At 34.4% G+C, this 71,779-nt stretch overlaps 7 protein-coding genes and 1 long non-coding RNA gene across 11 annotated transcripts in view; 5 read left to right on the top strand and 3 right to left on the bottom strand.

The window, feature by feature from the left end:
• Positions 1-22,286: 22,286 nt before the first annotated feature.
• LOC128873271 (protein KTI12 homolog) lies at positions 22,287-23,639 on the top strand. Its single transcript, XM_054116726.1, has 5 exons — positions 22,287-22,585; positions 22,679-22,940; positions 23,011-23,149; positions 23,228-23,290; positions 23,438-23,639. The coding sequence occupies exons 1-5, from the start codon at positions 22,423-22,425 to the stop codon at positions 23,633-23,635; spliced, it is 825 nt and encodes a 274-aa protein (XP_053972701.1). The 5' UTR covers positions 22,287-22,422; the 3' UTR covers positions 23,636-23,639.
• Positions 23,640-24,649: 1,010 nt separating this feature from the next.
• On the bottom strand, positions 24,650-30,439 carry LOC128873269 (carnosine N-methyltransferase). Of its 2 annotated transcripts, none has more exons than XM_054116724.1 (8): positions 29,771-30,439; positions 27,228-27,507; positions 26,506-26,731; positions 25,704-25,861; positions 25,422-25,562; positions 25,180-25,342; positions 24,881-25,114; positions 24,650-24,820 (listed from the first exon to the last, which is right to left on the bottom strand). In XM_054116724.1, the coding sequence occupies exons 2-8, from the start codon at positions 27,332-27,334 to the stop codon at positions 24,650-24,652; spliced, it is 1,200 nt and encodes a 399-aa protein (XP_053972699.1). In that variant the 5' UTR covers positions 27,335-27,507; positions 29,771-30,439. The 2 variants fall into 2 exon arrangements, with proteins under 2 accessions (XP_053972699.1, XP_053972700.1); XM_054116725.1 differs by having other exon boundaries at positions 26,524-26,731; positions 29,771-30,432.
• Positions 30,440-30,965: 526 nt separating this feature from the next.
• On the top strand, positions 30,966-38,672 carry LOC128873268 (phosphatidylinositol 5-phosphate 4-kinase type-2 alpha). 2 transcript variants are annotated; one of them, XM_054116722.1, is made up of 9 exons: positions 30,966-31,406; positions 32,484-32,581; positions 32,966-33,076; positions 33,694-33,876; positions 34,774-34,912; positions 34,996-35,295; positions 35,361-35,536; positions 35,611-35,753; positions 35,836-38,672. In XM_054116722.1, the coding sequence occupies exons 1-9, from the start codon at positions 31,269-31,271 to the stop codon at positions 36,021-36,023; spliced, it is 1,476 nt and encodes a 491-aa protein (XP_053972697.1). In that variant the 5' UTR covers positions 30,966-31,268; the 3' UTR covers positions 36,024-38,672. The 2 variants fall into 2 exon arrangements, with proteins under 2 accessions (XP_053972697.1, XP_053972698.1); XM_054116723.1 differs by lacking the exon at positions 33,694-33,876 and having other exon boundaries at positions 30,972-31,406.
• On the bottom strand, positions 37,620-43,417 carry LOC128873267 (kinesin-like protein KIF23). The gene is made up of 15 exons (XM_054116721.1): positions 42,982-43,417; positions 42,259-42,828; positions 41,915-42,085; positions 41,649-41,847; positions 41,451-41,589; positions 41,192-41,391; positions 41,004-41,108; positions 40,840-40,925; positions 40,630-40,760; positions 40,440-40,543; positions 40,274-40,378; positions 40,051-40,197; positions 39,674-39,991; positions 39,343-39,579; positions 37,620-39,259 (listed from the first exon to the last, which is right to left on the bottom strand). Exons 1-15 carry the CDS (start codon positions 42,990-42,992, stop codon positions 39,071-39,073), a joined length of 2,712 nt encoding a protein of 903 aa, XP_053972696.1. The 5' UTR covers positions 42,993-43,417; the 3' UTR covers positions 37,620-39,070.
• Positions 39,482-40,067, top strand: LOC128873273 (uncharacterized). The gene is made up of 3 exons (XR_008456380.1): positions 39,482-39,623; positions 39,769-39,860; positions 39,965-40,067. It is a non-coding gene; the product is annotated as an uncharacterized LOC128873273 (long non-coding RNA).
• Positions 43,418-43,560: 143 nt separating the features above from the next.
• Positions 43,561-44,410, bottom strand: LOC128873272 (CDGSH iron-sulfur domain-containing protein 3, mitochondrial). The gene is made up of 2 exons (XM_054116727.1): positions 44,274-44,410; positions 43,561-43,984 (listed from the first exon to the last, which is right to left on the bottom strand). The coding sequence occupies exons 1-2, from the start codon at positions 44,337-44,339 to the stop codon at positions 43,613-43,615; spliced, it is 438 nt and encodes a 145-aa protein (XP_053972702.1). The 5' UTR covers positions 44,340-44,410; the 3' UTR covers positions 43,561-43,612.
• A 4,737-nt stretch (positions 44,411-49,147) lies between these two features.
• On the top strand, positions 49,148-58,520 carry LOC128873280 (uncharacterized). The gene is made up of 4 exons (XM_054116739.1): positions 49,148-49,457; positions 49,554-49,710; positions 51,870-52,037; positions 55,093-58,520. Exons 3-4 carry the CDS (start codon positions 51,878-51,880, stop codon positions 55,362-55,364), a joined length of 432 nt encoding a protein of 143 aa, XP_053972714.1. The 5' UTR covers positions 49,148-49,457; positions 49,554-49,710; positions 51,870-51,877; the 3' UTR covers positions 55,365-58,520.
• Positions 58,521-70,945: 12,425 nt separating this feature from the next.
• LOC128874167 (serine proteinase stubble-like) overlaps positions 70,946-71,779 on the top strand; it is a 24,793-nt gene continuing 23,959 nt past the window's right edge. The window contains exon 1 of one of the 2 annotated variants that reach the window (XM_054118602.1): positions 70,946-71,697. The gene's annotated coding sequence lies outside the window, so the exon portion shown is untranslated. The remainder of the gene's footprint in view (positions 71,698-71,779) is intronic. The other variant, XM_054118601.1, reaches the window with a different exon arrangement.

Consider the following 71,779-nt stretch of genomic DNA (forward strand, 5'->3'; position numbering starts at 1 on the left):
ACACACGGCTCTCTATCCACCATGGTTGGCCACCGTGAACGTTGCAACCGACGGTTACCGGTGTACAGAATTTTTCTCCCGGAATTTTTCGACGATGAAATCCGCAGAACGTCACGTCTGTCACAGGTGACGTGCAATGCTTCCGTGGAACCCTGAAACTTTTAAACTGACATTCTAATTCTGGAATTATAGTAAAAATACAGCACGGAAATGAGAAGGCTGTCGGTGACACGATAATTCGAATATCAGCGATTATTAAGCCGTGTGAAAAAGTGTGTAATAGTCACACGTTATATCACAAGTAATCAGAATTAATGTTTGACATTTAATGAGTTTTCTCTATTTAATGAGTTTTGCCTAAAACGGTATGTTTCTCGGTACACGGTGTCCTTTCAAAGATATCTATAAAAAAAAATTGTACACAATTGCGTTGGTACTATTACGAGTCGCTTTTAGCTCTACCCCGTTATGACTCCATTCTTTATTGTCAGCAATCGAAAACGTGCGCGGTAAAACCGGAAGTAAACAACAGAAAGTAGCGAGTGCTCGAACGGTGCAATTTCTGCGTAATTGTTTGAAAATCAACGGAACTATTAAGAGCGGAGTGTTCGAGCCGGCCGAGTAGAAACAGGCGGTTATGATCAGACAGCCGCGGCTATCGCTACTGAAACGATAGAGCCATTCGAGGAAAGCGAACGCTGGTCGACAGTACGCTATCCGCATCATAAAAACGCTTGTTCTCGGGTAGTTAACAGCATCATTGAAGTGCGAGCTATAAAGATATCACGTTTACAACTATATCGAAGCAAGAGTAACGGTTACGCGCGCTTTCGAAACTGATAGGCGTTTCTGTTGTTTATACATTTTTTATCGGTCCATTTCCGCGCACGCGGGCACATGCGTGAATGGGTATCTCGACAGGATCACTTTGTGTGGGTGAGAAATTCGTCCGTTTCGAGCGAGTCACAGTCAGTAAATTTTTGAAATAATTGTTATCGTGTAACTAATAATTGTGTACATTTAATTTGTGTCATAAAGAAAAGATATTTTCTAACGTTTATTGGCATTCATTTTCTCGTATTACCTGTTTTTTCTGTGCATAAAGTAACGGTTCGACAATAAATGTAGCGTCAACGTTAGCTGAAAATCAGTTTACCCAGAAGAAAATGGTGCACGCAGAGAAACTTGTAAGCCGCGAGGAGAAAAGACGATAGAAACTTTCCGCACAGGTGTATTAAAATTCAGTACTCCATACAAACTTCTTACAGAGGGTTGGAACTCAGGAGACAATGAAATATGAAATTATATCGAATGCAGTGGGCTCTCCGGATGCTATTTGAGTTAAACTTCGAACAACGGAACGAAACCCTGTAACTTGCGTTATTGTCAGGCGATTGCAATTCGCGTTGAATTTCTACCGATGCCAGCTTTCGGTTTTAGCTCGTTCGCGATACAAGAACTCTGAATAGGCTCCATCCTGTTTGTAACGATTGAAACTGTTTTCTGATGAAAATAGAAAACAAAAAACGCTTCCATTTTTTGTGAAACCGTGAAGAGGAAATACAATACCAAACGAGTAAAATAGAAATTTATTATAAAAAGAAGGCGTCAGGTGATATTACAAAGAATAAACATTCTTTTACTTATATTTTTATTACTGAGGATAAAAGCTGGCTGTGCAAGAGTACTCCAAGTTGATATATAATTACGCAACGCAGTGAAATACTATAGGGTCCAATTCTAGAAATGTTTAAAGTTATAATGATATATTTTGTTTATTACATATATTTATTTTACGAATATATTACATATATATTTACATATATTTATTTTACGAATTCTAGATGTTGTTTATAAGTTACATGACACAGAGTTGGTATCAAAACACTTAATTGATCTTTTTATCAGTTAATACTTTTAAGAAGAATCGTTATTATGTTAGTAAGAGTTCGTTTTCTAAGGGAACCATTTTGAGTCTCAAGACCACATGTCAGGAAAATCATCCATCTCTTCGCATCTCAATTCATTGCGGTTTTATACTTAAACTCCTCGTTCAACTCTAGTCTTAAGCATTGCAAAGACTTTTGCTCTTGTGTATTTTATGTCCGAGATGCCACGCATTAAACATCTCAGGGTCCATTATACTCTTGCTTGCAGAGATGTTTCTTTGTTTCGCCCTGAAACCATGTTTTCATCAGTACTCACTGTGGAAACCACGAGGAAGTGGACTACTTGTTTGACTATTACTTCTTCAAGGTCTGATCTGGAATTCTAGAACTAGATCACGACGTCCAAGGAGAGTCATAGTCACTATTTCCCATTTTCCAATGATCAATCTTCTCGTCATAAATGCTGGGAAAGCATTTTCTTGCTACGAATTAACTCGTCATAGATCTGCAAAAGAATTTTCCAAGTTAACACGTCATCCACAATCGAAAGGTTCATTGTTTGGTTGATGAGAGAACCGAGAAGTGATCCTAGGATTAAATCTTTCTCTCGCGTTCGCAGAATGGCGCGTCGAGGTGCATCAATGCCATTGTGAATTCACAATGCAACGGGATTCCTCAGATTCGCAACGAATATAGACGGCAAAGGATGAAGTTGTATAGCGAAATTTCTTCCCTTTGCTTATGAAGATTGCATTCGCATTTGTACGCAAATTTATCCTGGCTAGAAAAGACGGCCCAGACGGTATACGGTGGTATTAAAATTCAGGACTCCTCACGGGCTCCCTGCAGGAACTCGGGAACTCCAGGAGACAATGAAACGTGAAATTATGTTAAAAAGCTAGTCGCGGGAATACAGGGGTTCGGAGACTAGAGGGAGGGGTAGACGAGGTGTATTCGGATAAAAGTTACCTTGCTTATCGCTTTTCTCGCTGGATATTCGCTGTTTCGCGTATGCCGGGCGGCTCTCGCCGCGTAAAAACAATTTAAATCTTGTCGTCGACGAAAGAGTACCTTTCGTTGACAGCTGGCTTAATAGAAGCAGTAGTTTCCCGACGTTTGCATCGAGGAAACAAAAATACTTAGACGGGCCGGGATCAAAGGTGACACATTTAACATTTTAAAATCGTAGCCAACCTTGTGAAGCTTGCATTACACTTAATCTTAAATCTACGTTAATAAAATAAATATGATATATATTTGTTATTATGGTTTATATATACTAATATACTATGTGTATATATAATGGAACTGAAAACAATATTTCAAAGATTTCAAGGAGAATGAAGCATTAAATATTACGAGTTGATAACCTCAAGGTCCTGATTTAAATACTATCGAACATGTCTGCGATTATTTAAACAGAGTTTTCAATGGTATGTAAAAAAACACGAAGAGTGTAGAATATTTAGGACAATTTTAATAAATTTCTGTTACCGTTCTACCTCTATCACGGTTCCTTTTCCTTGAAAAATGTGCAACAATCCGCGTTTTCGTTTTGGCAGGATTTTTAGTTACGAGATTGCACCTCCAACCATCTCACCCTTCCGCGTCTATTAACCGTCCACGGAATGTAGGCGAAATCGCTTCTGGATGCATGCACTCCGAGTCCAGGTTTACGAGCCGGAAACATTCGAGGAAATCCTGCGAAGGCAACAGGACAAAAAAGTGATGAACGAACTTCTGGTCTGGTCGGACGTGGAAGCATTTTTGTTTAAAACGTTCGCCGTGCCTCTTCGAGTGGTCGAAGCGACACTCGGGGACCCGCGTTGAGGCTCCGTCGAGAAAGGGATGCCCCGGAGATGTGTACGGAATGGAAATGGAAGACCTTTGACCAGGAAAAGGTGTTCCGTGTTATTCCGTTGAGAATACTCTTTGGAGGACCTTTGTTTACTTGAAATTGGACCAACCACGTGTATAAAAGTTTCAGAGGTGTTCATGGTCCGCGGTTCCTAGGGCAAGTCTCGCCCCCAAACGCGAAAGCGATCTTAATCTCTGTGGTATACTTTGATGCGCAATCGCGTATTGTCATTTTCATGAAAGTAAGTACTTTAGATAGAGGATACGCGTGAAGAAACGATCGAATAGATTGCGATTTTACTTAGAGATATAGAGTATTAAAATTTTGTAAATAGTTGACGTGGGCTTTAAAAACTTAGTGTCCTGTATCTAGACGTTAAGGTTAAGCGAACACTAAACAATTAATATTTAACCCAATGCATTCAAATTAGGGTGTGTATCGTTTATTATGTACTACTTATATTGCTATCTGTTGTCTACTTCTCATTATGTTTTGACATCGTAGATATCGATAGAAATTGATTAATTTTAAATAAAGACATAGATTTTGGCACGTTATTTTACACTTTGGTGAAATGTTTTAATTGAAATATCAAAGAAACTATATCTTATACTATATGGTTGGTTGTCTGACTACGTATGTCGCTATTCTACTTATTGGATGTCTGATAACACTTATCCCCGTTCTACTTGGTCTTAAATCATTTCTATAATTGCTTTATTAGGCTTATTTATTCATTAAATCTAAACTGGTAAAATTTAATACATATTAAAGAATGAAAGTTATTTGTATTTTTTACATAACACTAATCGACAGCGAATTTTATGCATTAATAAGTAAAGTAGGTGTTATCAACGGTCACTTTAACACTGTGTGACGCGATTTACCACTTCCTGCGCAACACTTAAACGTGAAACGTTGAAAAATGCAACGACGCAATCTCTGCTTCACTGACAAAGAAAGTGTTATTTCTACGCTAATAAATAATGTCACTATTCACACGGTAGCATTGCGCTTTAGCTTTAGTGTGTCACGTACTACTCTTGCAACGGCAATCTCGTGCTGCTTGTGTATAAAGTTTTATTGAGCCATCAAAAGACTCTCTAACGACGCGACGAAACTACAGAACACGGTTAAAATTTGCAGTCTGGTTGAACAAATTCAAATCACGGTTAAAGTAAGGATTTCCGACAACAATACCGTAAACAGATGTTTGTCACGGTACAGGAAATGAATCCGATCAGGTTAATCTATCCGATTCGGTATTCGATTTATTTTACTTTACTTGAGAACCAGTAGAGTATGACCGTATACAGTCAGACGTGCGTACATGCATAAATTGATACAGCACATGTTTAATTCATTAGTCATTCCTAAATTCAGTAAATTGTGACAGAAAATTATGGAATTGTATAAAAATAGGAATGATAACTATTTACGTGTATTATATTTACGTTTAATATTCCACAATATTCTCAACGTAAACGCAGTCAATGTAATATTCGCTGTTTATTTGTTGTGCTTCGAAAGTAAATGAAAATCGATAGACCAATATTGCTGCGGTTGCCCGACACAGTGTCGAATATTTTCTGCGATTATGATACGATTTTCAGCGTATGCTAATCGTTAATACTCGTATAACACGAACGCGACAGCTACTCCGTGATCGCTTAAACTAACCACTCATCCAGTTCACATTGCATCACTGTACACTAGTTTCGCGATTAACGTATGCATTCAAGTAACAGTCGATATCCATTAGACGACTGAATAATGTAACAATGATAGGAACCAGCGTGTAACTTAACAGTAATTAACGTTAGTCGATACCGTACGGACGTCGATACAACGTCCAAACTATCAAAACATAATTTCTCTAAGCTAACCATCGTTTATCGAACGTTTCAATATTTACGTTATGTTATTTTTCAACGTCCTAGTATATTCTTAATATCATAATTTATTTGGATATATAAGATTTGTACTTGCGGTTGTAATATCCTGCATTCGTTTTATTCCAGAGAGGTTCAGTAGTAAAATAATGAATGAAAGTACAGAAAAATTATGTATCGGAACCTTCTGTTACGTACTAACGTTGTTCATCGTAAAACTAAACAATGGACAAACGGCTGACGTATTTTATCGTTTGGTTCGTCGTTAAGATTAAAGCCTCCTATTGGGCTCCTTCGCCGTTCCTTTTCGGCCACACTTTTAGCTTTACCTTAAGCATCAGAACGCGGCGAGGAGGAACTGGAGGGATCCAGAGGCCCGCCAGGAACAGAGTCTTTTTATTGACGGTGATAAACATTTTTATGGACCCCCCGCGAATTACTACTTTTTACAACCTCCGTTGCTCGATTTCCGCTGCCAGCAACCGCTCCCCCCTCCTCGCCGGTATCGTTGACCCTCGTGCATTATTCTCCTGTTTCTTGGCCCCTTTTTGCCTCTCATCTCGAGATGTATTTCAACCCCCGCAAAATCTGGAGAGTATCCGTAAGGTAAATCGTGTGTATGACCGTGATTACCTTCTCGTTTAATCGGTGATGCACCTTGGAATTTTGGTTCCTCGGATAGGAATGATTTCTCTAAACAGTTCAATTAAATTTATAATCAATGGCAACTCGAAAATACTATCGTAGAAGAAGACTCAACTATGAGTCGAGTTTTATCATTCGAAATCAAAATCTATCCGTGCCAATTGTAAATATTAGGCCAACCCGTCGGTTCATGCCACTTATTGTTCTGCTACTTAAATTAATATGTAAAATTATGAAAAAATGGAATCACTAGATTTATGTTTATGAAAATTCATATTTATAGAGATATCTATAAAGAAATTTAAATACAAGCATCCCTTATTTTCTAAACTATCTATGATGTACTTTATTGTTGACATTTTATGTATTTTTGAAGTAATGCATATTCTTGTTCATTTTTCTATATTTCCAGTTACCATATGCATAAACTTCCGCAGTCTAGTAATCACTCTCTCTTTCCATCATTTTTTCCCATCTCGCAAAGACATTGTACCCTCTCTTTACAATTTTTGCACAATAATTTATTACTTATTAATTATGACTTATGCACAAGTAATTACATTGCGAGTTTTCCTAATACTTTAATCGTCTTCTAATGACAGATTTCTTAGCAGCTTAATAGCGTCCTAATCAATCGTTTTCCTAATGATTCCTGAAATACACCTGTCCCCGAGTTGAAGCACTGACAATTGCCAAGTGCCTCTCGTCGAATTAACTAACATTTAAGCATACGCTCAGTGTGTTTACACAATTTTCAATTACTCGCACCTTCGTCAAATGTCTTGCCAGTGCTCAGAAGCTTATCCATTTCAGAGTCATTCAGCGCCAAAATTATTGCCCTGCGGGGCGCACGTTCAACTGGGGTGTACGGCACGTCGTACAAGCGCACTGGTATCCAGCTTTCGAGCTTGCAGAACCTTGAACAGACGAAGCACGTACGTACAATGGAGGCACCGTGACCAAAGAAACGTAATTGTAGCGGCGCCAGTCGTTGCAAATTGCTTACACTGGACATGCTTTAATTAACTACAAATGGAATTATACCATCGGCGCCTTTCCACCGCGGACATCATGTTCCTTCTTAACTTTAAAAATCTTTATCTTCTTCACCGTGTCAAATTTGTTACTGTATCCGAACTAAAATTTTGTAATTTATGCATTAAATATTTTGTTCTATTAATTTTATGTGAAATTAGAACTAGTATATTTTGGTACTGGGAACAATTAAAAAAATTAGTGACTTAAATTAGCAATTAGATGGAGGACAATTTTCCAACAATATTGAATTGAAAATTGGAAAGTAATGAACTTAAAGATGAAAATGTTCCTCTTAGGTTGTGAAATATGTATCGACTAGATTAGATTGATCACTTTAGATTTTAAATAAGGAATTGTAATTTAATTTTATTGCATATAAAAGATCGAGAAATTTTTTTTAAATAACATGACTTCATCACAAATTTGTAGAAGATTTGAAGATACAAGGAACTGCAAAATACATACAGTATGCAATAATATAAAGAAAATATTGAAAGTAATATTTATATTATAATATTCCCTGAATAAAATACATTTCTATTTGGGTTCAATTTTTGTGGGTTCGTTTGCGATAATTTTATTTTGCATAATGATCCGTAGTCTAATTATTAATGATAAATATAATTATGTATCTATCTTCGAATTCTTATATTCTGAGTAACTCTTGTGGAGCAGCACGTTCTCTATTTCGTAAAAAGGTAAGTACCAACACTATTCTTCGCGTATTCAGTGGATTTTTAAACGGTCACTCCGTGAGACTGCAAACCCGGAGAATCAACACAACCAAAGATGAGGATGCGAGAAAACAGTGAACGGAGCATCTTATTATTTCTAAAGCTGACTTTCCGTAAGCCCCGTTACCAGCTCCGGGGCACGTTCTCCCTAGAAACAACACTTCTTGCCTGCGAGGCAGAAACTTCGCAATGGTATCCAGGAGTATCGATCATCTCATTCGCGGAATGTGCCAGAGCATCATCTAATCGTCGATAGATCACGCAACCCGTAGAGGGCGTAGAGAATGTGGGGAACAAGACTTGCCAAACTCGTGACTTAACCAACCATTGTAAATTTGCATTCCAAGTTCTTGGTGTCCTTAAATCGTAATAATGCAAGTTTAAAATTAATTACAGTTGCAATCGAGGAGAAAGAAAATTTCAATATCTGTTCATTTATTCTTTTGAATTAATTTTTTCACGATAAAAAGATTAACAGGTTTCGTACTTTTTTAGTGGAAACACTGCAGAAATTAAGAATTGTAATTGTAGTATAATTTTAGGAAAATATATGATAATCCTTTTGTTCATGATTCACTTCTTACTATATATACATTTAATTCCTCACCTAAATTATATTTTTTCTATTTTTATTGTATGAAATCATTTTCTTCATTGCACTGTCTATTCATATTTGTTGTATTTAAGGAATTATATTGTTTGAATAGACGTTGAAATTAAAAGTCGAATTCAAGTAAAAAAAATTTCTCTTTTTACTGTGTTATGGAAGACAACAATGTATCGTTAACGAAATCAATTCAACCCTCTTAATCACTGCCTTCACGTCTGGGTTCCTCGAGGGTGAGAAACAGCAACGCGCAACGTATAGTGATCACGCACAACGACATCATTACTCTTTTGATTCATCGACAACGTCGCCCCGTAAATCGGGGAACGAAGTTTCCCATCGCGGAACACGGTTCTCTTGACACGTTTTGGCGATCACTGGCGCCGTGACGAGAGATCTATAATGAGGGGTTGGTAACAAACGAGCACATCCTCCGGACGGTCAGCGCGAAGGAGGGCGGCTCGCTGAGGGCATTTATCGCCACTGGACCATCGTTCGTGTGTAAATACTTATTTCTTTTGTTTTCGGTGAGAACCCTCATCAAATTTCCTGTCACAGCAACGCACCGGATGCTTGACGAGGGACGAGCCTAACCCTGGAGTTTTGTTTACGTGACGATGTGCGGAATCAGTTTCGTCGACTACTGCTTTTCAACACGTGAATTTCATACAAGAAATCGTGGATCAACATCTTTCATAGTTTACGAGAATTTGATAGTTGTCTAACAGATATTGCTAATTTAAGATAACATGTTATTAGGTCAATCAAATAAATTTTATTCGCTAGCGAAAAGAAGATCATTATATATAATAAGAAAAAGAATAAAATTTATTTGATTGACCTAGTAACATATTACCTTAAATTAGCAATATCTGTTGGACAACTCTCAAATATAATTAAGTGTATTATATCATTTTCAGAAGACCTGTTAGTAACTAAAAGATGGATAAAAAGTATGTAAATTAGTGACTTTACATTTACAATAAATTGTATTATGTTCTCGCAGTGAAAGAATACTTTTATACTGAAATAATTTTCTCTATCATATTTTCTATTTACTCAAAGAGCACATATTTGTAGATTTCTCTACTGCTTCGTTGTCATTACTGAATTCTATTCCTCGCATTGTAATTATTACGTCTTAAAAGGCACAAGAAACAAAGATGTATTGTTGCAAATGTGGGGCAGAACTATAAACACGAGGTAGATACGCATATCAGAGGAAGGAAACGAGATTCTTTACGATCGACTATGTTCGTTTCTAGGAGGCTTCCGGATTTCTTCCGCGAGATCTCTCGGCAGTGGCGCTACCCAGGGATATACATAGAACCCTTCAAGGGATGAAAACACGCCGTTATCAAAAAATTGTTTCTGGGGTGGTTCTACGGGGCAGCTAAATAGTACGGAAGCCAATATAGGTATTGAAATTTTTTACGGCACCGTCGCATAATATCCATCGCGGTTGATGTTACCATGTATTAACATCTGGAGATCGATGAGCCATAAAAAAATGAAGATAATTATCGGTATCGTGTTTGAAGCAGTTCCCTGAGTTTCTCAAACAGTAACGATTACGGCTACGTAGAAAACAAAATCATTGGAAACTTTAATATACATGGATTATTAATTAGAAAAGTAAAAAAATATTAAATAATAGTTGATCTAAACAACACAAGGAGGGACAAAATTCGTCAAGGAATAAACAAATTCGAATAAATTTGTCTATTTTCTATCACTCACAAACTAAGAACTATGTTTATTCCTAAGAATTGTTTATTCCTAATTATTCGTAATTTCTAAAATAATAATCGTGAGTATTTTACAATTAGCCATTCAGCGCTATACTTCACATTTTTTAAATGTATCGACACGAAAATTTCAGGGGACGCGTGTCAGTGAAAATCAAAGCTGTTTCATGCCGGTGCAAAAATGACGGGCATGAAAGCAACGACAGATTTTCCCGGAACTTGTTACGTCCACGCATTTATTAACTCGAATTACGAGGCACGGCCAACCGCCTGTGGATTTAATGTCGACGCGTTTGATGAAATTCCTGTTAAAAATATTGCGACGAAATACCTGGTTTAATATTCTGCAATATTTTTTAATGCATTTTGGATGTAAATATGAAACATCGAATCTATTTCTCTTTATATGGATGAATTTGATCTATCGAAAACGCTGTACGTGTTAAAAGCATTTTAAGATTGAAAATATTTTTATTTTCGAACAACCGAAATTCATGTCCCGTTATATAACGAAAAATGCTGTACAGCGATGAAATGGGTAGTAACAGAATGAATATGTCCCGTTACACAACTTGTCGTGAGATACTTTTCTATATTTTAATATCTACAGACTGAAACAATTAAAACTCCACGTGGTGAGACCTGGTAATCGGTATTATTCGTGACGAACGATACTTCGTCGCGAGTAATACCGAGCTAATGGCTGCGAAGTTGTAATTAGATCTTTAGATATACAAGATATATCTTTAGATATATAAAGTGTAAAGTGTAAAGTGAAATTAGATTTAGATTAGCAGGGACAACATCCAGGAGCCGTAGCTGGTATTAGTTAGTTAGATTTTCAATCTCTCCAACTCTTGCGCGTGCGCAAAGTCTGTAATTTTTTTTAAATACTAGTATTTAAATCGAAAACTGAATGTATGGACAATGTTGACACTGCTTTTAATCTCTATTATTTTTTATTTCAACAAAGACTTGCTAAATTGACACATAGCGCGCGATATACACAGTTATACCTTCTTCAATTTTCAATTTTTTTTATATAATTTGATTGAAATACTTTAAAGACCTTAAGCAACAAGAGTATCAACGACCAAAAATTAATTTTTCAACCCCTTAAAATGAATACCTACTTAAATACAAATAACGAATTCCTCTACTTCATCATTTATCCTAATCATTTAGTCCTAATTGCCTGTCGGGCAGGGATAAAATCTCGCGTAAGACAAGGCGTTACACAAAAGCAGCAGTCGTATCTCCAGCGTGTTACAGAAATTCGCGTAACACGATAGTTCACCGTGTTTCACTCCGCTGAGATTGAATTAAGCGGTTTAATTCTCGCGCTATCAAACGAACAATCGGCAAACGTCATTTTCCGCGTCGATTGTTTCACTCTGCTCACAATGCGATGCGAGTAATCGAAGCGAACGCGCTCGCAACCGTTGTCATGCCATTCCGAGAAAAGCGCGGAGAAGCCCGCATGGAGCACGCTGAAAGAAATTGAACGCTCTGCCGCTGCTCGTCGCTTTCATTCCACGGATGCTTTTCTGCGAATCACGTGATGCATGCATGTCGCAGGAATAATTGTTGTCTTGGCGAACAATAGACACAAACGATTTCCTCTCAGGAGGAAACAGAGAAACGCGGAGGCCGACGATGTAAATCGTAATAACTTAATCGACAACTAAATTCTCCTGTACGATGATTCGCAGGTAGACGAGAGACACTGGGCTCCGTTGGGGGTCGGTTTAAGGCTCGGTCGAGAGGAAATCGATCGCGGAGTTTCCTCCAAGATGGAGGACACCCTGAGGATCTCCCAGGTTGGCACCCACCGATGTAATAGTGCTTAACAATGAAATATCATTGTCTAAAACGGCCCTGCTAGTCTCGACAGCAGAAATGGGACTAAATGGATGTTCAGCCCGTCCTCGAACGAGGTGTTCGAGCAACAATTTAACGCGGTTCGAGGCGCCCGGCTACGTTGTGATATCGACGTGAGCGCGACTTTGATAACTGCTGAGGGAGTTACATAGTTGTCGTTTGGGACAATGGCAGGCGTCCAGGGTGATTAATCGTTGCGAATTGATTGATCGCAACAGGATTGCGTGGAACTTTTTCACGAGGAAGGATAAAATATGTCCGAATGACGAAACGAAAGGAGAGGCAAAGGTGATGCTGCCAAATTTGAATTTTTATTACATCTACTGAATAAGATTTTTTGCTTTTAGAAGACTTTATTATTGAGTGTTGATTTATTAATGCATTCGCTATTATAATTTAAGTAGAAAATTTATATCTATTAGCGTTAAAATTTGAAATTCTAAAAATCAACTTTTTATTTGGTCGAATTGAGAAATATCGGACAAGTCTGTTCTAAAGAACCAGGTATCGTACTTATATGACAACGATGCGCAAACAATTATTTCTTACTAAATTCATAGATTTTATCCATAATTTTGAAACAAATAATTAGTGGGTCTCGTTGACTACATGTATCCATTCTTTTCAATTAAATTACACAATTAAAGTCACAGTTTCAGTGTAGCCATCTTAGGAAATATACTTCAATAATTTTTTATTCAAATATTGAAATATATAAGATGTATTTATCGAACAAATACTCATATGTGTCTCTTACTTTTGCGTTCATTAACACTAGAAGTACCAACGAAGTCAACTTAACAGGACCTCTTTTAACTTTAATATAAGTCAATAAATAAATCGTATAAAGCTCATACAAAAGTACTTCGATACTCTTTCTGAATAATATTATTAATAGAAAAAACATAGGAATCGTTCTTTAGTTTATAGACTTCGAAAAAAATTCTTAAAGTATGCTTAATTTTTCGATCGTCACACGAGAAAGACTCCTTAAATTCATCTTCGCGATTTAGTACTTCCTTCCGACAGGAAATTCCACATAAAGAACGCGTCATTTCCACCCAGCTCGGTCACAGCAAACGAATGTCGTTTACTATCGATCAATATTTCGTCAAGTAATTTCAAACTTGAATCGAGATCATGAATGGCTGGTACCGTGAAAGACGCTAGACACTGCGGAGGTCGATATACCCATATTCCATCAGGATTCGAAAGGAATTTAGCGATCGTATCGGCCGAATCGAACACGAGACTCCTCCGCAATAGCTCCTGAGGTCGAAACATTCCCGAAGGAGTCCTAACGCAGTATATTCATAGGAACGTATATCAGCTCGTACGTATGCTGGCACGCAAACGCGTGCACACTTAGATAGCTCAAAACCGATGCATTCGAATACGTAGTCCATACGAACACGTCCAATCTACAGTCGTACGCAAAAATAGTGTCTGACAAGAAGAGACAGGATAAGAGATAATTAGGAAATCATCGATAGTAATTGTGGGAAACATTATCTAAAATAATTTGCAGTGTCAACAATGAACGAGTTATTGTATATATTCATAACGATTATATTTGATCCTAATTTTTACCGTGTTCTTCGTTCTCTTGTTATTATAGTAACAAGTGTACTCATTTTATTCTTGAAGAGGGCCTGAAATAAAATTGAAACGTTGAATAATAATATACACTGTATTTAAAATAATTGGAAAATAATTGGTGCTTCTTAAATTGAACTGCTCTTATTACCAAAGATAGAGAAACCTAAAAATAAAGAATATGGTGCTTGTATAGATATTCATAAAAGTGTGGAAATTGACAGAAAAAAGAAAGAGAAATATGAATGTTGAAGATTTACATAGAGTATATCACTGTAAATTTTATGGACATACAAACCAATTTTGTTCTTATTATAAACATCATTGACGAGCGTTCTTCAAGTTCTTGGTGTATATACAACAGAAGTGCGATTAAACTAGGTGAATTAATGTCCAAATAAGAGGAATGCAAACTTGAATAAATATAATACACAATATATCTACATGTACATTTATGATAAGACTAGACAAATTAAAAGATTTAGTCATGTATTTAGTAAGAGAAATGAAACGCGAAATGGATAAAGGATGTAATACAGGTAAATGATGAAGATAAAACAACGGTTATACGATACGATAATGTGGAAAGATGCAGCTACATACAAGAGGACATAATACAGAAAATGGAAATAAAGGGATGTAAAAGGATCTGTAACTCGAGTTACCGTGGCAAAATAATGTAAGTAGCACGGCGCGGCGTTGTAAAGATGTCCTCGAACATTACTCTCATCCTTTCACGAAATGCGAATGGTTGACAGTAAAAATTAAATATATGTAGAATATAGCATTACATGCGGAATTCAGCAAATTAACAAGCAAGCAAAACGGTAAAGGAAAGGCTCAACTAATGCAAATAATTAATAATATTCGTAACCTTGGTTACTCGAGCAATTGCAATATTCAATATTCAATATTAATTGTATTAGATTGTTAAAAAAATAGACTACGATATCCAAAGATCTGAGACGTTGAGAACATCGACACAGAAGAAGAGAACGGAATCATAAAGTGCTGCGAACAATTTGCCTTTCTCCAGATCATCAGATTTGTACAGCACTGTATACGAAATCTCCAGAGAAGATGCCCTGCCTACAGATAGATCTTACACGGCTACTTGCATAATTCACCAGACGACACGTAAAAGATATCGAGGTTGGGTCTCATGCTCGGCCAGAAACGAGAGTTACCGAGGAATCCTGGGCATTTTTATGGCGCTTCCTTCCCGGGGAGGATGGAGAAAGAACATGCGGGGTGTGTACCCTCATAGGGTGGAAACGAGAGAAGGGTCGCAGAAGTCACACAATTTCTCGAAACTGTGGAACCATTGAGCCAACTCCATTTTGCACTAATATTTTCAAAAGATGAACGTTAGGTTGGCTTGGTTCCAGCACAAGTGCGCTGACTTTTCGTGAAATATGACGCCATTTTTTCAAATTCTTTGTATTGCTGTATTTTTAATCTGTTGACATTTAAAGACTGTTAATTGCCGGCTATTTTGCTGACGATTTACTTAAACATGATATTAACTTCAATTTACATTTTATAATATGCAAAGTACAATAAACAATTTATATTCATCGAAGGTAGTCCAAACGAAAACTCTTTTATCTATGCTTGATAAACAAGCAACTATAATCTTGTATCAAAATTATTTGTTGTCCCGAAATATCCAATAAAACATCCTGTAAGTTTCATACAGATCAGCTTAATACATTATTTTTTTTTTTAAATCGTAAATGAAAGCCTGATTTTCAGTCTCTTGATCCCTTAAAGTATCAACATACACGAATCACACAGATTACTTCGAAATTTGCTTTTACAATTGTACGTGCTCTCTTGAACTGTGTAACTGAGGAAAGATTAAAACATGTCTAATTTTTCTTCATATATAAATGATAAGTTTCTACGCCTAATGGCACTGTATCTCCACGAAAGTAGAATTTCCGATAAAGACGCCTCTAGAAAATTGGCTTTATCCTTTCCCTCGGTTTCCTTCTAAGAACTTCCTTCGGAACGCTCAGTTTAACCGCAACAGAGCCCTAAAGATGATACGGTCTATCAGTTTGAAACAGGCAACTAACCCTTTTCCCGTGGAATCCTCGCGATTTTACAAGGCTTTCCGCGATTCTGCAAGATAGATAACAAGCTGGGAGATACGTCTGTCTCTGGTGACGCTGTCTACAGCTCCCAGACAATTTTACGTATTCCTCGAGATTTATTCTGTGGGCCAAGAACGCTCGATGGACCAGGTGAGACCGCGTATATGAAGAATAAGAGGAAGAAAGGAGACGCGTTTAAATAAGGATAGACGGCTTCCCTTATGGATATATCCTTGAACCCTATTGTGCTGGCCAGCTTTGACCACTGGAAAACGGTTTCCATATTATTTTCTCACGTTCCTCACCTCTTCCCTGGATTTACCTTCCCGTCTGCAAACTTTCTGAAGTCATTTTCGTATCTATTCAAGGTTGGTTTGAATAGAATTTTATGTGACAATGTTTCCTCGTGAAACTTCCTTCGCTGACCTTAGTGAAAAAATATACACTCGACTTCGGTGTAATATAAATTGCGTGGCATCATCGTTTACCTTTTTATAGGACTGGAGAAATTTGTAGTGGATTTATAGCCGAGTAGTGCTTGGTGTAATGAGGAATACCATATATTTTTATATAATATTGTTACGTTTTATGTTTGGCATAACGAGAACACTAAGGATTAACGAGTAACTTTAATATATAACAAGGTGTGTACAATACGAATGTCAACAAAGGTAATTAAATGTGTTCTTAGTTTCGGAACGTCAGCATTCAATGGAGTCTTGTTCGAGTATGACAGCTTGACAGGCGATCAATCCGATCACCTTCTTCTCGGTATCTTCTTGTTCCGGTTGCGAGCACCAGTAGGCCTTGAATCCATCCAAAGGGTGCTCGCAATAATATATTTAACTGTTTACTTTTTAAGATTCTTAATGATAGTGATTATAAATGCTATATTTTAAGCAAATTGGCATTGAAAGTGTACTGCTAAAAATGAGGCACTAAAAGAGTATTTGTTTACATTGTATATTTAATGGAATATGCAATTGTTCATGTCTACGTCTGTTATAAACTCAAAAAATCCAAATTCTAGTAATAAATTAATGTCGTAACCTTTTACATATATGTAAATCAGAAATCAGAAATTTTTATTTACAAACCTATAAAGATAAGTATTTTAAAACGGTTTCTTAAATAATCATACATCTCACTGAACTGTTCCGTGTCGACATATTAGTTGTTGCATTCAACGAATTAAATGCGATACATTGTATAAATTGAGTTCTCCAGATATTTTTGTATTTACACATTACACATCCAACTGCAATTTATCACGTGGTCCATAAAATGGTTTAATCCATTAAATGTCAGATATTCAGGATAACATTGCCTCATTGGTCATATCGAACGATTACGTCACTAGTTGGACGAAGTTTTTCTGACAAATCAAATATCCAATACGAGTATTTTCGAGATATTTCAAAAATATGTACTTTCGATCATATTTTTAACGATCTTCATAAAAATGTATGATTCTACATATATATAAAACATAGAGCGTCTTTGTATCACGCCATCAAAATCAAATAAATGAATAATTCTTAAAAATTAGATGAATTACTCTATCATTGTACTGTTCTTATGACTATAGTATTTCCTGAAAACTTCAAAACCTGTCAATTTACCTTTTCATTAATGTATCTTAAATAAAAGCACAAAACAAATAAAAAAAATGTACCCTTAACAAAATTCCAATTTGTATCATCAAACGATAGAAGTTAACTTCGCGAACAAAGGGGATCTGACGGGTGTACGATGTAACGGCGAGAAGGAATAACATTTATACTCTACCTTCCTTCACTTCAAGTTCGTCGATGGTTCATACGAACAAAAATGTCTTCGATCGACTGACCGCTTCGCGAGATTCCGATAAAATCGAGAATAATATCTTTACAAGGGTCGAAATCTTTCGACGACTGCCTCCGCTCGAGATGGTTCTCCGATATCCGATGTCAAGCGGCCGCGCGCGCGTGAAAGACCAAATTCACCCCTTGGGATTTTCCCGTCCCTCTACGGGGTAATTTTCGCGAGACTGTTCTCGGGGCTGGGAGGACGAATTCGAACACGATGTGCCGCAGTAAGAAAAGTCGAGCATTCCGTCGGCGATTTAAGAGTAACGGAAGCACGGCTGACCCTTTCGCGTTCGAGGAAAAAATAAGCGAACGAAGGGATGCTTCCTTTGTTCGAATGGCGGACTCGAGTACCAATAAAAGTCAGCGAGTTCGGGTAATCGAGGATTCCGACCGCAACGTTTCTATGTCGCGTTTCAGTGCTCTGAACGGTCTTGAACGGTATTACTGACATGCGGAGTGTTTGTACTGCTTTGTAAATTGCGAGACAACTGATCGAACCGACAAAACTTCGCATCATTCCTCCAACCTCGTGTTTTCATTCTCTCTGGACGTATCGCTGTATTTTCTATCGTTTTTATACTTCCATCGTTCGCGCGGTGTGCCCAGCGCGTATTATTGTAACTGAAAAATAGAGTAATTGCTTTGTTTAACTAGTATAAAACAAGCCTTCAGCCACGAATGGTTGTACCAAGCGTTCTGTTTTCATTTTAAATGCTCTCGATATACCACTTCAGTTCGTCATTAATACAATTTAAATTATACCATTGAAGAATGCAACAACAAAGTCCTGCAGTGTGCTTCTGTTTGGAAGGTTTTCGACCTTCCATTGTAAATTATCGTTAATGTACAATAGTTTGAATAGAAATATACATAATAACATAGTGCTTGATGCTTAAATATACTAAACTATATATGATATATGTTGCATATATTGTACAATAATAATATCGTAATTTCATTTTGCTAGTGCACATACCTTTTACTTATGTTCGCCATGTATTTATTATAATAATTTATATCATAAATGGATAAAATCCACACCCCTTTTAATTACATACATTTCATATTTAAATTTTCTGAAACTTTCGACGCTTGTGGGAGTCGCGTTGCGTTAGATAACAATTTTAAATAGGATATATTATCAAAAAAGTAGAATATTGGCACTACCATGTAAAACTGTTGCAGAGCTGTTCCATCGAAAGTAGGACACGTGACAACCCTGGTCTCATCCCTGGTGTCCTCGTTGTTAAACCTATTAAAATATTCTTATACTAAAACGGATAACTTTTCGCGATTACGTGCAACTAGAATCAGAGCAATAATAATTCTTTTACGGCGTGACACTGGCGAAACAAATTAGAGAGAAACAGTTTCACGAATTTGCCAATTTACCCGTAAAAAGATTCCACGTGTACAGCCGTGACGTAAAGCGTTATACACGGCTCTGGGAGCATTGTTGACGTATAATATCTCCCTTCCTAGGTCGTACGCGCCCTGGGGAGTCCTGTGTCCTGCAGGATAATAAATAATTTAGTTCGGGAAATGTTGCAAGTTATTACGGTCCATGCCGGCTACGTATCCACTTACTTGCGTGACGAGAAAATGCCGTATCATGGCGAATTTATTCTAGACATTTTAAGACGCGCCTAAATTCTCTGCATATATTCTTTTTCATGTTGCACAGGTATACCGCGTAACGTACGTCCTTACAATCGTAGGAATTTTAGGTTATCGAGCCGGATCAGTGAAAGTTCTATTAAATATTAACAAAATGTTCTAGAATAATTCTAATAAAATATAAAACACTGGTACTTCCTACTACTGCTGAGGAAGAGAAACGAAAGTACTGTGTGCGATCCTAGAAATTGTACTACGGTGATATTTATTTAAAATAAATCGATACTAAAGCACAGGAAACAGTTTAGAGAGAGTCATTTTTCATCGTTCGATACTTTTTATTTGATTGGGTTTGAGTATTGCAAAAATTAGTATGTATACCAGTTGGTTTGAACAATTTATTTAGTCTATAGAACTTTTAGAACTATAGATTCAAGTGACCTATTTTAGACAACTCGCACTGTATTTGCAGACAAAAGGTTAACAGTTGAATAGATCTCGAGGTGTAACTAATGCAACAGCACGTAATAGAAACGTCGCAAAGCGTTCTTGGCAAGGAAATTATCGCGATGCACCACGGTTGGGTATTGACACATATCGTTCATACGGCACATGGGAATACATGCAATAAATCACACGTGCTGCAAGTAGGTTTCTACTCGTTGGTATAATGCAGGAATAACCGTCCTGAATTTTCGTCGAAAATGTTACACCTGCGATCGCAAATAATTCGTTATGACTTCTTCAGTATTATCGAGTTTGATACCATTAATTCCTTCGCAAACCTTACAAGACTTCATTGCGGGCATATTGTAATAATTTCAGTATTATTATTAGTATTAGAATTTAAGTATTCAATCACAATGAAATGTTTGTTAAAGTAATAATGCTTTAAAGCGACGCTTCTTTGTCGATGTACAAAAATTCGTTTTTTTAAGATAATTTATTATTAATATTAAATAACGTATTAAATAAATTATTATTATTAGAATTATAAGAAATTCTCTTATCGAAGAAGAGAAATTCGCTATGTGTGCTGCAGGAAAAAAGTTCCTGTAAGAAAAATCCTTACCAAATAATAATAATGTGTGGTTGATTATTAAACCGTGACAGAACGTATTCATTAACCTTGCATGCGACTTTAAATACTTAAATAAGACAAAAAGCAGATTCTACATGGGAAAAGTCAATACAAAAGAGAAATTTGTAAGCCATCGTATCTTTGCATAGGATTCGAATCCCATCGCTTGCACATTGCGTAATTAAGAAACATCCTGTACAGTTTTCCTGGATGCACGCTCATCCTGCGGTTTCGCATGGATATCCACGAGCTTAGTCAGGATAATCCGCGGATCCACGAGCACAGGCGCGATGTCGGGATTTTGCGTTAAATATATTTATGGAGAACCCAGTTAGGTTCGCGGACCGCGCCCCTTTTGTGGTCGAGTGTCTGTATCTTAGGGGTTGATTTACATTTACGATCGCTCATGTATGCCTCGACCCGACTCCTGCTGCGGCTTATTAACTCATTCGTTTCGGTCATGAATAATTTAGCGTCTTCACACGCCGTGAGTATCTACTGTTGTCCGCGTTGTCCTCTGTTTTAAGTGTTGGAGTATCATCACTTAAAGTTTTCGCAATTGACAATGCAGAACAGACATTTGCGCGTCTTAGGAGGTATCCTTGTCTGTACACGGAAGAACTTGAGCATTTTTGGGTTTCGTACCCGTGAAAATTATCAGGTGTACGAATTAATTTTCGTCCACTAATTTCTAATAATCAAAAAATCCATTTGTGCAAGAATTATTTTGTTGCCATTCATTTATTTTTATGTGCGATCTATTGCCTTTAAGATGAGTTAGCACGCTTGTTCTTACTGCGAACATAAATTTTTAATTACATTTAATATTGTTTATTGTTAAATTAATTATACATTTAATTTTGACAACTTTACAAGATAGCTGGAAATATGTGATCATTTCCAGTGGTCTGGTACTTGTTTTAGGGAAACGAAACGTTTTCTCTAAATGTTTTCTCTACATCCACTCTCTAAATCAATGAAATAGATGTTTTAATTAAAGCAGGGTATAATAAAAATATATTTTATGCTGGTTCTCTAAATGTTTTCTCTACATTTAGAGAAAATACAATGTTTAAACAATTTATTGAAATAATATATTGTAATATTATAAAGCAAAGAATCGTATTAATTATGCATTTATGAAAAATAAAGATCTCGTTGCACTAATTTATATAATATATAAGTATGTATACAATATATATATTTATTATTATATAGTCGATCTTAATCGCTAAACTAACAAGTAAATAAATAATATGAATATATCAATTTTAATTCGGCATCGCAGATCCATAGGTATCATATACCCAATTACGGGCACAGCGACAGTATAGCCATCTAGCGGTGAACGATAAACTAATTTGCATACTCTATCCTTCTTGCATATATTTTCTATCTCTCTCTTACACTCAGCTGGAACAGTGGCGCCATCGATGGAAAAACCCCCAAGTTTGTAGTGAAAATAGTTTCTACTGTTGCTCTGCGAGATAGCACCACTAACTAAAGGGTTGTTGTATTAGATAACTATTTATAAAAATGATAAATTTGACATAGTATTTAATACATTGTAGTGTCATAAAGCCAAAGAATCGTATTAATGAAGCATTTATGCAAAAATGAAGAATAATTTATTAAAAAATATCAGTGGCGTCATCTTATATAAACGGTGGGAACGATTTTCACTACAAACTTGGGCGTTTTCCCACCGATGGCGCCACTAAAACCCGCTCACAGAGCGGCTTAGTGAGCGGTTACCTTTCTGGATACTCCCAATAACAATTGATCAGAACTAAAAAATTGCTATCCAAAATGGTAGCGCCCATAGTTTCTGTGAAATAGGTTTGGACATTTATGTCTAGCTATCAGTTTTGAAGTAATTTTTATACAATGCCACTTATTATTATAACTGGTATACCTTGTAGTGGCAAGACAACACGGACTGCCGAATTGAAAGAATATTTTAAGAATAAGGCAGGAAAAAATGTAGATGTTATCAATGAAATAGATGTTGTAATTAAAGCAGGGTATAATAAAAATATATTTTATGCTGGTTAGGTTTTGTGTTGTTATTTTTGTATTGTAATATCCATATATATTTCGATTGGAATAAGTGGAAGCTTACTGTTACTACTATTTACCACAGATTCTAAAAAAGAGAAAAGTGTAAGAAGCGATATAAAATCTGCAGCACAACGAATGCTAAATACAAACAATGTATTAATAATCGACGGAAGTAATTATATCAAGGGATATCGTTATGAGATTTACTGTATGACGAAATTGTATAAAACTCCTCAATGTACAATACATTGTGATATACCAGTTGAACATGCATGGTTGTGGAATGAAAGACGACCAGAATGTGAGCAGTATGATAGAGAAATTTTTGATGCTCTTGTAATGAGGTAAAGAAGTACATTATAGAAGACATTTTTCTATTTCAATACAATGAGAGGTTTATAATACAATGTATAGGTACGAAACACCAGACAGTAAAAATCGTTGGGATGCACCATTATTTGCACTCTCTGCAGAAGATGAATTACAATTTGATGAAATTTATAGATCGCTATATGAGGTGAAAGCACCAAAACCAAATTTAAGTACTCAATGTGTTAGTATCTGTGCAACTTAACAGATTAGACTTCGTTAAAGTTTCTCTTAAATTTATAAATAACATGTCATATTTTAGCCACCACTATCATCTACAAATTATTTGTATGAATTGGATTCTGTAACACAAGAAGTTGTCAATGTAAGTCATTCAAAGATCTTTATTTCCTAAGAAATTATGATCAATTTTATTAAGATAATTGACATTCTATAATACTACAAAAAAACAGGATCCGTAAATAACATAATTATATTGTACATCATAAATTTACATACTTTTTTTGTACAGGCAATACTATCAGCTAAAAAATTGGGTATTGAAAGCGAATTTAAGATACCTGGCTATAACTTAACAGTACAGAACCCATGTACAGCATCACAACTTATGAGATTACGCAGACAATTTCTAACCTATAGTAAAATGCAACAAATTGAAGTTAATCAAATTGCAACATTATTTGTACAGTATCTTAATAAAAGTTTGTAAGAATAAAATATGTTGGCATCATTGTTTGTTTCACTGTCTATGTTTGTACTTAAGTATTTTTAAATATGATCTTTTAAAAGGTAATAAACATATTAACCAAATTTTTCATTGTGTATTTTTTAATAAAAAATTAGATTAATTACATTGTTAGGCCTAACTTATTTTTTATTAATTTTGGCCTGCATGTATTCTACATTGCGAGGTACATTTTTACTTCGTAATGTAAACTTTCTTTTTCATAGCAACATAACATTAGATATAAATTACTCTGAAATACATAATGAAATTTGTGCGACTTTTCATAGTCTTGTGAAAATATATTATCGGAATAAAGCAGAAAAAATACTGAACATCAAAACAAAAATATAAAGATTTTGAAATTGTACCTTATTTGGCGGTACAATATTCGTCAATTTTAGACAAAACTGGATAAGGCAACATTGGCTTCTGCAAAAATTTGTAACTAATATGTATTCTTCAAAAAATACATAAATCAAATTGATTATAATGCAAATGGAAGAGAGCTTTGCGAAAAGGGGATATTGCATAATATATACATGCAACAAAATCTAGTATCTTTTATTTTATATTATCACGATATTTGGTAAATAATGAAAACAATAAACGTAAATGATTATGCTAAATCACAAATATTGAACTAAATAGGGAAATCGCAAAACTGCTATTATTATTGAAAAAAATGCATTATTTTGAAGTAAAATCAACTTACGTATTGACGTTTAAAAAAATAATTATACCACTTTATTATTCAATTTATTCACAATGGAGCAAATATATTTAGCAGTTACTTATAATGAAATAAAATTCTCGATAAAAAAGTATCAGCTTAGTTAATTGTCTTTAAAGATTTTCGTTTCCTTTTTAAATTGTCTAATATTGACTTGTATTCACACAAGATAACAGTTTTGCTTTCGTAGAGATAAAACTATTATGTAATGTATTTATAGTTTTATCAATTTTCCTTACACGTGACATAGATCGGATCGTCAATGATTAATTTTCTTGCTCTTGGATACCATTACTTTCAGAGCCATTTCTATGATTCGTATCGTTATCTATACGTCTTTTAGGTTTTCGACAAACAAAATATACGCTGTTGTATTCACATTGTAACATACTATTAACGTTCTGTGCATAGCGCGTCTTCACCCGTTTCTCTTCCTTCTGTAAACGCAATAAGTTTAAGTTAAATACTATTATATGCAGCGCTTGAAAATTAATTACCTCTAACTGAAAGCCAAATCCCTGAATTACATCGCGAACAACGTCATAACTTGGTTCTATTGAATCTTCCATCGGCATATCGCTAAAATGGTATAATAATGGACCAAGATTTATCCACACTCCTCCTGGCTTCAGAATTTTATAGATTGTCTCAATAAACTGTACAACATTGTTTGCACAATCTATGAAAAAACATGTTGCAACACAGTCCCAATGATTGTCTTCTGTATAAACCTACAGTGTAGAAAATGAATTTTTAATAAATTTACTTTTTGTATGTCATATATCATGAAACCCACCTCCAGAAAATCGCCAGCAGTCATAGAAAATTGCGCGTCTTCTGGAAGATCACTAGGATTTACATCAGGAAAGAATACAGCCTGAGTTTGATGTTCTGGCTTTAAATTATTCATATACTGATGTACCCAAGGATGTACTTGGTATGAATTTACTCCTCTACATCTTAAAATAATAAAAGTTATTAACGGACGCTGCTTTATTTCGGAACATTTGTTGAAGAAAGGTTTCCATTGATACTAACTTATTTAATACAAAATGTGATGCAAAAAGCATAAAAAGTGAAAATTCATTTCCTTGACAAGTATATCCACGTCGCGCAATTTCATATGCAAGTCTTCCTAAACCTGCTCCAGGTACTAGAATTTGCACTTCCGACGGCGTACTGGAAATTTACCTATCATTTCATACTCTTCTGAACAATGTTTTAGTAAAACACAGTAGCTATCCTAAATATATACAGCTACTCTAATAGAAAATATTTTGTTTCTATCTAAAGTATTTATAAAATTTCAACAAATCATACCAATATCCTAAAGGAAATTGATTTATGATTTCATCTATAATAGGTTGATAACAAGCATTGCGTTCCTCAGTTCCTTCCACGCTCCAATCACGAACCAGTTGTTTAATTGTAGCTTGGACCTTTTCCTGATCAGCCATTACTGGACGAGGATTTAGTGTCTGCAATCAGACCTACCTATATTTTGTACAATAGAATATATATTTATGAAAAAAGAAGCTTGTTAAGATGACAAGAAAAAATCCAAGCTTGAAAAATAGATGTAAGTGTGCATATAATTAGTCAGTAATAAGAGCATTTATGCTCTAATATTTACATTTATTTATTTGAATACACATATATTTTTTTAATGGACTGTTTCAATGGCAATCATCTTCAGATATAAAAAAACTCAATACATAGAGGAAACAAAATCAGTCATTTTTCTTTTTCCCCAAATATATATATATGTAAATGTTTGTTTATTACTAACTATATGCATGCTTACACTATTATTTAGAAAAATAAAAAATTATATTTACAGTTCAAAATTAGATTCAAAATTTCTTATTATAAATACAAATTACATCTACATTACAAGAGATAATTTTTGTTAAACAAAGTTAGCAGTTCAGTTTGATGAGACATAGATGAATGATTTATATTTATGACACTCACAGTTTTGTTTTAAAGTAAAATCAAATATTAATTACTTTGTAACATTTATAAAAATACTTTGCTTATATTTAATAGGATTACTAGAATACATTTTTTCTAATGTTAATCAACATATAATATTGTTTAACAAAATATACATGCCACACACCATGTAAATTTTTCTTACACTGTCAGTCTGTGCACTAGTTGGGCTCACATTTTCAAAAATATGGGCAACATCTTTTATAATGAATTTAATTATTTCATCATTATTTTCAATACACCTTTTAACTTCTTGTAGATGTTCCCTATACTTTGATAGAAGTTTTTGATGATGAGCTGGAAGCGATAACAAATAGGACTCTGTTTTTTTTACCCTTTGTAACGAGTGATTTCTGAAAGAAAAGATTGTAAAATAGAAGTTACTTATCATAGAATAACACTGTATACATACTTGTACTATACAACTACTACTTCAAGACTAATACTGATTTCAAGAGATCAACTCTTGACAAATTGCATACATCCATATCTGATTGGATAAATCCCTCCTAACCAAGCCTATGTTGAACACAAGTTATTGAACTTTTGCTTAAGTTGTGACTAAGAACGATGACTTAACAGCAAAATTTATATCGCAAGTACTATATTTGTAGAGCAGTCATAAAAAGTAGCAAAATGAAATATCATAGCGCAACTGTGTCACCGCAGGTTAAGTAATATCGATGAGAATATTCAACGACAACCGGAAAATCGTAAACGACATCGTGCTAAGTTATCACTGGTATACCGTACAGAATAAAAAAATATAAGGGTAATAAAGATAAGAGCAAATCGTCAAACCGAGACTTAAAGTGAAGCAAACGAAACGATGCTCCGTGAAGTGCTCACTTGTAATATTTAAAAGCCGACACGATGCGTTGAAAGTGTTTCCTCTCTTCTTCGTCCTCGTACGTGTCGTGCATCTTTCTTGGATAAGGATTCGACATTGTTTCCATTTTTATATTCGATCGTAAATCTTTGTAATTTAATAAATTTTTTAGCACAACGTTCTTGGTGGCGGCTTTCTTGGTGCACGCGTTACGACCCGTTCACATTATCACGACGACGACGAATCTCCCTTTAAGGCTAAGTCTACAGATTTTGCTTACCGATAAATAAATTTTCAATTCTGTATTCAAACAACCGAAATTCTGATTTAGATGTTACAAGATGGTGAAATTATTTAATCAAACTGTGTTTTGTTTCGTTTTGATTTCTTTGACAATGTTCACTTTGTATTAGAAATAATTATGTGATATTTATAAAGTAAAGGAGAAAGTAAAAGAAAATCTCATCATTGATCTCATGTGTTAAATATTATTCTATGATATATCGTTACATTAATTGTATTCGAGTTTAAAAAATCTAAGATTGATACCAAATTTTGAAAAAAGATGTAACTCGCTGTATTATTTATAAAAGTAATGAAATTTTGTCATAATTCATTGTTTTCTAATTACTATAACAACCTACTGTAAGTGCCAAATAATATCACGTGACTGCGGCAAGCTATTTTGGCAAAAGAATATTCCTCAAATATACATAGAAAATCAATAAAATTCATGTAAGTTACTATTTATATATACAAACGGCAACGAACAATTGTATACTTCTATATGAGCTTATCTAACACGAAAAAAATATAAAAATATATGTCAAATAAAATACTAAAATGAAAAATATTTTCGTCCATCATGCGTCAGACATATGATACATCCCTGACTAAAGCCTCGTATCGACATAAGCGAACCAATGAAATGTCGTTCATGTGACAAACTCTGTTTAATTATATCATCTATGGAGCGTACTATAAAACTGGGAATATTTGAATATTTTATAGACACTAGAATATTACGAATAAATTTCGAATATTACTTCACTTCGTCGAATGACAGAACTCGAGTAAACAAACTACGTCACTGCAATGGAATCTCATTGGTTAACTATATTTCTTCCCAGGAGTGTATCGTAGGTCGTTGATATAGAACTATAATTATTAGACATACATAGTAACTCGACTTATATATTAATTCAGTTCCAGAAATCAATACACAAACTATTCGATTCAAATTGATTAAATATGAAAAATCTGGATGAATAATCCCTTTAACCTGTCAAAAATAGGCTAAGTATTCTCCAAATAATATTTTTTAAATTGATGTAAAGTTCATGTTTTATTTAATAACTATTAGTTGAACTTCAACGTGAAATATAATTTTATTTTAAAATTCAAATTGTAATCTTTTAGTGATAAAATAACAGATCAAGAGTTCTTTATCTTTTATTTATTATTTGACATTTTTATTAAGACAAGAATTTTATCTGCCTCTAATCCTATGAGCCTGTAACGATACATGTATAAGAAACCACTGGATTCTTATAATTTGAACACCCTGTAATACTGCAGTATGACACTATATCATGATTTGTATGAAGAAAATTGACCATAAAAAATGTAAATTGCCTTAAGTTTGATCAAGGCAAGTGTACCAGTATGTGTTTACGAGATTCATAAAAATAACTTTTATCGCGCTCTGAATCGTTACGACGCATTAACAATTGTTGTCTAAAATATAATCGAAGGCGAACAAAAAGTATATACAAATTTTGAAAATATATGTTAAATATAACACAATCCGATTAACCATTTTACAAAATCATTATCACAAACGTAATATTGCAACAAATCTGCGATTGAAAGTTGTTCGTTGCGATTGGAAACGGTGCCAAGGCGCAACTCGCGTATCCGCAGAGTTTCTATAGCTGTTGTGCGGTTGCAGGTAGGCACGGACCTGAAGGACGGTGCATAGTGTCGCGGGGTTGCGACGATAGACGGAAGGGGGAATAACCTTTAAAAACCCTTCGGTCAACTTTCCTTGGTCAACAATATAGTAACGCTACCCAGGGTCGGCGCAAGGCAGGTTCAGCGCGTTCGCCGGAACCCGGCCTCGCGTTTTAAAAGACCCCGCGGTCTACAAAAATTACTGTATTAAAAGGTACCGAGTTTGATTAACTTTTTACAGACCGATGATACCATTAACGAATGGAAGCAATTTTTGCTGAGATGCAAAACATTTTTTTAGTAGCGATGATTAAATTGAAAGGAGTGACAAAAATCATCAAAGTACATATAGGATTTGTAAATAAATAATTCCTCGTTGTAAAATTTAAGTGTAGGATTTGAATGTGAATTCAGGCCCTGCAAAATTTTTGAACTCGGCCCCGGAAAAAGTCACGCCAGCCCTGGCGCTACCGATGGCAATCATTTACGCAGCATAATACTAGTCTCAAAGAGTTTTGTTTATTGGATATATACGAATCACCCAACTATTCCACTTTAAATTATTCTAAGATCAAGTATTATCTATGAAACGTTTTCGTAGAAAACTTACATCGTATCCAAATAGATTTTCGCTATCTTCCGTGGTTAGAGAGATATCAAGTTTATCTTCAACTTTTCTCCTGGAACTCTTATATCCTTTTCACCAATCAAAATCAGAAAAAAAGTATCAGAAAGTATAATCCGTCAACTAACATTGAGTAAAATAATAACGAACAAAATTTGAATGTTGTAAACAATTCAAAGGATTACAATTTAGCGGTGGTGTACGATGTCGAGGTCATTGAGTGTGTTTATCAACAAACTCAAGACTACGTGAAATGACGTAGATTCCGTTAATACCACTTAAGCGGGGATTACATTAACTGACATAACAAGAAGGAAAACAAATGACGATTCATAATAAGGAAAATGCGAAGTAGATGAGTATAGTTCCTACACAATACTAACGCGATGCATACACGCCGATTATTAAAAGCGAGGAAATTCCATACCTTTCATGTCTAAAACTTATCACTTGAAAAGTTTTACAACAACATCGTCAATTTCTTTGAAATTATTAATCGCTACGAGAAAAAGAAAAAATCATATGTTATAATAATAAAAGAAAAAGTATGTTATGAAGAGATATATAATAATTTATATGATTTTCGCTTTTGAATAGCTTTACACAAATGTTACAGAATACAAAGAATATATGAAAAGTCTAACTGAGTTTTAATAAAGGCAGGCTCGGCTTGCAAATGATATTAACTGAGTATGTATAATATTAGAATTAAGTATAACAAAAAACCTAACATCCCAGTCCTGAGAATGAGAATGAGTGTGAACAAATAAGAATGAATGATGCATATTGAACAAAAGGAAAAATATCGTTTTTTTAAATGTAAATAATTTAATGAAGAAATAAAATAGAGACCAAGTATGGAAGGATGAAAGTTTAAAATAAAATGTAAAGAATGATAAAGGAATGGATGGATGAGAACAAGAAAATCATATAAGTTGTAAGAAATGTTAAAAATAGTGCATCACACAGTAATGTAATAAGGATGTAAACTTTCCTTTAACACTTTAAATAAAAACGCAATTAACGCAATTAATCGCTATGGTATCTCGTGATATATGAAAGAAGATACGCAATTAAATTTTGCCGCATTTCATATAGATGGCGCCAAGAGTTGATCAAGGTAAGATGGTTGAAGGTTAGTTCAGAGACCATTTCCCCCCGTAATTGAGGCTTCGCTCCCCTTGCCAATGAACTACTCTCTGCACCGTCCTTCAGGTCCGTGGGTTGCAGGTAGGACATGGCTGTCTTCGCCATTTTTAAAAGGAGCTCAGTCGCTAATCAACCGCGGTCGGGTACGCCTGGTATTTCGCGGCGATTGTCACCTCGAACTTGTGCGACTTTTTTCTTCCGTGTTGAGTCTCGCAGTACGAGGCACAGTCCCGCAATGATGACAGTGTAAAGAAGTTGTTGTGAGTTTTCGTTGTACGTGCAACAGAGGTGTTAGCCAAAAGGTGTTCGTAAGAAAGCACTAGCGCCGAGAAACATGTCCAGTGTGCCGCAAATGTCTAGTGGGCTTAGCAAGCTGAAAAAGAAACACTTTCGAGTCAAACATCAAAAGGTTAAGCTGTTTCGTGCGAATGAACCTCTTCTCAGTGTTTTCATGTGGGGTGTCAATCACACGGTGAGTACTAACGTATTTGCGTGACAGCAACGCACGTCATCGAAATGCCATTTTCCTCGTCCGCTCTTTCTTGAAACCGAATAAGAATTCGGAAATTTATGCAAATGTTGCGTTATTTTGCCGCGTTTACGATCGTTTGATTCTCTCGTTAAGTTTTACCGTGATACGGAAATATTTGAAGTTACACAAATCTCGGACACCATCCCCTCGCAGCTAATGAAGCATTAACGTTTTTAAAACTTATTATACATTTCGTATACAAAGCAAGTATGACGTAAATATTTTTTATCCACGAAGGGATCGATCGTTGAAACAGTTAGGTTTCATCTAGCTTATTGTTGTTTCTTGCGAGACATTGCTCGCTAGTTATATATGTTTATTTACTCGTTGATTCCGTTATAATTGCCTAGTGTTTATTTAGTTTGACTTCGTCTAGAGTTCAATTAAAAATAGTTCCATTGAGAGTTGTTGTCTTTTATTAACATCACAGTTTAATTGATAAATTGATAACCAATCAAATTAGATTTATTATAAATACATATAATTGAATTTATTTTATGACCACAAACTTACATGATGGTTATCTTAAGTATATATTCTTTCTCTTTTTATTTATACTGAAATTTTTTATTCATGTTTTCACTTTATCTTCCTCCCTCCATCTTTAGATTACACGCATAACAAAACAAGTTGAAACATGAAATTTCATAAATGAGTTGTTGTTGAGTTGATTAAATAATGAAATTAGTTTTGTTATGAATACAGATAATTAATTTTATAAAAAGATAATTTATTTCTATATTGTCCCATAACTGAAAGCAGAATAACTTTCCTTCTGTTGCACTGATGTTTTAATAAACTTTGCTTATACATTAAAGGTAAGTATCAAATTAAATATTAATTAGAAGAAAATATTGAGTGGGTACTAGTACTTTCATGTGTTTGAAATAAGTTGTATGCAAAATTAATATGAAGAAATTTATGTTCTATTTAATACTCATTTATGGATAATGATAAATATTATGTACTATGTAATGTAAAATTTTCATGCAAATACCATGTTTTTATGTATTGCAGATAAATGAACTTAGTCATGTTAATATACCTGTAATGCTGCTGCCAGATGATTTCAGAGCGTATAGCAAGTTGAAAGTGGATAATCACCTTTTCAACAAGTGAGTTTTGTATATTACATAATAATGTTCCATTTTCAAACAAACTGTTATGATATTCCACCTAATCTAGGAAAGTAATCATTAATGAAAATTTCAAGCAAACCACAGAGATGGTCTATTCTAAATATATCGCTAAATACTGAATTAGTAGGTTGGTCACTGCTTTTAATAATAGAATGAATGAAGGTCCTCATGGTCTGAGGTTGTAGTTAATGAAAAAGATACAAATAATTATATTTCCTAACTCAAAAGTGGTTGATACTTTTTGTTCCAATAGTATTTTTAAAAGTTATAGAGCAACTAAAAATATAAGAATTCCATTAAGATTTATAATTTTTTTAATAAAGAATTTTGAATATTCATGAACTGAATTTTTTGTTTTAGGGAGAATATGCCTTCTCATTTTAAAATCAAAGAGTATTGTCCATTAGTATTCAGAAATCTACGGGAGAGATTTGGTATAGATGATTTGGATTATAAGGAATCAATGACAAGGTAAAAGATAGCTTATTTAATATTTATATTATTTAAGTATTTACTTAAGATTTTTAAAATTTATCAAAACGTATTATTAAAGTAATAATGAAACCCAATATTTATTTGGAATGTATTTTATGACAACTCTTAATTTACTTCTTAGATTTCTTTTTTTCTGAATATTACACTGCATGCTAAAGATATGTGTTACATTTTGAGAAAGCTTTCAATATGAGATGTGATAACTGTAGTATATGTAAAATATTTGTGTCTATATTAAAATGACTTAGTCAATGTTCTTTTATTTCTCCAGCTACAAAGCACGTTCATTTATTTATAGAACATTGCAGTTTAGGGACATTACTTGATATAACCTTGAAGGAAGATAATCTATCCAGTGACTCATAGCCAAATCATTGTGAATAAAAACTTTATCATGGTATTTAATGTCAGTTTGAATTGAAATGTCATGACAAGAATATGTACTTTGTTATATAGTAATATTAGTATCATTCTGCATCAATAAAAATGCATAGTTTTTGTGCTTGAATATTGTGTACAAAGTCGACTGTTGATTTGAAAGTATTAAATAAATCTGCTGATGGTAAATTGTAATGTAAGAATTTTGATGCTAGATGTCGGGCATTTAATCCTTCGCGAACAGAGAGGCATTCGGATTTGGCTGGGAAGGCTCGTGAATTGGTACAGCGCTCTGCTACTGCCCCTTCAATAACCCTTTCTCCTCCTCCTGTTTTCTCACAAATTCCAGTCCTAAATAAGCCACTACGTTCCTACAGTTTTAAGCCAAAGCGTCTGAGGTTAGCCAGACTTGATTTTTCATTTTGTGCGTGTTGCTTGTGGCTAACACGTTCCCATGAGCTCCTCATTAAGGACAAAGAATCACTTAAAAGAAACAAAGCACATACATTATTTCATAGTATTGTTTTATCATACACAAAGGACATATTCACACATTCCTACAAGATATCATAAATTAAAATCTTCAGAATTACATATAATATTAGCATGCATTTATTTTTTTTAGCCTGATATACTTTCAGTTTTTGCAGTACACAAGATGTGCTACAATTGATGATCCAAATTTGGGTATGTATAATACTCATCAAAGTAAGCAAAAAAGTGTTAGTAACCATAGATCTAGAAATCAGAAGTTTCTAAGTGATAAGTTTAAATAGAAATTACTTTAAACACCTGCTATCATGAAATAAGATTTTTGTTTTATAATTTTGAGAAACTTGATGTCTAGACTCATGCCTACTGGTACTTCTTTACTTATTTTAATGAGTATTACATGTATCCAGTATTTAAACCATTTATTTTAGCACACTATATAAAATTAAAATATTCTTAGAGTTTTATTTTATTGACTGTTAGATGTCATCTTCATGGTTTTTACCAATTTTTTTTTTTATTCTAGTGAAGTACACATAATACATAAATAACATCACTATTATGAGTGAATTATTAAGCTTAATAATTATATGGAAAATTAGTCTCCTCTTTTTGTTATGCATGTCAAAATGTAGTTACACTTATTAGAATAAAAAAAAATTATGAAAACAAAATCATTTTTATGGCAAGAAATGTATAATCTGGTGTGCTTTTATGTGAAAGAAATAAATGCTTTACCCTTAATAAAAATATAATATGGTGTTAGGATAATGCAAATAAGAAACTATTTACTATTTTTTCAGATCACAACCAATACTAGACGATTCTTCTGGTAAAAGTGGCGCAAAATTTTATCAATCTTATGATAAATTGTTCATCATTAAAACTCTTACAAGTGAAGAGGTGGAAAGGATGCATTCATTTTTAAAACATTATCATCCGGTATGGAAAAAACTTTTATTGCGATGTTTTTCTATACAGTGCGCTTTTATTCTATTATGTAAAACTAACAACATTATTTATAGTATATTGTAGAAAGGCATGGGAAAACTTTATTGCCTCAGTACCTTGGCATGTATCGCTTAACGGTGGATGGAGTCGAACATTATGTTGTTGCCATAAGGAATGTATTTTCGAATCACTTAACGACTCATAAGAAATTCGATTTAAAAGGTTCAACGGTAGATCGTGAGGCATCTGACAAAGAAAAAGAAAAAGATTTGCCGACATATAAGGACAATGATTTTGTTAAAGAGGGAATGAAAATTTATATTGGCGAAGATGCGAAAGCAAAACTCATTGAAACGTTAACTGCGGATGTTGATGTGAGCTCTCTTCTTTCTTTATTGTATTTTATTGTACTATGTCGATTAATAAATTACTTTTACAGTTCTTGACACGATTGCACCTTATGGATTATTCCTTACTACTTGGTTTACATGATTGTGTAAGAGCCGAACAAGAGAACAGAGAACGTGCAGAGAGAGAAGAAGAAGAAGATAATCATGAAGATGAAGAAGACAGCGAGTCTGGAAGTGGAATAGATTCACGAGGTCCAATGGGAGAGTAAGTATCACTTAAAAGTTATATAAAAGATTGATTATCAATATTTGTAATATTTATGTTTATGTTTTCTTTAGCCGTGGATGGGGTTGGTATGGTATAACTGCTATGTCAACACCTCCAGAATCACCACATGCCCCGTTGAATCGCGACACGAGTCTTCAGTACGAAGATGCAATAATTCCTGAATTAGATATTTATGCAATTCCTAGTAAAGAAGGTGATTATTTAATTGAAACTTGTTTTGATTATCAAATAAATGATATTTTATCTATCATACTTCAAATGATATTTTATTTTAGGTGCACCTATGAAGGAAATTTATTTTTTAGCCATAATCGATGTGCTAACCCATTACGGCGTTCGTAAGCAAGCGGCAAAGGCAGCTAAAACAGTAAAGTACGGTGCTAATGTTGATGGTATATCAACCTGTGATCCAGAACAATATGGCAAGCGATTTATAGAATTTATGAGCAAAGCTATAGAATAAGTTCGTTGTTCGTTCTTGCTAAGCTTGTAAATTTGGATCGTTCGTTCGAAAGCCGTGACGATACTGTCGCTTGTACTACATTTTTACGTTTATGGAATGAGAAGTTTGGTGCATCGGATGTTTATTCTTTACACGTTTGATGTTTGACTACAAAGGTTTTTATGTGGTCCATCGGCAATGCCTTTACTGTCGAGTATCTCAATATTCCTCATGACATTTACAATGGAGTTAGAAACATAACAAATGATTGAATTTCACGGATCATCATTCTAAGGAGACCTATCCTGAATTTTGTTTGCGGGATTGTTTGTTAACTTTTGTAACCAGTGACATATTTTCTCAGTATTAGCTTACAATTTTTCTATTATCACGATTGTGTACATCGTGATTTTCTTTTCTTTTTTTTTTAATTTTTCATTACTTTACCTACGCTTCTGAAACACGAGGCTTTATTTTGTGTGCATTATGTGTACAGACAGAAGTATGCGAAGAGGCTTTATAAAGTATCAGAATTGATCGCATATCCTGTTTATTTTGTGAAATGATACTCAACATTATACTCAAGAATATACTTATACGTGGATATTTGCTGATCTATTATTTCGATGTCCTAAACATTAGCATATCGACAGTGATAACGAAACTATATCGTACGTTGTTGTTGGTACACATAATGTACTAGTAAAGCTGTGTTAACTACCGTCATCTGACAGTAAATTACACGTAATGCTATTTTACTGGGAAATATGAAAGTTATTGTTGATGTTACATATAACCTCAAATCAAGAGCAATTTTAATGTTTCGCGAAAAAAGCCTACACTTCTATCGTGAAGAATTTCTCCGATTTCATAAAGAAGAACCATAATACTTCTGGTCTAGTTCCGTGGTATTATCTGGAATGTTTAAATATTCGAGTTAGAACGTAACCGCTTTTACGAGAACTTTTGTTTCAGTAGGTCTAAAGAGAGGAGAGAAGTAATATATTATACGCGCAGAAGGTACTATATATATATATTTATATATGCAGGATGTTCCGGGAATGATGGTACGACCGAACGGTAGGTGATTTCTCATAAAAATAATAAATCGAAAGTGCAGAATACAATTGTTTGTGTCATACACAAAGATCCGCTTTTAATCCTTTAACACTTCCATTACCTCTGGAATATACTCTGCAATACAAATTTGGTGGTCGCTGTAGCCATCTTATTGTGTCGTTATATGAACAAATTTTATTCAGCATTTTAGATAGATTTATTTACGAGGAATCGCCCACTGGTTAGGTATCTATAACTTCGTTGCCAGAATACCCTGTATATATAACACACACACGCGCGCGCGCGCGCACGTACACACACGTACACATATATATAATAAGAGCTTCAAATTTTAAGAATTACGAATAAATGTTAAAATCTGTAAATGTCAACCCCTTGATCGTTTCAGTTACCGCGACTCGGTGTTTAGATCATCGATTTGCTTAGTTCGTAAAGTATATTTACAGGGAACAAAGCGAATCGTATGTATTATGCACGATTCATGTCTCCTTTCACTCGCGAGACTGCTCAAAGTTAGCCCCGTGTTTCAATTGTAGAATTTAAGTAAATGAGAATGGCATATATATTCTTTGATGCATTGAGAATGGAACGTCGACTTGTTCCTTTCCTAAACAGTACGATGTAACCAAAGTATATTTATATTCTTTCCTCGATGTAAAAATTAACCAATAGTAGTTTGATGACAATATGTTAGTTTTTCTAACAAAACATATATTTATATATATATACATATAAACAAAAAGATAAATCATTGATAGCATTCGGTTCTCAATGCGTCAAGACTTCAGCCCAACTTCAGCTGCACAAGAACTCGCTTAACAATTTCTATGCAGAACAATTCTACTGTAACTTCACTTTTTTATTCGATAAATTTATTATCTTACAACAAATAGCTTCTAATGAACAATATTCTACCGTTTGTACTGCGTAAAAACAAAGGGGAGAATGCATCGTCGCATAACACTCTATCTTTAAATAATCTAATAATCGATTTTTTTATAATTTGTTAAAACTGATCATAATATAATGACTAATTACTTTACTAATTAAGGTATTCATCTAGTCTCGATACTTTGTATGATTTTATACGTTGCCAACACATCGGGAGTATAAGTAAAAATGAAAATGTAATGCATATTGTCGACAACACTGTACTATACAATAACAATATCAGTTGCAAGAGTACGCTCAATTTCTGTAATGTTGTAGTTTCTATAAGATAAAAATATAACTTGTTCTGTCGACTACAGTTTACTGCTACACAGTAGCAAATTTTTTGAATATATTTTTTTTTACTATTACATTAACTTGCAAATACTAAAGCTGTTCGAAATTTATAATAATTATTTATTTGAAAACTATGAATTCATAAAACCGCTTTTGCAATTCGACCGTAAAAAATAAAACAAATTTCGATTATTCTTAATTTAGATTATTTGTAATTCGCACCGTGTAGAAACGATGTATATATATATATTCACTACTTTGCTGTTGGCAATACACGTCCAGGCTTCTGTTATCCTAACGTTTGTATTATTCACAGAGTCTGTGTTGTAGAAGCCACGGGAAATAAATGGACATTTAACACGATACGGAATTATAAATAAAAAAAGATATTAGGAAGGAATATGTTGAATTTTATTTTATAAGCTGCACAGTAATTAGTCTTTTAGTAAGAAATAGCTTTCGCAACAATATACTTTAAACTATAAACAATTAACTTATTTTCCTATTATTAAAATTAATCTAACTCGGTAACAGAAAATATATATTTCGTTGTCAAATTAAACAAAGATATAATAAACATAAGTTTATATACTTATAATTGATTTGTACTTTTTGTTATTGCATAACGAGATCGAAGAGAATTTCACCTCTTCGCAACTTTGGTTTTTACATACATATTATGTATTTTATCTTATTTATGAAACATATCTTTGCAATGTTTCATAAGCAAAATAACGCATACAAAAGTTATCTTGATGAAGCTAAACGCGTGGTTTCTTCGAATAATTTTCTTCCGAACCGCAACATTCTTTTTGTGAAACGAAATCTTTATTTTCTGGACTTAAAAAAACGCTACGTTTTCTTCTTACAACGGGTGATACTTGTTTTAAATGTTCCATGTCATTAAATACAACTTGCGCACCTCCTCCACTTGTTGGTAGTATATCACCCTACGATTCAAGAATTAGTTAGAGTATATACCTATATAATCTTTTACACATGCATTTCAGGTTAAAAAATAACTAAAACCAACTTTATAAAGTTTAGTTTCAAGTTCACCGTCCACATCCTGCTCCTGCGCAACGAGGCAATATCTGGATGCTCTATCTGTTATGTCCTTCGGATCTGTCAATTGTGTAACACTTAATTTATGTCGCATAAGAGGTTGGAAAATGGTTCCAACTGGAACTAAACCAGGAGGCCGATGATCGATCCATCTCTCTGCACTTTGAGACCGCCTGTATCGCAGATTTACTACTGGAATTCTTTCCTAAAAGTTATAAAAGATAGAATAATTTGTTGCAGAATATAATGGTAAGAATGTAATAAGGCAACGAGTATTGAATGTTTACTTTTCTACTTACTCGGACATTATTATTATCTCCAAACTCAACAATAGACGTAGGTTTCGCGCTAATTTTTGGAGTAATTGTCATGTCATTATCTTTAAACTGAATAGTAGATGCAGACTTCGCACTTATTTTTGGAGTAACTGTCATACAAGACATAGTTTCTGAGGAACAGCTTGGACTACTTGCAACTTTGGATGAGGTAGGAATTTCTATATCACTTATTCCTGAAATTGTTTCCTTAGGTTCTTCATCTTTCGTGATTTCATCATTATTATTTACTAATATCTGTTTCATTAATTTCAGTTTGTCCTCTTTCTCCTTCATTTGGCACTAAACAAATATTAAACATCAAACAGCCATATAAAATGTATGCGAATATAATTAAATACCTGAAGAAGTTCACGTTGACGACGTAGTTTACTTTCTAATTCCTTGCCCATTTTGTCGGTTTCCACTTGAATTTTACTGTTGTATTTTTCCTTAACTCTCAGTTTATCTATTTCACGTTGATTTATTATCATGTCCTTGTTCTTTAACTACAAATAGATTGCACCAATTTTATTCTCACCCACAAAATAGGAACAATTTATAATATAAAACTTTTAAAATTACTTCTTGTTTCATGTGTCTGATTATATCATTCGCGCTATTTAATCTATACAATAAAGTATCGATTTGGGCTTCCGTCTTACAAATATGAGCTTCTAAAGTAGATATCTGTAAGAATTAAATAATACCAATAATTTTATTTAACATTAACATTTATTTAAAAACTTACTTTTTTCTTTTGTTGGTCACTCGATGCTTTCAGCGCGGAATTTTCGATTTTGAGCGATACGTTCTCGCGCTCTATTTTTACCAACATATTTCTGAAGTTATTTTCTAAAACGATTCATTTTATGTAAGTTAATTTTTTTATACGGGCAAATTAGTACTTTATCTAAAATTAATATCGAAATAGAAATTACGTTTCTGTTTCAAATCATCTTGTAAGACGTTTCGTTTCTGAATACGCATTTCCAAGAAGCGCATCAGCGTAGTAATAATTTCATCATTGTGTGGACTGGATAAATTCATTTCTGGGAATGGACCTCCAAGACTTTAAAAATATAATTATTTTGTATAATAAAATAGTATCCCTGTTATAAATACATGAATAATAATAGAATGCAATATACCTATATACTAAACCTAAATCGACTTCTAAGTCACCGGCACCCGCATGACCGGCACACTCCAATCTATTCTTTGCCTCCTTAAATAGCTATGCAAAAAAGGTAATAATAAACAAATATTCTAAGGACTTATATCTCACTGCATTAAAAAAAATGTATTGCCCTACTTTGTTGGCTTGTTTTCTACCGGGTACATATCCTAGATCTACTTTCGGAGTTGCAGAATTTGTAATTTGCACTTCTTGACTGACTTCTGCAAACTTCACAACTTGCTTTATGAAAAAAAAAAAATATCGTCAGCATTCGATCGACGTATTTTGTACTTTACTTGGGTTTGTAAAAAATAAACACTCACTATAGTTTCGTCATAGTCATCAACTCTAGGATTAACGCAAACGATCATTCTCACAGTTCCTTCACCATCAAAATAATTCTTAAAAAGGTGCGTCACTTTGGAATCTCGATAGGGAACTATTTTGTTTGTATTCTGGGTTTGATTTTCACGAAGTATTTCCAAGCATGTTCGCAGCGTCATTAATGAATTATTTATATTTCCTATTTTAATAAATCTGAATTATGTACATGATAGTGTAAGTAACATTTGCATCATTTACCTGCTTCTCTAAGACGTTGACCAGTATTTTTGGAACGATTTGTACGTTCACTTCCAGCTAAATCTACTAAGGATAACTGACTGATGCAAATGACTCGTTTATCTTGAACAACTTGTTCACCTTCCCTATCTAATGGTGCCTGGTAGAAGATTAATATAGTAACTACAAGATTATAATAATATCATTAGTTTGTCTTACCTGTACAAGTCTTATAGTGAAAACACTGTGAGATCTACTTGATTCAGCATTAAGAGCTGTGTATGCAACATGTCTTTTATGTTGACCACGTTGGAATACTTCAAATGCTTCCTCTGAACTTTTAACTTCTACTTCTGTACATCCATGAATATACATGTTCCTGTTTCCATCTTCACGAATAATTTTACTCTGTAAAGTTCTGAATTTCCCAAATTTTGTCATATATCTTACAAAACATTAATTATTCTTTCAACAAATTCACTCACTTTACTTTTCCTTCATTATCATCCAATAAATCATATACACTGTTATTATAAATTTCAACATAAGTTATAAACACTGCATATACATTATCCTCATCAATGAATATAATTTGCGAGTTGCTATTTTGTGTCACAATATTCTCATTGAAGTTATTCTCATTATCTGGTTTTCGCCTTTAAAAAACATGGAAGATATCAGGTTTAAGTTGAAGAAGGAATGTCAAGTTTTCTTTCCTTAAAATTATTAATTATTATTATATAAAATTTAATCTGTTTCTGATTCTGAAAAGGGCAAGTCTTGACATTCCTTCATAGGGATACCTGTTTATTATAGCAATGAAACATACATTCTAGGAGTCTTTCCATTCTGAGCTATTACAAATCTTTGAAGGTCATTTTGTCTATCTAATAGTGCATCAGCTTCAGATTGAATGTCAAATCCATTCAACTTATCCGGTTTAAAGAGAAACTTCTTGGCCTGGCAAGTTGCTATACTATTAAAGATAACATCCAAAGTACGAGGCATGATGCCGGGATCATTGGGATTACCAGACATAGTGTATGTTTTACCACTTCCAGTCACCCCATATGTAAACAGTAAATTATTTTTACCATTAACAAGATTTTCTATCAATGGTAAAGCAACACAATCGAATACTTCTTTCTGAGAAGAATTGGCGTCAAAAACGTGACTGAAAGATGTTTGAATAGCTCTGTTTGCAGTACGAATGTTTGTTACAGATTCTGGTGATGTAATAATTAAGCTTGTATCGGAAATGATATTTATACACGATATGTCGTTAGGATGAATCATTGGTCTTAAACGACAATAAACTTTGACGGGTTCTTTAGATGTCTCGTTATCACATTTTGGACGGTTAGCATGTTTTCGTGATGCAACAGGTGGTCTTGAATTCCTAAAGCATTTGAAAAAATAAAGATCACTTTGACGAAATCGTGAAATATACGTTGATATAAACAAAAATTCCCTTATAATCAATAATTGTTTGTGGATGATTTAATTCATGGAATACATAATAAATTCGTTAATAAGATAAACAAAATCTTACATAGATTTCATGATGATTGGTGATCAGAAAAATCTAACCACGGTTACTTTGAAAAAATATTTAAATAGTCTACGATTAATTCGACATTCTTATTGCTGTAACCGTTGCACACACGTTATCACGTATGAAGTTCAAAATTCAAATGTGTAGCAAGTGAAGTTCGTAACTAAACGATTTATAGTAAGTTTTCATTACACCTAACAGGGACTTTGATTCGTTCTTGTAAACTTGTCCAATATGAATGATCAATTTTACATTGTGCATTGGAAACAAAGCATAGTTATTTTAAGAGAAAAATTTAAAATTTTTGAACTTTGTCCCTGGAGAAAAAAGATTTTATACATAAAATCGCCTGAGTTGCGATGAGGCTGAAACTACGAATAGTACTCTGAATGAATTTAGACTCGATAGAAATTATACAAATTACTATTTGTGCATAATAATTATATTTTTAAAATAACAGATTGAATGAGAAAATATATATATAATGATGACAAATAAAATAATTCTTTTGTTTAAAGTATTTCAGGTATTTTTTGGCACTAGATAATGTGTGATAGGATTAAAAAGTTGGAGTCATATAAATGAAGTATGGTATATATTTAATAACAAAAATTTAATTAAAATATATTCAATTATGATAACTTCTACGATTCTTTTCTTGGACTTCGTCTTTGTGATGCGTACCATCACAGAAAGGTCTATTGGATGTTTGTTTACAATTGCATAGCCAATATTCCTTAGTTTCTGCAACACTAAAGATTATAGGTTTTTGCTTAATTTTGAGATAGATGTTTCTATGGGTGCCATCACAAAATGGTTGTGCGTGACTTTTACCACATAAACACCAAGCATATTTTTTACCAGCTATGCAAGTGTATTTAAATGGCTTATAGTCATATATAACACCATTTTCAACTTGATCATTTGCACTAAAATAATTTTTTAGTACATTTTTAGGCAATTCCACATCCTCTTCCTTTGCTTTACTATAACATCGAACCTGAAATTATTTAATTGTGGTCAGTATACTATAAAATACAATAATAAATATGGAATTTCAAGTGATTCATTGATAAAGTATAATTCAAGTTGTTCATTGGTGTGGTTTACTATTTGCAATATATTTTTCATATTTCTAACAATTAAAATATCGCACTACATCGAATGTATTATTAAAAACAGTGTAAGCGAGGTTATCAAGGCAATTACACTAGATACAAAAAAGCTACGACACATGTGGTGCTTCTAAAACTTAGAATAATATTACATTTCCTATATTAAAAACTAACATTTCGACATTTGAATCTGCTTAAATACACAAGTCGTGGGATTTTGTTTAACAGTGTAGCACTCATTGTATTTAATATTTCTCACATGGATAAATAACATAAATGATAACTATCGTAGATGGATATCAATAGGTATCTCTCTGGGTTTTAATGTAACATATAGTGCGCCACAAGTGTCATAATACAGAACTAAATTTGATACGAGTAAGAATATTCAATTCAAAAGACAAATATATAGATTTTAACATTATAAAAAATTGTTTATTAGAGTACGAAGCCTACCTCTGGGGCTATATAACAAATTGTTTATTAGTGTAGTTGAGAGGTTCAATAGTAGTGGCGCCTAATTAGAAAGTAAGCCAATAAGAATAATGATTAAGTAATACTATTGTAAAAAGTTTAGGAGAAAAAATGTACAAAGAGAGCAGCACATAGTAGTGCAAAGTATAACTGAATGTACGCACTTTAATTCAATAAACAAACAAACAAACAATAGTAGTGGCGCCATCGGTGGGAAAACGTCCAAGTTTGTAGTGAAACTAGTTCCCAATATTTCTTTAAGATGGCGCCACCTATATTTTTGAATAAATTATTCTTTATTTTTGTATAAATGCTTAATTACTATCATTCTTTGCTTTATAGCACTACAATATATTAGTTACTATGCCAAATTTATCATTTTTATGAACAATTTTTCAATTTAGCGCTAATTATCGACATTTTAGTTTGTGGCGCCATCTGAAGGCAAAAAATGGGAACTATTTTCACTATAAACTTGGACGTTTTCCCACCGATGGCGCCACTGTGTTAGTTGAGTGCAAGAGAGAGACAGAAAACATGTGCGAAAAGGATAGAGCACACAAATTAGTTTATCGTTCACCGCTAGATGGCTATACTGTCGCTATCGACAGTGGAATATGTAATAATAAATATATATATTGTATATATACTTATATGTTATATAAATTATATTATTTTTGTAAAAAATCCTGAATATAAAGCATTAATGAACATAATGCATATTTACATTGAGCCAAATACCCAAAGTGTTAAATACACAAAAACTTATGAAATGACATATTTTCAAAATTGAAAAAGGCTTCTCGACTAGCTAATCTTGCTCTTTTAAGTATTTTGTTATTCTTCATAATAAAATAATAGTAAAACAAACTATATGTTTGACGTAGAAAGGATAAACTCGACATTTTTTTATTTTACTAAATCTGTTTAATGTAAGGTATCAACAATGTTTAAACAAAATATGGAAAAGCTCAAATTAAATATGAAAAATGTCATATATAAGATTATCTTCAAGGAAGACTAATTTTCTCTAACTTTTAATTAAAAATATTCAAAAATAATAAATTCAAAATCAGTTTAAGAAAATCAGTCGGTCTGTCTCAGGACCGTATTATCGAGTTTCATGGAATAATTATCACAGTTCAATGAGATCGAGGCGAAAGTTTAATGCAGCTGGAATGACGAGCGGAGGGATTCCCAATAAAAAAGAGCTAAGACAACCCATTCAAACTGGACCGATTAATGGAATGGAGGAGATCGTTGTAGAACAACTGGGTACCTCTGAACGATCATTCAAAAATGATAGTAACTCTCGCGTGTAAGAAAATAAATGGAATACATTTGTTTTCATTCATCCAATAAAGATTTCTTTTACAGGAATCTTTGTTTACTTCTAATTGACAATGGAAGTTCGACAAATACATTCTAATAAATTTGAAGTGTATGAAATGTACGTGAATTCAATCACAATGCCATTTCTTCTTTTGATGCTTTTAAAAAGAGCCAGAGGAGTGGAAACAGTAGTTTTTAGAAAACCGCGTTTGAAATATACACAAAAAGGAATTGATATTTTGTTCCTAGAATCCCTCCTCAATTAGAAACGCTGCTCGTCCACGACGTTCGAGTATTTTGGGAACGGCCATGCAACAAGTGTCGCGGCCAGTTTCTTCTCCCGTTTTACTCGATGGAAGTGCACTCTAATCACGGTTTGTTTTATTCCCAGAAACCAGCGCCCGAGGAGATTCAAGAGGGTGAGCGTTAATCGTGAGGGACTCGGTCGGGAACTCTGTGGATCTGTCTCGTCCGTGAGATTCTCTCATTTGTCAAACCAGCTTTTCGTTGACTCTGCAGTTAAGAGGATGAACTATAGGTAAAGTTTCAAAAAATCGTGTTACGGAGGCGGCCACAAATAGAGATCTCGTTACCAGTATTACCGTCATCGGTAATCGGACAAATTTAACAATGATTGTCTTTGATTTTACCAATAACAGAAAAATTAATCATCCATAATACCAGAGGCAATGGAGGATGTTAAAAGATGGGTTGCCTTTCCTGAGGGTTGAAAACGAGTAAATATGGTGTTATAATGACATAATAGTTTGCTGACAGAAAGGAAAGTTTTAAGAAACAGTAGAATTTTTACAAAAAATCTAATTTATAAGGAAATTCTGTAAAGAAAGATTTGGAAATAAATGAACTGCTGAAAAATGTTTTGAAATGTTATAGTTCACGAATGTGTTATAAATCAATCAATTTCTTATAAATTCATAAATTCGTTAACAATTTTTAATGTTCAATATGTATAAATTTGTGCTAAATTTTGTATAAATGATTATTAATGTATCAATCATATATTTATTATTACGAATGTTACACATTTATAATGTGAAGAATATAAGAGAGACTTGATAATTGCAATTAGAACACACGTACTCCTATAAAATTTTAAATGTATTAATAATATTAATAAAGCGCTACCCAGTGCTCCACCTTCCCTTACCCAGGTTTTAAGTAGACGTTCTATTTTACCAAACGCGTGAGCTACCAGAGATAATGGTTTCTAGACCATGAAGACTGCGTTGACGACAGTCAGCAAATAAAAAGCACGCGTTCTTCACAGAAGATTTTCTACGACCATTTGTTTTTTATGCCGTGACCTTTTACGAGCAACGCACTCGGCGAACTCCCGATCGAATAGTCCTGGAAAATCGAACACGGAGTGCGTTTCATGCTACATCGAATGAAAATTGATATAACGAATCTGTATAAATTAATACAGACAACCGTGTCACAATACTTTCTAACCCATTACTTTAATACCATTTTGGGTGGAGACAGGAATTTTAAATAATTGATTTTTACGAATTTATTCGATAAAGTATTTATGGTGTACAAATATTAAAAAATTTTGTCATTAAAGTACAAAATTGTAAAGCAACTTTTCAAAATTGTTTTACAATTGAAAATGTATTTCATTTTACTTTTCTCCCATACAGACCAAAAAATAAAATGACGGGTTAAGACAGTCAGCTTGAAGCTTGTGCTTGAAGCTTCATCGTGATTAAACGCGTTCTGCAAGTTGCAATAATTGCGGAGCTTCGTGAAGAATTCAGCTACACGTTGGGAACACTTGGCAGTTGAGCGTTGCATTTTTCACTTTAACGTGGTTAAAGACAACCCGTTGGTTTTCTCATGGGAAGTTTTTATTAAGAGGTCGCTTCGAGGAAGAAGAGATCTAAAGGTCTTCAATATCACGTTTTCTGATAAATTTTTGATATTCCTTGAGACGATGTCCCTGGGAAGCTATCTACTAGTGAAATTAAATATTTAACGACTAAGTATAAATTTAAAGCGTACGTTTAGGAATTATCTGGTTCAAGTGACTGTTCAAGATAGCTGTGATGGAGCACAAGAGACGTACATATTATATTTGAGGGTAAAAGGTTCAGCTTTGCAGATCGTACCCTTGAGGAATGAATCAGTCGGATGCAAACTTTCATTTAATACAGTCGAACCTCGGTACCTCGAAAACCTCTATAACACTGCCATTTCGTTTATTTACTTCGTTGCGCTATGCAAACCTCTACAGGTCGAATAACATTCCTTTGATACATTAATCGTCACAATTACAAATAACAAATCACAAGTCACCGAGTCTCGACTCTATATCTTCTTTAGTCTGAACTATTTAACCAGTGAAAACAATAAAATAATAAAAAGAAAAAAAAACAAAACGAAGATGCTAAACGTTAAAAAAAATTGCCATTTTGGCTATAATATTTGTATAAATTATTTTGAAATACTCGTCGTGAGGTAAAACAAGCTCTTATGTATTTATAGCTAATAAATATTGATTAAATTCGAAATGTGTTCGACCTAGTTGGAGATTTTCTTCAGCGCAAGGTTCATTCTGTTAATTAATCTAAATAAGTTATCGTTAGCATTTACCTAAGTTTCAAGAATCCTGCAATGAGATATTGCGTCCACCGTTTAGGCTTCCATCATTTGGACTCGTCGACCGAGTGTCACATTTAGTAAGAAAAATTAACAGAACAAACATTTTTACAAAAATAAATTGTTTAAATAAATAAACAAACAATTTCTTCTGGCACGAGTGAATTACCCATTCAAAAATCCATAATTAAAAAAAAATTTGTCATAGCACTTCTAGTTTCCAAGTTATTTAAAAGAATATGTTTTTCACCCCTTACTTTAGAGGCTGTTATTACTCCTTGAATATGCACGGTTGCCGATAAAAAACAAATACGTGTGAAATATTTTTTTGAGAACTGTACACACAAGTTTCATCAAATTCGGTGTGTTGGTGCTGGATATGTTCCCTTGTCAGTTTCGATGGGAGGTACCCTTAAACCCCCGCGTGACGTCACACCGTACAAAGGTACACGGTTGCATCCCCAATGATACCGTTGCCTAATTCGTCGGCGGCGTGAACGAGTCAGAAAGAAAATCATCCGTAGGAGAGGGCACGGGTGAAGCTGTTGCGCGATTGGTCGCCGTTAGGGGTGTCTGAATACTTCGTGGGTGGTTGGGAGCGACTATATAAACCGTTTCACGGATCATGGTACATCGCAGTCGCTCTTACGTGTTGCTTCGTCGTCGGTACCGGGGCTCATCTTTCGTCGGGACTCGTTCGGTACACAAGTTCGATCCCTCCGCCACCGGAAGTCGATCCTCTGCCTCCGCTGGAATCGTTCCATCGAGAACAGCCAGGCAGATTTTTCAGTTTCCTTGATCATCGAGAAAATAACGCTGGATTCGGCCACATCACGGAAGTGTGCCGGAGAGATACGTTCTGATTCCGTCGGTGTTGTTCCTACACTTCCGCGAAAGCAGGAAACGAGAGGATAATTCGCCCGCGAAAAGGTAAAGGGTGGAAGAGTGATCGCGAGGGACGAGTGGCCTCGTCGCTCGAAGCGCCCGCGTGATTTAATCGGCGATTCAAGCTCCCTATCGTTGCAGACCCTCGATTAGACGAAAAATCAACGAGAAGAAGAGTAAATTACATTCCGTGAACGATTATTCGAACGTGATACAATTGCGCGAGGATCGATCGGCGGATAAACGTCGGTGTGCGGGTTCCCTATCATCTGCTCAGGATTTAATTCATATACCGCTGGTAAATATGGTGTTATCTGTACTAACACACTAATGCGCAAAACTTAGCGGACAAACTTTTAAACGGTTCGAAAACATGGAAGTTTTCAACCGAATGGAATCAAACTCTGTGAGGAGTAGTTTTGAAGTGTCCTTTGGGTATTATAAAGGGGTGAAATTTGTTTGTATTTCGGGGGTAATTTTTGGAACAACTGAACCGATTCGAAAAATTTGTTCTGTGGTAGAAAGCTGCACTGTCTCTTAGTAGGTTATATTTTATTTGAATAAAAATAAGATTTCAGTTCGAAATCGAAATATTTGAAAATAAAGTTGTGGCATCGCGATACTCGCAATCAGTAATATCGATTGAAACATCTGAGTTAGGTACTTTCTATTTAGTTAGTATTATAGAGAAAAGATAGTACTTATAGATTAATACGCTGGTTAATAAATGTTCTCTTTTGTTTGTATCATAAATCATTGCCTATTGAAGATTATACCTCTTTTCACTGTTTTACTTCAAATATTATTCTAATCTCGTTCTCATTGATTTTTGAACAGATAGACAAAATAGTAGACAAAAGTTTATTTTATCGAAATAATTATATGAAATTGTTTTCATACATTTTGGTAGATATACTTTTAAGATCGTAAGCAACAAGTATGTCAACGGTAACGAAAATCTATTTGACGACACAGGAAAAAGAGTACCTCCTTAACCCTTTGCCCTTCGTGACGAAGTACGAGTGACCAAGTCGTGTTGGTTCTCAGAAAATACTTTGGATATCGCCAGGAAAATTTATTGGAGTTCATTTTCATATTGTAAAAAGTTCTTCAAAGGGGCCTTTGGCATTTTTGGTTTTAATGGAGTACGAGAGGCATGAAATATATTAAATGTTTAATGTTTTACGTGAATATACACATGGTTACAAATAAACGTAATAAACATAATGTAGGTCCTTTTGGGAAACCTTTTACAAAGTTAATATTTCAGTGATGGCAATTAAATGTGAATAATAATATAAAGTTACTTTTGGAAAGTCATTTATGAAGTTATTTTAATGGTTATATTTTAACACGCCACCAAAGTGAAATTCGTTTTGGAAAATCCTTTATAAAGTCAGCATTTTAATTTAATGCAGGATTCCAACAAACGAAATGATAATTTTATTTACAAATATAGTAATATTGGAAAGATTATGTCTTCATAAATAATTGGATAAATTTTAATTGTTGCATCCTTTACTAAGGTTCCCTTTACTCGATAAAAAAAAGGTATCGGTTACAAATGTTTACTGAAAACCAGAAGGTTGAAACAACGTTTTTGTTCTTTTTTAAAGTGCAGTTTTCGATTAGATCGTTTCATTGTTAAAAAAAAATATAGTATACCGTGAAATATGTTTCTGCGTTTGCTTGAATTTTCGAGATGTCAAACATGGCCTGTTGGGAAGATGTAACAGTATACCGTATACCATGAAATATTACAAAATAGAACCGTTTTCCCATGTATTGTTTAATAAAATTTATTATTTGTTGACTTTTCTTCTTATTTATAAGTGTCTTATCAGATTTAGTAATTTTTTCATATATATTAAGGATTTTTGGAAACAAAGAATAAAAACGTTAATAAATTAGTGCTTATAAATTTTTATGCTCTTTGATATTCTATAAAATGATGGGAAAGAATCTAACACTAATCAGATTGATTTAACATTTAATGTATATTTGCCATGGTATGAGTCGTGGCAGGCTTTGTCAAAAAATATTTTCGCGCGCAATTTCGTCTTTCTTCAATGTGTCAGTGTCTATAAAAACCAAACAGAAACGAAGGAATATGCAGATGTTCTATAAATATACAAATAAGAGGATTAAGAGAATAAACATTTAATCTAAGCTAAGGTTACAAATGATGAAATATAAAGGCACAAAATTAATTTCTACACCTGATATATTAAAAATAACGCTTCGAAACAATTTACTTCACATAGTCACTTCCCATATTCATTCGAATTAAAATTTGCCCCAGGCTGTTCCTAAGAACTGGGTTCGATTTTCGAACCAAGAGACGAACGTGCATAGGGGTGGTTCTTGTGAATGACGACTAGTAATTGGGAAATTTTGGGAGGCGGGAAAAATAGTAGACTAGCCATAGAGGAATACATTTATGTATTGTATTTGCAGGCAAGAGGATGCTTTCGCGAGGTCGAAAGGCTCAGTTGATGCCGTGCTTCGGTAGCGTTGAGTTCACGACGTGTTTGTGGATCGCGTGTGCGGTTTTAACCCTGGTTGCCTCTCAACCGAGTTACTACAGCCACAGCCGTTACGGGAAGCGACATGAGCCACGCGCGGGTGAGTCACGAGTTCTCTATAATTTACGATTTTTCTTATTGCTGTTTTAATTATTAAACACAAAGAAATACGGCTTAGGTTCGGTTGGCTTAGAAGTTACGAGTTGTTCATAATTTATGATTGTTCTTAGGGCTGCTTTAATTTCTTGACTTAGGTTAGGTTGGCTTAGAAGTTACGAGTTGTTCATAATTTATGATTGTTCTTAGGGCTGCTTTAATTTCTTGGCTTATGACTCCATTAGACACTGTGTGTGCCGTTGGCAGGCGCTGTGTTTCAACGTCCAACGTGTCTTTGCTAATCTATTCTAAGCCGATTAAATTGTTAAAAGGAAATTACGAAAGTTATTTCTTTTAAGGGGGTAGATGAGACTGGATTCAAGTTGAACGTTTTTGATAAAATAGTTTACTCTGACTTCATTATAGATGAAAATTCAAAAAATTATTTCTTTTAGAGGTGTGCTCTCCTATTTTTAGTAAATAAATACATTTTTGTTTATATTCTTGTTGCTTAATACGTTGGTCGCCACGTCAGCCAGAGTCTCAGGACTCTTCATTAATAAATTAAGAAAATTAATGCAATAAATGAAAGAGATGGTGGACTTCAAAGTTTGAATATCGACTTTTCATGTTTTTCTAAGCTATCGGACTTCATAGTGAAAAATAGGATAATAAAACCTGTTTTGAAAAATCCGTTATTTTTATATCCTTTCAGACATAATGTTGGAAATGTCTAATATAAGTAAAAAGAAAGTATGCGATTTCATTTTTAAGAAAAATGAATTTATATTTTTCAATCGCTTCATTATAATTATGAAAAAAGTGAAATAGTATAAAAGTAGACATTTTCTTCGATACACTCTATACGGTGCGCTGCAAACCATCGATATTAGCTTATAGTGTACAATTATGTACATGCTAAATGCTGATAGTATTCAGCTTAAGCAGAAACTAATTATGTCGATTAATTCAAATCTTAATTTATTTTATTAAGCACTAGTTCTATCGAATTAATTTCTGCTTAACCCGAATACTATTTGAAACCTATTTCTAAAATAGTAAAGCTTTGGAGATCGTACAACAATATTACATGAATGATCGTATGCTTTATCTGCGTTACAGTTATTGACAGCTTTTTCGATAGTTGTATCGTTCTCTACCCACATGGTTCGATCACTTTTCACCCAATCCCCTTACAATAATGCGCATCAAACTCATTTCAGCCCAACAGCTAATTTACACTTTGCTATCGTGTTACAGGTCACAGATGAACGATTTTTATTACATAACAACAGTCAAACACGTTTAATTTATCCAAAAATTCTTGCTTGACTCTTGTTTTTTCTTGAGGGAAAAGTATTGTGTTTAGTTTTTATCAATTTTATCAATTATTCTTGTAAATATTAATTATCATAATTGGACTTGAAAACACGCTATGTATAGTATGTATATATTATACATGGATAAAATCTTACGTTATATAAATACTCTATTTATTTTTGTTCATACTTCGAAATACGTCAGAATATACTAATTTAAATGTTTGATTTAAAAAGAATAGATTACTGCTTGCACTGGACGTCAAGGATTACTATAAAGTTGTATTGCTGGTTCCGAATTTGTGTAAGAAATACAAGCCGTAGAAGTTCGTGATTTTTAGTTATTGGATAATTTAAATTGCTTTCCTTTAAATTACTGACAACGCACTACTTTCGTAACTTTATTTTGCGAGCTCTTGCAGAATATTTTAATTTCATTTTACTAAGTATCAGTTACAGTTTCAGACAGTTTAATGCAAATTCTCAGATTCTGTGGTAGCCAATATTAAGGGTGGAATGAGAACAGTCGATCACAATTACAAGTTTAACGTTACTGGCCTAGTTTCAGTTATCGTAATTGTATCAGATTCGTCTTCCTTTTTCAAAGCGATTAACAAACTATCCAAGACTCTTTAATTAAGTTACTTTCAATCTTTCCTCGCGATCCTGTTAAACGTTTCTCAACATTTTATTTTGCCCTTTGTTGTCTTTATAAGAAATCGAACAGAGATTCAACCAACAGAGTACCAAATTTGTTTTTAGCAAAGAAAAAACATATAAAAACATAACGAGACATTATTGGTAAAGCCTTTGTAATAATATTTACTATTTTTATGATTATGTATCGTGTTTACGTATACATATTTGTTATTATACCTGTAAATGCCATTACAAAATCTATTTTTCTGTACAGGATACAAATCAAAACATTGAAATATTAAATTATTTTCCAATATTTCATCGACTGATTGCACAAAACAATCAGACACACACACATTAGTTCTATTATTTAATTTCTATGTACTGTAATCAAAAGACACTTGATCAGAATGTCAATAAAGACTCGAATTCACCCCCTCCAAAGAACCATAAAACGTGATCAACCGCGTCGTATTCCGACGTCGTTCTTCGTTATTCGTTGGCTACGCAAACGATCCGAGCTCATCTCGAGCGTAGGACAGGTGTTGGAAACGTAAAAAGTGTCTAGTAATTTTCTTCCTGCTCGTACCCTCTGTTTTCACGATTCTATAATCAGACACGCGCTCCGATCGTTTCGCGGACGAACAGCGATGTCGTCTTCAATTATACCGTTCCCTGTTTCCGGTTACACGATCTTTCCGCACTGAATACGATTCGTATGCGAATGGAACCGTGCGAATCGGCCCCTCTCGATAAATGCACCCTCTTTTGTCGCATTCGATTTACGATAATTGATGAATCTTGGACTCTTTCACCCTAGCTAGGTCCAATTAAGTAAAACTTACTGCCACTATTCCCTTCTTCTTTTGCGTGCTTGTATTTTTCAAAAGAAAACGTTGGAGATACTTCCTGCTTCGTGTCAGGTCTTAATAATTGTTACTGGTTCATCGACGATGACCTTCGTGTCTTATTATGCACGAGAAGTTGTACAGTTCTGACATTTATTGAAAGGGAAATGTAATTCTGTAGACGTGTGAGTTTTCATGATTTTTTTTAGAATTCTTTCTTTTTTACAGGAAAACATTGTAATTTGCATTGCAGGTTCGGTGTTCGTGTCGGGAAGTAGGTACGGGCGCAGCGACGGTTTCCAAAATGAAGGGAAACCGTTACCGAAACTGGTTCAAGTAGTTCCAAGGATGGATAGATTCTTTTGGGGTAGTCGATACGGAAAACGCTCCCCTTCGGATTACAGGACCGTTTCTTCTGTGAATCGATTCAGCGCCGTCTTGGATTTCATGGATCGTGTTAACGAAGTAGATCTCGGGAGAGACAACGATGCGAATAACGTGAACGATCCCGATCTTCTGTCTTAAGACTATCGTTTCACCGGTCTGTATTTCTAATCTGGTTTCTAACATGAATTATCTAACGACGAAAAGTCATTTGAAAAAGAAAGGCAGCGAGAGAAAAATATTTATGTTATTAAAGTGAATTAATTATTTCTTATAATATATCTAATTAAAGATAGTTTCAATAAAAATGAAGTAAAGTGGTAAAAATAATTGTGTAAGAGTCTAAAAATCTTAACTACTCGTTACAATTCCCTTACTAAAGTTTCAATGAAAAAGAATTCTTCTTCACGTCTGCGACGACTCTTCTCCGAAGACAGACTCTCGACGTGTTTTTTTCTTCGTTTGCAGACATCTGCTAGGACTTGTTACCTATTCTTCTGCAAACAAAACGAATCGAGAGAAGAAGATCATCGTAATAATTGTTTTCTTTTTTTTGTATTAAAATTGTAACGGTATCGAAGGAGTCGATCGAACGTGTAGAAAACGAAAACGTCAGCTATTATGATAGTGTATTAACATTTAAATTGCTTGGCATGTAGACATAATACCATGATGATGGAGGTCAAAGGAAGCATAGTTATTAGAATATTTATTAAACGTTTCGAGTCTGCTATTCCGTGCCCTTCAGTATTATCTGTTATTAAATGATGAGCTTCCTCGCTACTTTCGTCTTCCTATTTAACTTTTCAATTTTTCATGCTTCCGGTGAAAATTGTTGCTTGTTTTAAGTCGTGATCAGTATCTTCCAATTGAATTCAGTTAACTGTACTTAGAGAGTCTTTGGAACATGAAATGCCATTGCGGAAGATTGATATGCCATTGTCTCTGGATTTCAGTATATAATTTTAGTACAGAAATTAAAATTTGTATTAAATTCGTAAACGAGATAAAGACTTAAAAATCACTGAGTTATTGGAAAAATGTATATAAGTATGCATCTACTAAAGAGTGAAAAGTAATCGAATAGTAATCGTTTAAGTTGCAAAGAATTTAGGACAATTCAATGTATGCAATTTATGTATAATTAACATTGGTTTTTTTTTCCTAGAGAGATTATAATTGATACTTTAGGCGTATTTTAAGGAAATAATGATTATTATTTCGTTTGCATTTCAGTCTCATAATATTTTTAAGAATACGCTATCGATTCTTACGAAACACCTCTACTTAATCAGTCTTTATTTTAAGATATTGGTACTTTAATTAATATGCAATATAATAATCATATCCATGCATACATGTATGAACATTCATTATCCAAGACGAGTATCAATTATCACTTTGCATAGATTTACAGATATTAAATTTGTATTATTCTCGTTTTAGTATTACGATGAAATAGCATGCTTATTTATTTATCTAATCACAAGGTAAATTATTAAAAGTATACGTTTTTATAATATCGTTTTTCTTTTAAATTTTCGATAATTGAGAATTCATTTAATTATACTAAAACGAAACAGCCTACCGTCAAAATAATTATTTATCCGCCTGTCTGTTTGCATGTTTGTCTCGTTAGAATTTGACTTTTGGCTGTACATGTTTCGATAAAATTTTGTGTACATAAATCATTCCAACTTAGAAAATGTGTTACAATGCTTTCTTCTTGAATGATTATATAGATATCAATGTGAGGGAAGTTGCGCGAATAATTTATACAAATCTACTTAATATAAACAATGGTCCCTTTGATAATATTCAATTATATTTACTGTAATATCTGTATGTAGTACAACATCTAAAAATTTATTTAAAGAGATTAAAGTAATCATATTCAAATGCATTTACATTTTCCTCCTTGAATAATTGAATAAGACGTGAAAGTATCTACCCACAGGTTGTAGAACTTTATTTTATTAAGTAGGCCACGATCGTGACGTTTTTCCTTAGTTTTTCAACACGACTCACTTTGCGAGTAATTTTCGAGACAAGCTTGATCGTCTCACGGGAACAATGGCGCCTTTTCGTGCAGGTTAAAACGATGTAATTATTTTTGCAAAAGTTTAGCCAGCCTGCCAGTAGTAGAGGTCCGCGTTATGTCGGCCCACCGGGAAATTCCACCTTCCGTTATTTTATTAACTTCTCTCTTCCCTTGAGTCCTCGTTCTTGGCTCCTGCCCTTCGCTTAATACTACTTCTCAACTATTTAACGTGTCATTACAATCTTTTGCCATCAAACAATCTTCTTTCTTAAGAGGTGTCTTCTCGTCGAGACCCACGTTCTCACAATAGAGTAAAACAGAGCTTTCAAAACCAACAGATTTCCAAATTAATGGTTATCATAATTCCGAGTAATTATCTTTAATATATTTTGTAGACGAAGATACTCATAAACATCGTGCTTCAAAATTTCTGCTTTACTTTTTAGTATAGTTAAATTTTCTTCAAGGGTCATACTTCCAAACCTATGTTGTTATAAAATTTATCAGAATACATATAATAATAAAAAATTCAATAGTTGAACCTCCCAAACCAGAACATTCCCATAAATGACTTTCAATCTGTCCGTTTTCCTCTTTTTTCGTTCATTTTTCCAATCACTGTGAATTTCAATCGTTTTTTTTTCACCGCCACGCTTCTTTTTTTTATAGGTAAGCTGTTTTTATTTTTATTTTCAGTATCCTCCGTTGAAGAGCGCAACAAGTTTCCACCGCAATCGAACAAACAGAATGAGATTTAATTATTTCATTTGCTTTTACTGTTTTTATCGTTTTTACTTTTGAAACCATTCGAGTGGCTGTTTCGTTCTCTTCCCCGTGGCACGAAATTGTAAAAGCGATAACAATAACCTTTAATTTCTCGGTCGAGCAGTGCGTGCTCGAACTGTTTCGGATCGGTATGGTTCGTTCGCGATAATTAAACGATCCAGAGAATGCGAGACACACGTTGGTTTATACGACGCTTGCGGATTTCGAGCGGTCGTGTGACTTCCTCCTCGATGCAGTTCCTGTTATTGTTCTGCCAGTCAAACAACGTATTAACTATGTTACGGTCGAAGAATATGTTCACGAGAATATATGGTAAATAAACGATGAATTTATCCCGGTAGTACAGTTGATTTTCGAGGTCTCGCATTTCAAACTTATTTATCATTTGTAGCAATATTAATGCATAGTGGAGGATAAGTTAGTATTGTTGCAGAACTAACTGGCTAACTTGCTGATTGCATAGAAATGGAAAATATTTGTTGACGATTTCGTCCACACATTTTTTTATTTAATTCATCGTATGTCACAGGTCTAAAACAATCTGAACGTATTAGTATTATTACGGAATCAGTCGAATTAAATAAATAACTATATTCGGTTCTTTCGATATTTTTCTAGAAACTATTTATAAAAGACTGAGATTTCAATAAAAGTCTTATGCAATCGATTTTATTTGTAATTATCTGTTTTAAGAAACAGATGTTTTTTCGCATTTTGTTTGTAACTCGAAGTATCATATTTAAAAAGGAATTAACTTAGCAGAAATATACGTTTCCATTACTTGAAAAAAATAATGATGCAGTTCATATTAAATATAAAATAATGTATGTATTTATTAAAATCATAATTGGCACATAATTATGATCCATCTCTTGTTAATCATATTTAATGAGAGTACATATACCCAGCAGCTTAAAAGTGATTTACAGGTAAGAATAATATTCAGATTAGATTAAATTAATATTTTTATTGCAAAATATATCACGTTTAATACGAACAATCATACCCATTTGGAAAACCTTTTATCGATTCCCGCATTTTCTAATGTTTACGACTGTTACAATGTTTGAAATTAGTCCTTGATGCATGGTCTTACAATTAGGTTAAATCACTCTAAATTTTCTTCCCTTGTTATTGGTACATCTCGCCTTGTATGTAGTCTGTCTCCAGTTTCTCTTCCGATTAATTCCCACATCGTCCACTCGATTTCATTAAAAACCTTGGACTTCACCTCGACCCTAAATGGAGTTTCGAGCATCACGTTTCCAAGTTATGCCGTGTTGTCTATACGAGACTGCGAATCCTCTACCCAACGCGTCACATTTTTCCCTCTAATTAGAAAGCCTTTCTCTTCGAATATCTCTTTATGACCCTAATCGATTAACGCGATGTTGTATATTGTTTCCTTAATTTAGATCCATGGAATATCACTTATTCTGATTTTTTTCCAGTATGCTTTTACTAACGATATCTTTATAGATAGTTGCAATAAACTGACAATTTTTAAAATTGATTAAAATAGTACGAGCAATAAATAACAATAAGTTTCTTGTGTGCCACGTGTCACACAACGATTTGACGATTTATCTACGAACACAACCACATACAGTGAAATAAATATAATAGCAGTATCTAAATTATACATGCATATGCCTTTTAGCTAAAATATACAAAACATATGCAATATGCAAAATAGTATCTGCATATCAAAATAATACATTTACATTAACATCCGTAATTGTAGTTATGAGATTTACAAAGAGAAAATGAATCATTTATAGTATTTCCTACATTCAATTCAAGACACATGCAAGTAAGTCTCAATGACGCATACGCGCATCACTCAGATCCAAATAATAAATCCGAATGACGCGTACATCTATATCCGAATTTCTTATTGATAGGAATGGAGAAGTTCGAAGGAGAAGTAAATGGTCCATTTCAGTCACGATGCAGCTTGTTCCAAAGAGTTTTTTCGAGGCGATCGCGAGAAGCCGCTTCGTTTGCATCGCGATATCGATTACGAGCGTGTGCAGCTTCGAGTATCGAATCCCGATAGGCCAATTAGAAACATCAGCCCGTTGCATTCACTTTCGCCGATGAAAACGAAGAGAGCCAACCGGTCGGACGACCGCTGGCTACGGCTTTGTCGAAAGCAACGAAAGTAAGATGACGGAGGAGCGACGGAGAGCAGACGCGCGACATCCTCGCGAAGAGATGCAGTCTACTGTGGAGCGCGTGTTTCACTGGGGTAATTGAACGCAGAACCGGTGTCGATGTCGTGGAATTAACCAGAGCAGGCCACCGAGTCACCCTCGATAGGAGACAATGCCGTGGTATCGATTAGAAAGTTTAACAACGTATAAGTTGCCACACATGACGAGAATCGCTACCTCCGCGAGCTAATGTCGCACTGTTTAAGCCAGTTATAGATTTGTTTCGTGAAGGATTCTGACAAAACTTCACTCGATCTTTCATTAAATATCAATCATACGAGCCTATTTCGATTTAAATCGACCACGCTAATTTTATGAAAAACGATACCAAGGTTTCGTAATTTTAACACAGAATCTGTTGGAACGTAAATTTGTTCAATTTTAATGAAAATGCAATTTAGGAACTTGTTGAAAATTTGATATTTTGCAAAGATCGCAGAAAATCATTGACCGCGCCGGTACTAAGATATAATTCGTTAAAATCTGAAACAGAACGTAGAGAGGTATGTGTTGGAAAACTGACGATATTATTTGTGTTTACAAAACATTTATAAACAATTCGTGCAGTGCAGTCAGCTACGTGCAATCTTTATAGTAAACATTATATTAACATATAAACATCGTTATTACTTTCAAATATTTAAAATCTTTTTTATTACTAGTCACAGTTTATGGCTTGTCGCAAATGGTTACACCTTTTCATGTATTTATTATTTTTCATGTTAGTTAAGTACATTGAATAGTAAAATTCTCAAGTTTTGTAAATCGAAAACGAAAACTCGAAAGGTAAATAAATAATAGTTCGTTTCAGACTGGAAACTTATCACCCATCAATTTAAATTGTCTGTTCGGAGATATCGATAGCTTTCACTTGCAAATATTGGAATTAAAACTTCATTATACTCCAGCTTAGCGACTATATCAATTTCACTGTAAAATATTTACAGTTCGGTTTCACTCATCCCACCGCTTCGCGTCAGGATTCTTCGCACCTTCTGTTTCTAACTCTTGTTTCATAATTTTTAGGACTTTCACTCTAGTCTACGTATTATATAAGCCTTCGAAACCAACCAATCGTGCGAAGATCACAAACGTACAGTTTGATCTTTCATTTTAGAGAATTTCGTTTTAAGAAAGCATCGATGAACAATTGTTGTTAGAGGAGTCTCTCGAGTCGTGACTCGTGCAATAATTTCAAAATTTGCGAGACGAAAGAGATTAGGGAAGAGGTCTGCGGTCGGCAGATCGAGTGGCAAGGTCTTTAAAAGATCGCTTAAACCTATTTGGGACCTACTTTTGAAACGGCCCAGAGGAGAAAGTAAGAGGAGTGACGGCGGTCGCGTGCTTGAGAAAGTAGTCTCGTTCACACGTAAGAGCCCACACACGCGTTTTTACAGACACTCACACATTACGCCGGAATAGAATTGCGATTACCACATTTTAATTTTCATGGGAGTTCTGGGTCAAGGAAGGAACCCATTATTTTTCTTTTTCAACCTCGAAAGCGGACTGAAAACATAACGAACAAGTGCTTTATGCGTCGCGATATTTATACGCGCGAGAAATTTAACGTGTAATGGCTTTGTTAAATGGATAATCGTCACGGGATGTTGTTTCAGCGATATGTATCTTTTTTTCCATTTGGCTAGAATTATATGCTACAGAAATTTGATGAACTGTGTACTTTGGTTACTAGGTGAATTATATACTGCGCTTGTGTAAATATATTTACGTGAAAAATTAAATTCATAACACCTTAAATATATCTAAGGATTAATAGAATTCGTGTAAGTAAATTATAGAAACTCTAAAATTAAATGTGAGGGAGTCATTTTTATTTTGCTCGTCAATGTTATTAAATTACTTGCATTTAAATGTTCTGGAAATAAATTTTCCAGAAATTAAATTTAATTAGCAAGGAGTTCTCATTGTTAACACTTAATTTATTATCAATGTCCATACATAATGCTTTATTCACTTTATCGATTGTCAGACACCTTACCAGCAACGGAATTCATTATGCCGCATTAGTTCTGCGTGCGTTAATGGAAATCGAAAACAATATTACTGCAATAACGTATTCGTCCATCCGTGACATCATCACGGACGACACGTGATGTCACAGCGATTTGTTTTCACTTTTTTTTCGTGATGTCACTCCAAACGTGACGTTCGTGAATCGCTTATACACACTTTCCCTCGAATTTCCTAAAACGGCTTAGTAATCACGAGTATAAATGTCGAGTAAAAAAATAATTTCCATGCATATTTTATCGAATCACGCTTTTCAATTTAAAATTACACGCTAAATACATAGATTGTAATTGATAAATATCTCTATTTCTTGACCAATTCTGTATATTTTGTACTAATCGATCTAAATTTTGTTTCAGGAGGAACCAGCGACGACAGAATGAGAACTGTAACCGTGTTACGGTGACGCGCGATCGATTCGAAAATTGCAATCATGTGAATGACAAATCATCGCTTATAGCGAACTTTGAACGACAGCAACGGTTAACGAACCGCAATTATGACGAGATTGTATTTCCCGCGACATTTTATTACACCAGCTATAAGCGCGTGAATGTTTCGTTACGATTTCTATCGCATGAATATGGTGATCGTCGATTTTGTGGAATTCGAATTCGAAATTAAGTACGTTGAAGCATTTGGCTTTTTGACGGAGACATTTCACTGCGGGAGATATTTTGAAACGATCGAACTGCATCGCCAGCAAAAGCAACAATTACCAAAAACGAGTGCGAGACGTTATAATATTTAACGATTGGTATTTTAGCAGAATTAGAAAGTAAGACTCATTGAGTTGTATTCATAACAAAAAGTTCGTACAATTTGATTAGATTACGATACTTTCATTTCTTATAGATTGGGAAGTAAAAATCGAGCAATAATGTTTAGCGAAACTAAAAATAAAAATGGCGGGTGTTAGTAAAATTAAAATTTATAGAGTACGAAGGGTAATTAGGAAATAAAGCGAGTTAATCAGAGTACAAATATAGACACCATTAAAAATATTCTGGACCAATTGAAATGTGATAAAACGTGTTCTGGTTTCACGAGTATTTTAAGCAGTACTAATTAAATTCTCAATTGACCATTGACTTTTGTATTTGCTGTGTTATTTGCAGTGATCGAATTACTCAGACTTCGTATGTAACTTTTTATAACCAATTGCAAAAGAACGTGGCTGCCGGAAGCTGCTCTTGGGTGATTATTCTAAAAGGAAGGTTTTAATTGGTGAATTAATTGGAGGGAAAGTTAACCATTTGAGATATAAATGGAAATATTTCATCAACTATTTTCTTGCCTCTATAAAATCTGCTCTATTTTTCCAAGTTCTAGTTGTTGTTTTATTTAGCTGCTCTTAAAATATAAATATAGTATTCCAAGTTATATTGTAATATCACATTAAAACGTAGACAAATGTAATGGCGAGTAGTTTAAGTATAGTAAGTAAGTTTAGTGTAAGATTAGAATAAGAGTGTAGATAGGTAGTGTAAGATTAGAATAAGAGTGTAGATAGGTAGTATAAGGTTAGAATAAGGATAAGGACGTAAGGGGATAGCGGAAGGAAACAGAAGCCTTGTAACCCCTTTGGGGAAGCAATAAATATACATACATACATTAAAACGTAGACTTTCTTTGAGAACTGAAAAGAAACTATTTACTAACAAAATGATTAGGAAAACGTTTAATACCGATTCAAAAAGCCAAATTTTATCTTCAGGTTGTTCTGCCTAACCTGAGTAAATAAATGAACAATTGTGATAGAAAAAAAATGTATAAGAAAAACATTATTTGGTTTGAAAAAGTCAGGTAGATTAGTTGCAACATTTGACCCAATTCACTTTAACTGATTATAATGTCACAATACAGTTTCATTGCACCTTATTGTCCCTAGAAAATTAAGTAATCATATCGCTTTTCCTTTAAAATATTCTTTAGATATAAACAAATTCTGAAAAAATGGGTAGTTATTTTTAGAATCGTCCGAAAAAGAATATCAATTCGTATGGAAAGCGACAACTGTAGTCTTCCTTGAGCGTCAGTCGCCAGAGACATTCCCATCAGCACGTCTCGAGAATCGTTTAAGTCGATCTCTATTCAAGGTATACAATTTCTACTCTTCATTCAGGAGAACTCGCGCACAATTTTCCATGCGAAAGATCGGATTCCAGCGCGATGCGCATAATATGGCGATTTAAGATCGAGAGTGTTCGACTTAAATATCTAATGAAACGTTGATTCGAACGCGGCACGCCATCCAGAGGAAAAAAGTGGGTCGGCGCTGAATCGCAAAAGCAACGTCGCTGGATCATCGGTGCACCTTTTATTTATCCAGACGAGTCTGCGGCAACCCGCCTAGAGTCGTTAGAGCATAACTTTCTCCGTGGTCTGGAAAGTCTAATGTTTCCAATGGAATCGTATTGAGCAAATGTTCCCCAGGTATGTGGAAAATGTTTGCTATCGTTGATCATGAACCGTCGCTGACTGTTTACAGTCAAAACCTGCTCGACACCTCTGTAAACATCTGCAATCCATTACGGTCTCAATGTCTCAAACGCTTGAAATATTCTACAATTCTCTGCGCACAAAGTGTATGCAGGTGAAAGATGTTGGAACACTTACGAGAGGAGACCAAGTTAAGAGGCCAAATATTAAATGTTTGTGATTTTTCTTACAGAGAAAAGTTGTTACCCGACTTTTCTTTAAAATTTAGAACGTGTTAGGTATGTTTTGAAGTACAATTGGTAATTTTTTCAACTCATTTCACACATGTATCCTTGAGTGATGCCGTTTTTATCGGTATGCCCGCGTAAGATGGGCTATTAACGCTCGCAAGAAAAAGAGATTTGTTTTAAGAATTTTTATTTCACATAACAGATACTTGTGGAATGTTAACGTTTCTATACATAACAGTAGACACGTTCGAACTAATAAATGTCTGGGAAGAAGTAATCAAATTTCAACATTGTTTCTGAGAAGTTACACGTCTAACGCGCGGAATTCTACGCACCCACTTTTTATATCTGAAGATCTTATTACAAGTTCGCAGCCATCAGCTCGCTATTGCCAGCGATGAAGGATTGCTCGTCGCGAATATTACCGAGTGCCAACTCTCACCACGAGGAGGTTGCTGGGAATAAAGACCCAAAAGAGTGATATGTTGAAGGAATCAGAGTACTTCGATCTGCCTCTACATTGAAGAATGAGGCCTCAATTCAGCCAGCGGTCGATTCGAGGGCTCGTTGGATCCATCGAGAAAATAATTTGTGAAACATTAACAATACAGCAAAATCATATTTGTTAATAATGAATTTCACTATTGTTAGAAATTAATCCTTAGTTATTTCAGCTAATAGGTATAAAGATATGGAAAAATTTCTCATGATTAATGACACTTATAAAGCAATCATATTAAACAATACAAATTCAATATTTAACGGAATTTGAACAAGTACAACGATGAAACAATCACGATTTGCCAAATAAATATTTATTTTTGAAGTCTGAGCATCCTATGCATCCTATGGATCGGACTATCACCATTTATACAAAATATAAAAGTAACTCGTGCATATTTACCAATTTAAAAACGTAGATGACGGTAATCTTTTATTCAATTATTTTAAATGCATAATCGCATCGCTGCAGCGGGAACGAATGCTTAAATAACATTGATGAATATCCAGTCGACCGAATTATATCTGCATTTATTAAAACGTTCGCGTTACGATCGTCCACAATTACGCTGACGCAACAATGTTCAGAAACGAATCTGTTTGGATCGATGGAAATCGAGCGGAATTTCGTCAGCGGAATTTCGCGAAAAGAATTATGCATAACCGTCCCGGTAGCGTAATTGCTTTCGCTGGACAAATGGTGCCAGCGAAAACGCACGGTTTATGTAAATACGATTCTAGGGTGAAAACGAAAGTGTCGTCGCGGTCGTTGGAACGTTTGACGCATAATTAGTCGCATTCCAATTATGTGTCTTCCTTTTTCATCGTTCGACCGAATCGATATCTCAACGGCCCAACTTTCCACGGAAATCCAACAGTTCGATAAATAACCGGTCTGAGGATTTGTTACCTTGACCGTGTACGCTAATAGATTATGAACTATTCGCCTTTCTTACGTTATTTAGGAAGACTCAAAATGAAAGGTAGAAAACATTTCATTTTTCATTTCAAAATTTGATTTCTTTCCACTCAAGCGATTCCTTCTAGATTTTTGCAAAAGTAACTTAGCAAAAGTAAGTGTTGCATAATTGACAGTGCTCAGTGGCTCGGTAGATACCTCGCAAAACAAAACCAGGAAAACTACAAGTTAACGAGGTCTGCTCTAACAAGTTTCTTGAAAGAAACTATTAATTTCTTCTTATATAGGCCTGTGTGTAACCTTAACCTGGGAATACCTGCGCCTTATTTAGAAACTTGAATTGAATTGAATTTTTCATAGAACCCTTCAATTTACCACGGAAACGAACGTACGAACAATGGCGCAAAATGTGACACGACGAAAGTAAATTTCACGCTCATAATTACCGGTTTAGAATGTCGAGCAGACTCGTGAAACGAGAGCCAAGGAACTCGCGAACAATTGGATTCTCATGAAAAAACTTTGTTCCTCTTGGCTCGAATCGTCGTGAACCACGCAACGTCTAGATATCTAGAAACGATAAAGCGATGGAACTTGCGATGGTTAGGTGTTCTAAGCATTTCTCCTTTTACCTGTTTGTGGGTAGTTGTTTCTAGAATGTTTATATAGTTTTATTAATCGTTGTAGATTATTTGTTCTCGCTGTTTAGGCCTTATCTTGTAACTTATTATAACAAAGAGAACCGTAGCTAATGAGTGCAGTCTTTATCGAATGTATATTTTTCTTTTTAATTTTAATACTTTGAGGCACACGATTTGAAAGAAAAGTAAAACTCAAGCTACACAGAAAAACAAGGCCAAAAAAAAAATGAAATTCGATATATATTAATTATTTTGATACAGATATTAACACGTGCAATCTTCATTAGAAAAATGAGATTTGAAATTTAACTTTTTCACAACGTTGTTATAACATTTGTACATCCAAGAAATTGATAATTCAGCTTTTTCTGATCGTTGTTTCACATTTCATCGATTTTCTAGAAATCGTTATAATTTCTTTCCTTTGAAAATGACGTCAAACGAGGACTCGGAAACGTTGATATGCTACTAATTGCCTTCATGCCAACGATGAATCAAATATTTTTCACAAGAAGTGTGTAATACTTTCGTTAAAATAGTTGATGGTGATAAATGTAACATTTATTAAATTATAAACACAGTCTATCAGATTTACGTAATTTAAAATAAATTGTCCTACAGATAATACCAACAGTGTAAAACTAATTCTTAACTTAAATTCGAATATGTACACTTGTAATTGAAACATTCGGAACTTAAGTGAAGTTCACAGAATAAAATACTACATAAACAGGATGCTTTTACGAGAGTACAATATAATTCAAAGCTTCTACTTTGACCAAAAAAGAAACCAATCGCAATGGAACTCGAATCGCCAACTTTCGCAATTTCATCGTCGAATGACGAGTCGTAATCGTTTACCCAGAGATCGATCCTCTAATCATCGTCGAGTGTGTCACACGTGGTCGCGTAATATCCTAGTGCAAATGTTTTCCCACACGTAACACCGTCGGAACGTTCACATCCGTTTTGGTGATACGGCTGTTCAAGGACCGGGATGTAAAACGCGCCAAAGGTGCTCGAGAATGGTTACGACAGCGAGCAGAATTCATGGAATTTCGTGAACGTTCAACGGCTCGATAATTGCGCTAATTGTGGAATTAATTATTTAATTCCCACTACACTGACTTACATTCTGCACGCGTCGCGACGGAGAAGAGTTTTTCAAAGATAAGAATGCACTTCTTGTTTACTGTTTCCTATTCCGTCGATGTGGATTATGATTCTAATGTTACTTGAACGTCGAGGAATTCTTATTGCAGAGCAATAGCGTTCCTCGTAATATTCTTTATTTGCAATGTTGTAAAGGAGACGATATTTGAAATTATTGCATAGTTCGGACTCTACTGTCGCAAATTTTCAAATAAGTTTTGTCACGTCACTATCATAAGCTTGTTTGCACTCAAACGATCTTTATTGGGTGTTTTAGTAATTGCTACCTTTTTTCGTTTTCTCTTTTTATTCTTCGTTGAAAAATAGGTCGAAAATGTAGTATGGAATTTTTTTTTAATGTGAGATCTTGTTTTCGAAAAAATCTCTCTTGAGAATTCTTAGAGTACGCGTCTGTTCGTTGCTTTCTTGTTCTACTTCTGTCTCTACTACTGGCTGTGCCCAACTCGTCTGTTCATTGTTCCCTAATTCTACTTCAAAATTCTACTTAAAAATGACCAAATGTACTTTAAAACATACCTGAAGTTTTTCAAAGTTAAACAAGAATTAATTAAATTTTGCTCTGAAAAAAGATATCACAAAGAAAACTTAATATTTAGCTTCCCAACGTGGTTTCCTTTTTTAATCCCAATCGGAGTGTCAGAATGCTAATCGTTAGACACCAAGACATCCGGATGTTTAGCATTGCGTGACCGCGCGTTATAAAGTACCGTATCGATGAAGAAAGTAAGAGCGGCTCCTTGGGAAGGAAGTCGTGAATTTAGGTGACGTTGGTCGAAACGAAGCGAGCGAAAGCGTCTCTCTAGATAAAATTCCGGCTAGCGTGCTGCGCCTACGACAATCTTTCTTCTCGTGCCTTATCCGCCATCGAACCCCTTTCTTTCACTTCAAACGATCGAGCAGTAAAAGAATCTATTTGCTGGACCCGACTTTCATATTTGTTTCAATATTGTATATACCTTGTCGACTCCTATATACAGGGTGAGTCTACTAAGCTTTGTACCTCAAATATCTCCTACAAGACTACAGTATTGCAAATACCCCATTCTATTTGGAAGAACATTGATGACCTTGAAATATCGAAAAGTAGAGCCTTGGGCTAATTTTTTTGTCTGCCATGGTATGTGCCCCTTCGAACCAAGCATTTTCCTCTGGAAGAAGAAAGAATTTAAGAAAATTGGATGTCAAAGATTGTTGACAGAAATGTTTGTATTCATTTCGAATATTTTCAAAAGACATCAGATTCAGGAAGAATTTTCAAACTCGAGTTGAGAGCGATTTGGAAAGACCTCCTGGGGAGCAGATTGCCAAAAGAAGTTCTTCTTTTATCCCTTACGCTCGTCTCCGATTTGTCATCCACTTTCATCGGTGCTTGAATAATAATTCGTGGTGTAACCATATTGTGGTTCCTGGGCGTCACGGTGCCCGAATAGCGAGAGTGTTCCAAATAAAAATTCTCGCAATAAATAAGGTCACGTCGTCTCTTCGCAATTAAGAAGAAAAGAACTTCTTCCTGAGTCATGTAGCATTCGTTTCACATTTTCTCCTTTATCTTCTTTTACCTTCTCTAACTTTAATTGCTGGTGTACATATGCATTAATATGTTTACTACTTTCATAATATTATCTTAAATCTTATTGCTTCTTTCTTAACTTTTTTAATTATTTCGATAAACAAAAATTTTAATATTATTATTGCATATCATTTCGTTGATTAAATTTCATGTTTACGTTGACTTTGCACTCGTTAACATTGTGTACACATTACCTATATATTGTTAATATTTAATATTTGAACCTTTAGGTTTATTAAGCTTTAGAATTTTTAATTATAACAGCAAAACCAATGTTTTCTACTTTTCAACTTCTTACTATAAAATACATTTTCTGTTCCTAATTCGTTTCATGTTACAAATGAAACAATTATATATTTTACGGTATGTATTAAACATAAAATTACATAGTGCACCTGTGGAATCTAATAATGAGTTTGAAGAGTTAAATTGAAAACAACGAATCGTTGCTTATGAGACCGAATGCGCGGCTTCTTGGACTTTCCAATTGCCCACACTCGGCTTAATTAGATATCGATTTCTTCTCGATTTCTTTCGCGCGAATCCTCCGTTCGCGCGAGTGATTTTCACATTCGCCCGATACTCAGCGTACTCGAATCGAATATGGTCCCTGGTAATCGACCTTGACAGTTTTCTCTTCATGGTCTTGTTCAGAGACACAATAGACAGCAGTCGTTGTCTTTTTCTGGAATTAGCAGTCGTTGTTAATTGCCCTAAATCGCCTCCTAACTGCTCGAAGGAACGAGCAAACCGTGCAAAATCACCGTCGAAGCGGGAAGAGAATTCTTTGGACGAAACCAGTTCGTGGAATAAGAGACGTAACTTCTTTTAAAGTAATTTTCTTCTCTTGCGTCGTATTCTTTTCTTTCGTATCAATTGGTATCTCAAACTCATTGACCTTATCACTGTTCGTATCATCTTTTCCCGTTTTTATTCGTTTCTACCAATTTCCCTAAACACCGTGGATTTCGAAAACGCGTAAAAAGTATCCTGGCTCCTTTCGTCGGGCAAAGGTTAATCGGTGATTCACCGTTTACCGACGAAGAAAAAAGAAGAAATCGACGCCGGGAGACGCGGCTGCGATCGAAGGACGATCGTATCCTTTCGAGCAGCTCGATTTTCCCGTTCGAAGAGACAGAGAGAAGACTCGAGCAGCCGGTGTCGACCTGGTGGGGGACACACGAGAGAGTTTTACCTACCGAAATGAAACTACTCGGCGGAGAAAGTGAGAGCCGACGTAGCGGACGGTGGGCAACGACGAGCAGGCGACCAGGGCTCCTCGAGACGAGAGGATAGACATGGTGGTCCCTCCTTCGCGTGGATCCTCCTAACCCTTGAACAAATCTTCCGGTTGATCCTGTGCTACGATTCATTCGAAGAGTCGTCGAAGAAACAAGAAAACATTCTGGATCAAACGGAAAAAGAGAAGCGAAGAACATTTGGACACTCCGAACACGAAGATCTACACAGGATATTCGAAGAGTGAATTTTTCTGGACGTTACTTTCTTCTTCTTCTGGAGGATCCTTCGGTTTTCGATCAACTTTGAATTGTGCATTGCTGGAAAGAAGAAAGAAGGAAGAGAAGAAGATGAAACTATGAAGAAGATCGTCGGTGACTGTAAGACATCGGGACACGTTGGGTATGATATGGTACAATGATCGGGTGTAATTGATCGTAGTTCGCCGCGGGTGTCGCGTAATTCGAGTGAGAACCGCGATAGGGGAACTACTGGATACCTCGTGTTCGTTGTTGTGTTATGGTGGTGAGGACTGTTCAGAGTAGACGCGGAAGAAAACGAGGAAGAAGAAGAGACGGTGGAAGGATCCACGCAAAGAATTCTTCCCGAGGGTTCGAAGACAAGCGGAGAAATCGTCTAGAAGAAATTAGTACGGATAGGATTGCTTTGGTTCGAAAGATCGGTAAGTGCAGTACTACGATTCTTTCAGCTTTTTAAATTACAGACATATATATAAAAGGTACGAAGGATATTTGAAAAATCAC

Source organism: Hylaeus volcanicus, chromosome 3 (genome assembly GCF_026283585.1).
Source record: "Hylaeus volcanicus isolate JK05 chromosome 3, UHH_iyHylVolc1.0_haploid, whole genome shotgun sequence".
Lineage (NCBI taxonomy): Eukaryota > Metazoa > Arthropoda > Insecta > Hymenoptera > Colletidae > Hylaeus > Hylaeus volcanicus.

What these genes read in the sequence shown, in the direction of transcription:
- LOC128873268 (XM_054116722.1), top strand. Translation starts at nt 31,269, where the DNA reads ATGTCCAGTGTGCCGCAAATGTCTAGTGGGCTTAGCAAGCTGAAAAAG. An exon ending in CGTTAACTGCGGATGTTGAT is followed by an intron (nt 35,296 to 35,360) that starts GTGAGCTCTCTT and finishes TTACTTTTACAG; the next exon opens with TTCTTGACACGATTGCACCT. An exon ending in TCACGAGGTCCAATGGGAGA is followed by an intron (nt 35,537 to 35,610) that starts GTAAGTATCACT and finishes TGTTTTCTTTAG; the next exon opens with CCGTGGATGGGGTTGGTATG.
- LOC128873280 (XM_054116739.1), top strand. Translation starts at nt 51,878, where the DNA reads ATGCTTTCGCGAGGTCGAAAGGCTCAGTTGATGCCGTGCTTCGGTAGC. An exon ending in GCGACATGAGCCACGCGCGG is followed by an intron (nt 52,038 to 55,092) that starts GTGAGTCACGAG and finishes TTTGCATTGCAG; the next exon opens with GTTCGGTGTTCGTGTCGGGA.
- LOC128873269 (XM_054116724.1), bottom strand. Translation starts at nt 27,334, where the DNA reads ATGGAAACAATGTCGAATCCTTATCCAAGAAAGATGCACGACACGTAC. An exon ending in TCACATTTTGTATTAAATAA is followed by an intron (nt 25,343 to 25,421) that starts GTTAGTATCAAT and finishes TATTATTTTAAG; the next exon opens with ATGTAGAGGAGTAAATTCAT. An exon ending in GATTTGGCTTTCAGTTAGAG is followed by an intron (nt 24,821 to 24,880) that starts GTAATTAATTTT and finishes TTGCGTTTACAG; the next exon opens with AAGGAAGAGAAACGGGTGAA.
- LOC128873272 (XM_054116727.1), bottom strand. Translation starts at nt 44,339, where the DNA reads ATGAGTGCTACACTGTTAAACAAAATCCCACGACTTGTGTATTTAAGC. An exon ending in GCAGATTCAAATGTCGAAAT is followed by an intron (nt 43,985 to 44,273) that starts GTTAGTTTTTAA and finishes AAATAATTTCAG; the next exon opens with GTTCGATGTTATAGTAAAGC.
- LOC128873267 (XM_054116721.1), bottom strand. An exon ending in GATAATGAAGGAAAAGTAAA is followed by an intron (nt 41,848 to 41,914) that starts GTGAGTGAATTT and finishes TGGGAAATTCAG; the next exon opens with AACTTTACAGAGTAAAATTA. An exon ending in GATTTAGGTTTAGTATATAG is followed by an intron (nt 40,761 to 40,839) that starts GTATATTGCATT and finishes ATATTTTTAAAG; the next exon opens with TCTTGGAGGTCCATTCCCAG.
- LOC128873271 (XM_054116726.1), top strand. Translation starts at nt 22,423, where the DNA reads ATGCCACTTATTATTATAACTGGTATACCTTGTAGTGGCAAGACAACA. An exon ending in TAAAAATATATTTTATGCTG is followed by an intron (nt 22,586 to 22,678) that starts GTTAGGTTTTGT and finishes TATTTACCACAG; the next exon opens with ATTCTAAAAAAGAGAAAAGT. An exon ending in TAACACAAGAAGTTGTCAAT is followed by an intron (nt 23,291 to 23,437) that starts GTAAGTCATTCA and finishes TTTTTTGTACAG; the next exon opens with GCAATACTATCAGCTAAAAA.